Source organism: Cheilinus undulatus, linkage group 22 (genome assembly GCF_018320785.1).
Source record: "Cheilinus undulatus linkage group 22, ASM1832078v1, whole genome shotgun sequence".
Lineage (NCBI taxonomy): Eukaryota > Metazoa > Chordata > Actinopteri > Labriformes > Labridae > Cheilinus > Cheilinus undulatus.
Genome location: NC_054886.1, coordinates 30,160,536 through 30,232,624, shown reverse-complemented (window position 1 = coordinate 30,232,624; position 72,089 = coordinate 30,160,536). Strand labels below are relative to the sequence as shown.

The following is a 72,089-nucleotide window of genomic DNA, read 5'->3' as shown; positions in this document are numbered from 1 at the left end:
GGATTGGTTTGTACAGAGATCCAAACATTTACTGGTCAGATGGCAGTGCCTACACATTCAAACACTGGTATGGTAAAGCAAACCCACTGGGAAACATGAATGAGGTTTGTGCGGTTGCAGATATGCAGATTTCAGGAAAGTGGAGGGTCCAATCCTGTGAAGCTAGATTTCCATTTGTATGCTACAGTCCAGGTAAGTGGTTGGAAGTTTTCTATGAGAGAAAAGAGACGACCATGTAATTAGAATAACTCAACTTTCTTCTTTGTTTCTGTACAGCAACACGGAAACAAGTAATAAAGCTGAGGATCGAGCTGAAAGACCCCTCTGTGGATCCGAACAACCCTGCGGTCAAAGAGGACATCCTGAAAAAGGCATGTTTCCATACCGAACTTCGGTTTCTGTCCTGTTTCTCTAAAGACATACGGTCAACTACCGCTAGCTTTCAGGATACAGTGCAGGTGTGAGTAGCTTTTAACTGGTTTGCTTGTGTGTGCCACAGCTCCAAGACAGGATGAAGGAGACGGGATCTCATTGAGTCACCCTGAAGTGGAGAGAGCAGTCTGATGGCAAAGTGTTCCACAAGGAGAAAGAAAGTCCTCCAAAGAAAAGAAAAAGAAAGGCCGAGCTCTGATAAATATGATCAGCCTTTTTTTTTTTCATCTGCTATGCATTTTTGTTTTCTCCATACCGATTCCGAGACCAAGGTGTTGGGTATTGGTGATACCGAGTACTGATCCGATACCGGTGTGAACTTTCTGGGCTTGACTGTGCAAACTGGTAAAATATTTTAGATAATGCATACAGTGTGTTCCAGCAGCAAAGAAGAATTGATTCTGGTTTATAGAGCTAACATTTAGCATGGCTAATGACGCAAAATACAAAACTGAAACCAAATGGTATTGGATCAGTGCATAAACTCACGCACACGCCAGAACCAATACCTGCATTTTAAGCAGTGACAGACAAATTTCTGATACTGATATCGGAATCTGAACAACTCTAACTCACACGTCTTATCAAGTGACCAAGAAGGAGCAAAAACATTAGCCAGTGTTGGAAGTATACCAACCACTTTATCTAATGCAGTGGTTCTCAACTGGTCCAGGTTCAGGGCCCATCACCAACTCCATCATGAAAACTCTAGACCCAAACATCTGATAATTTATCAACTAATTAGAACTATTTACAGAAAGTTTTTGGACCTCATATAGTATAAAAACAAGACAGAAGAATCGAAATGAAAAATACTTTCTGGAAAACGTAAAGCAGAAGGGGTCCAGAAACTGTCTAGAGCAGTGATACTCTTCAGTGGCTCTTGAGCCACATGTGGCTGTTTTGTGATGATGTGTTGCTCTTAATTTGAAGTATTATTCCCCAGAAAACCTTAAAAAGAGAAACTTTGACCTCAGAAATTAGAAATTACCCATTAATCATCACATTTATCAGTTTGTTTCCCACACTTACATAGTAAGTTTTATTGGTCAAACTCAACTGTCAACCTTTATTGTTTTCTCTGTCTATTTCCATTGCCCTTATTTGTCAACCTTTTGTCCCTTTTTTTTTTTTTTTTTACATTTTTTTGCCACTTTTAACCCATTTCTGCTGCGTTTAGCCCAGTTTTACCTCTTCTTGTAGCAACTCTTCAACCAGTTTTGCCACTTTTATCCAATTTTTTGCCATTTTTTATCAGTTTTAGCCACTTTTATCCTGCCTATCCTACCATGCCATTAAATGCCAATTTTTTTCCCATTTTCCCACCTTTTTCTTCAGCTTAGTCACTTTACATTCCTTTTTTGCAGCGTTATGACCACCTGTAACTCATCTTTTTTGACTTTGCACCCATTTTTGCCATTTTTCTCCCAGTTTTCTACATTGTATGCCTATTCTGCCTCTTTTCCCCTAATTTCATGCTATCTTAGATGCTCTTTGCCTCTTCTTGTAGCCACTTTTAAACCATTTTTTGCCGCTTTCATCCCATTGTTGCCTTTTTTCATCAGTTTTAGCCACTTTTATCCTGTTTCTTTGCATTTTTATGCCAATTTAAGCTGCCTTATGCCATTAAATGCCAATTTTTCCTAATTTTTCCCATCTTTTTCTTCATTTTAGTCACTTTTCATTCATTTCTTTGCATTTTTTGACAACCTGTAACTTATTTTTTGTGTATTTGCACCCATTTTTGCCACTTTTCTCCCATTTTTGCCATTTTTCACCAGTTTTAGCCACTTTTATCCTGCTTCTTTGCAATTTTATGCCCATTTAACCTGCCTTTTGCCATCAAATGCTAATTTTTCCCCTTTTTCCCACCTTTATGCCCATGTTGGTCACTTTTCATTCATTTTTTTGCAGCTTTTTGACAACCTGTAATTCAATTTTTTTGCGACTTTGCACCCATTCTTGCCACTTTTCGACCAGTTCTCTACATTGTATGCCTATTTTGCTCCTTTTCCCCTATTTTTTGCTACCATTTTTGCCACCTTACACTTATTTTCATTGCCATTTTAACCCATTTTCGCCTCTTTTCACCATTTAGATTGTGGCTCTTGCAAAGGCATTTTTGTTCAACAGTTTGACTCTTTGGTTGAGCAGGGTTGAGTAAAGCTGGTTTAGAGAATAATGAAATTAGCGCAAAAGGAAGGAAATTTGTGTTTGGTAAATTGTTTCTTTGTTGTAACCTGTCTACTTCTCTTTTTGATGGTGCCACATTTATAAGGAACATGCATTTTTGGGAGCAGAGCTGAGTATGTGGTGTGGATATATTATGTTTTGCATATAAGTATATTACACTTGTAGGTATATTATGTTTTCCTTTTAAGTATATTAACTATATAACAGGAAAAGGGGAGCTTGGAACAATGTCTGGACTCAGACATTGTTCAGTTTCAGTAGGTGTTTTGTTAGATACCAAAGATCTGTTTTGATAGTTATGAAGGAGTGTGTGTATGGAGAACATTCAGAAGTGTGTATTTAGGTGCACGTAGACACATACTACATGCACACTTAGGCTGAGGTATAAAAGCCTATGATGATGAGAGGGTCGGGGTCTCACTCGTGTACCATTGTCCTGCTTGCAATAAATGTAACGTCAAGGCTGCATTCAACTCATTCTGACTCCTGTCTCGTCTTTTAATGTAGTATTTCTGTCTACAACAGTGGGACGCACCCATGAAAAGTTGCCAAATCTTCTCTGCCAATGCCAAAATTCTGCTTTGCTTCTGAGCTTCTGTTACCCCCAGTTCCTGACAAACAGGTGCCTGACTGGTGTCAGCAACACTTGCACTGGAACCTGAACATGTAGAGGAATGATAGGAATTTGGGACTGGAGAGGATGGAATGGCCTGCCACTCAGTCCTGTCCTAAACCCTATTTAATACTTGTGGGATCAGCTTAGGCGTACTGTTGGTGCCAGAATACAACTACACTGGCTGACTTGCAACAAATGCTTGTTGAGGAATGGGATGCCATCCCACAGCAGTGTGGGACCAGGCTGGTGACCAGCATGAGGAGGAGGTGCCAGGCTGTTGTGGCTATGTATGGTTCTTCCACAGGCTCCCTTTTGTTAAATGAATAAATTGTTAAATTTTCAGTATGTCTTGTTTCTTCAGACTGTATTCAATCCACCAAACAATACATGAACATATTGCAAATAATGAAGGTTCTCCAAGTTACTCCTGGGAACAACTGAGTGTGTGGAGAGAGAGTGGGATGTGCAGGGTGCAGTGGGATAGAACCACGGGAGTTTTTAACTGGTGCTTCAATTAAAATAGCATACCCTTGGTAAACTGCTTGGTAATCTTTAAACCATAAATCGTAGGCCCTTTTTTTTCCCCTAAAAGTGTCCATTGTGCCTCTCTAATGACACTCTTCACATGTTTGTAGCTCTTGCAGACCATTCTCTAGTGAGACTGGAACTTGGCTGACTTTCCAGGGTCTTTAAAGATTAAATCCACGGCAATAACTCAGATATGGGATGACTTTTTAGTCATTTTTAATCCATTTTTCAATCATTCCTTCAATTAGCTGGCTATATCTGGTAGCCTGACACCATATTTTTGTTCGCATCCCAGAATGCATTGCAACTAGGCTGTGACAACCAATGGTAAGCTGATCCATCATCACATCATGCTTTGCTGAACAGCATGTGTGCACAGACTTAAAGAAAATAATGAGACTGAATGACTCATAATAGAGAGACATAGAAACAGGGAGGCTGTGATTTATCCCTCAGAGTCACTGCACCTTAAATAATGACCCAAAATACTGGAAGCGCAAAGACTTTTTTTAATGTCAAGTGTGAATATTTTCAAGACTTTTTTAGTCCAAAAGAGATGGACGAACAAGTTTGTGCAAGAAAACCCGCTTTTTCATTAATGTTTTTAATTTTTTTATTTCAGAATAGTTTTTCTTTTGTCTTTATGGTCTCATAACTTTTTTAAAATTTAGGTGACATTCCTGCTACTCAAATATTCTTAAAAACCCAGGATGTCCTGAAGAAAATGATGTTTAAAGCTTGACTGTGCACCTCTGGGTTGATGTTTTACAAACTTTTTAAGACAATAAGTCCAGGTGAGACACAACAGTTAAAAAATAGCTAAGAGCTTTAAGGGTTGAGAGCCCGCTAGGAAATTTAGTAAACTCGTGGTTCTTTTCTTCCTCTTTGTCAGGTTTGGCAGTGAAGCCTAGTTCACTGTTGCTGATGCAGCATTGATGTAGTACCACAGTTGTGGTTAAAAATTATATCCAACTAGTGCAATGCTTGTCAGAAATGGTGCCAGAGCTTTGAGAGCTGAGGTTGACCACATGATACATTTTTATGCAGAAAGAACATTTGGAAAAAGAGAAGAATGGGACAGTGTGGTTACTGGTTTACCTGCCTATCTCTCTAACTCGACTGATGAGATGGGAGGGGCCGAAAGGCAGAGAGTTACAGTGGTAATGTATGTGGAAAAACTTCTAGAAGAGCGCAGGTTTGCAGCGGAGCAGAACTGAAAGGTGCTACGCTTTCTGACATTAGAGTCTTATTTTAGGACAGTCAACGGCACTGAAATGAGGACCAGGATCCTACTGGGCCTCTTGTGCCTGTCAGGTCAGTAAATATCTGTCCTTGTTTACTAACTGCTTGCTATGTTATAGCTATCCTTTCTGTAGTGCTCAACTGGTTAATGGGGATTGCATACAGCTTTTATTTCTATGTCGATTTTCTCAGGGGCATATCACCAGGTAAAGCTTTATGCTGATGATATTGATATTTATATGGATGATAATGACAATGAAGGTAATGATGAAACTTCTTAACAAAAAGAAATCTCCCTCAGTGCACAAACATCAGCTGAACCAAAGCTCTTAGATAGCATAGCCTTATTTTCCTATATGAAGAGCAGGATACCGTGACTCCTTTCATACAATAGCTTAGTCACTTATTTGCATCTGACTTGATTATTTAAAACCTTGTTTATCCATGCGTGCCTGTACGTAGATGTATGGTGTGCCCAGTGTTTTTGTCTGTTTATTTCAGATAGTCATGTGATTGAATCTGTTAAATATATTTGACAAGTCGGTGTGGGGATGCAAGTGTGTTTGTATTGTTTTGCATTGTTTTTCTTGTGCATTGGAATCTGACTGCAGCATTTGAAAAGTGCTGGAATTAATGTAAAGATGCCAGCTTGATAAAATATAGAGAGTCTGAACCAGTGATACTCACCCTGTGGGTCTGGAGCCACAAGTGGCTCTTTTGGGATGATTTGTGGCTCTTTTCGTCTCAATTTAAAAAATTATTCCTGTTTTTGCCCCTTCTTTTTGACACTTTTAACTTACTTTATGCAACTTTTTGCCCCTTTTTTTGCCACTTTTCGCCCATTAAAGCTGCCTTTTGCAATTAAATGCCACCTATTTCCCATTTTGCCACTCTTTGATGTGTTTTGCCCATTTTCCCACCTTTTTGCTGATTTTTGCACATTTTAGTCACTTTTCACTCATTTTACGCCACATTTTTACCACTTTGGACCATTTTTGCCACTTCTAACCCATTTTTGCCACTTCTTTTCAATCACTTTTCACCCATTTTTAACACTTTTATCCTGTTCTTGCAATTCTTTGCCCCTTTTTGCCTATTTTTACCACCTCACACCATATAAGCTGCTCATTGGAGTTAAATTCCACTTAATTCCCATCTTTCAGCAATTTTTTCTTACTTTTGCCCATTTGAGTCACTTTTCACTATTTTTTGCTACACTTTTGCCACTATTTGACCATTTTTGCCTCCTGTAACTCATTTTTTTTTGCCATTTCTAACTCACTTTCTCCACTTTTTGTCCTTTTTTGCCACTTTTCTCCCCATTTTTCGTACTTTTCCCCCAGGAATTGCCCCTTTTTGCCTATTTTTGCCACTTCTCACCCATTTAAGCTGCCTTTTGTAATTAAATGCCACTTTTTGCCAACTTTTCCAACCTTTTTTCAGATTTTTGCCACTTTTTTGACAACTCTTTGCCCCCTTTAACTTATTTTTCGGTCACTTCCCGCCCATTTTTGCCACATTGTGCCCTTTTCCACCCTTTTCTCCCAGTGTTTGCCACTTTTTGCACCTTTAACTTATTTTAATTGCCACTTTTCACCACTCAGAGTGTGGCTCTTGCAAATGTTTTTTTTTTTTTTTTTTTTTTTTTTTTTTAAACGATTTGGCTCTTTGGTTGAGCATGTTGAGTAACACTGGTCTGGACGATAAGATAGCATGGATAGCTGGATAAATCAAGTGACTGAGCAGCAATACACTTAGCTATTGATTCCAGGGCAGAATATATAAGGATGAATTCTGTTCAAACAAATAATTAAACAAAACCACAGTCTGCACAGTGATGAATAAGGTTAGAGATTCCCAAAGCCAGGCCAGTGGCCTCTAAAGAGCACCCAAAGACATGATAGGTTGGCACAGGAAGGATAAACAAAATCAACTTACCACATTTGCAGCTGCACAACTGTTGACAAAACATGGCAAAACGCTCTGTACTGTTGTTGCTACTGATGGGAATTTGTATAATACATCTTTGTTTTCCCTTAACTAAAAAGGGAAAAATTGATATAAACTGGCAAAAAGAGTTAGCTGATGCAGAAAAAGTCAGAAACTGGCAAAAATTTGCATATCTAATTATGAAATGTGGCATAAAAGTGGTAAAAGGGGTTAATATTTGCAATAATGTGTTAACAGAGCCACCAGTAGGCAGAGAGTGGCAAGGTTTGGTTTAGAAAGGGCAAAAACAGGCAGAAAAAGTGGTGGAAAGGGTTTAAAATGACCCCAAAAAAAAAGGGGGGGGGGGGGGGGTTAAGTGGCAAAAATGTGTTAAAGTTGGCAAAATTGGTGGACAAAAGTGATGACAATGGCTTGAAATCTGGTAAAATTGATGTAAAGCGGAAAAAGTGTAAATTTAAAAATATTCCTAGTCTTTTTAAGGCATCTGGAGACCCCCTCTCAGTGTCTCCCACACATTATTTGCACAAATGTCTGGATGCCAAAGATTAAGTAGAAGAAAATGAGATAACTTATTTTGGAAAAGAGTATAATAACTGTGAAAAGAGAGGAACATGGATGAAAGGTGGCAAGAGTTGATTAAAGTAGAGAAAAAATATGGCATAAAGTGGCAAAAATGGGTAAAAGGTGGCAATAATTGGTGAAAAAAAGCAAAAACATGCAAAAATAGGAAAAAAAGGTAAAAGATAGCAACAGGAGTTGCAAAAAGATATTGCAGAAAATGGATAGATGCTGCAGAAAATGTTAAAAAAGAAGTGGTAAGGAAAAATAAAAGTGGCAGAAAGAGGTGAGAAAGGCATTAATGGTAGGATTTTGGAAAAACAAGTTCCAGAAAAGTGGCACAAAAAATGGGCAATGAGTGCAAGAATTGGTGAAAAAATAGACACAAAAAGAAATAGACACAAAAAATGCAAAAGATGGCTAAAGTATGCAAAAGATGCAGAAAGATGTTGCAGAAATGGGCAAAAAGTGGCAGAAAATGGCAAAAATGGGCAACGACATTTCAGTTTTTGTTGGACATTCATAATCTATGATATTTCTCCATTGTGGGTTTATCTGTTCAAACACATCATATCTTTAGCTCTGATGCGTCTCAGCTGCACTCAACAAAATAATTTGCTCAGTGAACGTAATAATATTATGGAAAGTGGTTCCAAGTAAGCAAAAGTTTCAAGTAAAATATGTTAGCCAGAAACAATTTTGTTGAGTGACCTAAATGTAAATACGTTGGGTCAACATGATGTATTTGCGGTACCGTCACTTAATTACCATGGATCAGGCCAACTACATTTGTAAGGGTAAATGTGACACACTGATGTAAATTTCTTGGGCCATTTAAACTTGTATGATACCATGGCAAAGAAAAATAAAAATTAAAAAAAAAAAAAAAGGTATGACATTGTGGCAAGCTGTGATAAGGAATGGCTCTAGACAAGTTGTATGAACTTATCAAGCCCTCCTGCAATGAACATGAGCAACCATCATTAATTTTAAACACAAATACAGAAACATACAGGCAGGGTAGTCTGCAGCATTAACCCCCTCACTCATGGTGTCATACTTGGAAAAACATTTTCCCCTAAAAACATGAACCAATAAACAAAACATGCATAATCATAACTTTGCAATGAAACATGGACATTATAGAGCAGTAGAAGAGCCAATTCTTTTGCACAAAACAATCCCAGAAGTCCCTGCTCCATGTGACTGCTTCCTGGATTGCCACAATATGATTATGAGTTACTTAATAGGGTAGTTACAACTACTTTTTAAAATAGTACAGTTACATGAATAAATTGTGCTGATCCAACAAAGCAAAGTTGCACATTACTGCCACCTACTGGTCTGGAGTTGTAAGCAGAGGTGATTTGCAATTTTAACTCATTGGAATTAGGTTGTTTTAACATAAATTAGTCTAGTAAATTTTAAGTTGTTGCATGTTATGCTAAAACTACATAATTTGAAAGTGTTCAACCATAAAACTTGATTTTATATAATAGAGGCTACATGTTAGACTTAGGTTCGTGTAGCAGACACCCATGTTGGTTTTTGTGAGTGTGTAAAGAGCAGGGATCCCAGTTTTCAGCTGGGTTTATCAAATGGACTTACATGTTTTTCAGCAGATTCAGGCAAGAGAATTAATATTTGGACTAAAAGTAAAGGATCACTTTGTATGAACTAAAGTAGACTAAAGTGTTTTTGAGTTTTCATCGACTAAAACTATAAAGACTAGAAGGCATTGAAACTAAAGACGAACATAAAAACTAGATTTCGACAGATTCTAACCCTAGAAGGGAATAACTGAAACAAATAAAACTGGAAGGAACAAAATTGCTGGAATTTCACAGCTGTTCATCAGAAGAGTGTGTTCTCCTCACAGGCTGGCAAAGCTCCTCGTGCTTTCCCCATCAGTACCACTATGTTGCCGATCCTAAGACCTGGGCTGAAGCTCAGACCTACTGCAGACAGATGTACACAGACCTGGCCACTGTTGAAAACACTGAAGAACTAGACCGCTTCAAATCTGCAGTTCCACCCCTGAAGTATGGCTCTTTGGTCTGGATCGGCATGTACAGCAAAATCGAGTGGAAATGGTCGGACGGCTACAGAGGAAGCGGGGCCGATTATAGGAGCTGGGAAACTGTTATTGACCAGGAACCGGATTTCTATCTAGGTATTCAGTTATGTGCTGAGGCTGGAACGTCTGGAAACTGGTGGGATGAGCACTGCTCTGCTAGACATCACTTTATCTGCTACAACGGTAAGACAAGACAAATATCAGGAGAAACAGATGATGTTATAAAAATGGTTCTGTTGATTCTGGATGAAACATTTTACTGTCTTTTCTAACTTTTCCTACAGGACCACAACAAGATCCAGAGTTTGTCTATGTCAATGAAACTCTGGACTGGTCCAGCGCCCAAAGGTACTGCCGGGAGAACTTCAGAGACCTGGCTACCATTAAGAATGAAGCTGAGAACCAGGAGATCCATAACTTAAGGTCAACATCTGACTGGGTATGGATCGGTTTGTACAGAGAGCCTAACATTCAGTGGTCAGATGGGAGTGTCTCCACATTCACATACTGGGAACGCTTCAATCGACTGGGCACCATGAGTGTTGTTTGTGGTGCTGCAGATATGGAGAGATCAGGAAAGTGGAGGCTACAGCGTTGTGACAGGAAATACCCATTTGTGTGCCACAGCCCATGTAAGTGGTTAGCTGTTCTTTACTAGAGCATGCAGTTTAAAGAACTTATGATTGATTGTACTTAACCCTTTAAACATCCTCGGGACATTTTGGGCCTTTCCGTTTTGTATATGTGAAACATTTTGGTTGTGTTGAATGAATGTAGCTCAAATTTGTCAGAGGATATTCATTTTCTAAAATTTTAGAATTGTTGTCTCAGTTCCTTAAATTAGCCTACAGTGGCTAACCTACACAAAGACTGACACATTTGTTCCTAAGGACCAAAAATGTCCCATTGAAAACCATTGAAAAAGTCACTTTTGGTCCCACATTTATCTTAACAAACAAATACATTCCTTTGTGTTAACATTTCGTTTTGGTCTACTAGTTTCAGCTTTAGTTTTTTTGTCAGTCTACCAGATGGCGCCATTTTTCCCATTCAAAGCATGCAGCAAAATTTCACCTTTCTCCCTTGTTTTCTGCCTTGCTACTGAAATGATAAGTGCGTGTCCCTACTGATGTTGGAAAATGGTGTGTGTGTGTGTGTGTGGGGTGTGTGTAAAAAAGAGTGTGTGCATCCCAGTGTGTGTGTATTTTATTTGAATTTTTGTCATTTTGTTCTATTCAGTATACTAAAGTTTTGTCAACACACTGGCCTTTAACGGATTAAAATCCCAAACATATAATTAAAATTTGATATGCATGTTTCAGGCTTAAGTAATTTTTAGGACTGGCTTGTTAAAAAAAAAAAAAAAAAAAAAAAAAAAAAATATATATATATATATATATATATATATTTATTTATATGTATGTTGCTGCCCATCTTAGAGCCTGATAATAGTAATGATAATAATAATAATAATAATAAGTAATAAAACAATAACAACAACAATAATAGTAACAATAATAAAAATACAATTAATAATAATAATAATAATAATAAAAATAATAATAAAATTTGAAATATATTTTATGATTTTTTTTTAATGGTGGAGTTGTGTAAACACACTGACCTTTAAAGGGTTAAAAACAGAAAAAAAGATTTGCACATTGCAGGCTGAAGTAGTTTTAAGGACTAGCTTTTTAAAAGAGGGAAAAATATAAAAATATAATAGTTTGACAGATGTTTTGCAGATTTTAGGAAGCTGACAAGTGTTGTCTTTAGGACCATCAGCGTGAGTTTTTTTTCTTTTCTTATAAATCTGACACTGCAGAAAAAAAAAGAGAGAGAGAGATTTTATATCAGTGTTGCTGCCCATCTCAGAACCTGAAAAAAATAGTAATAGTAATAACAACAATAATAAACATTTCCTGATATGCATACTTCAGGCTGAAGTAGTTTCAAAGATCAAATCACTTAAAGTAGAAAAAATATTACTATATAATATTTTTACAGCAGATTTGAGGAAGTGGACATTTTTGTCACTAGGACGATGAGTGTATGTTTTTTTATTTTTTTATTTTTAAATCTGACAGCTCAAAAATAACAATAAATCAATATCTATGTTGCTGCCAATTATAAACCCATCTCAGGGCATAATAATAATAATAATAATAATAATAATACAAAAATAATAATAACAACAACAATAATAATAACAATAATAATTATAATAACAATAATTATAATAATAATAAAAATAAAAATAAAAATAATAATATACTCCTTAAAATGTATTTTATGGAAATCATTCAGTTTTTTGTTAATTAATATTTGATATGTATATTTTAGGCTGAAGTAGTTTTAAAAGACTTACTTATTAAAAGTTGAAAAAATATGAAAACACATTATTTTTACAGCAGTTTTTGGGAAGCAGATATTTCTTTGTCCTCCAGGAAAAAAATGTTACAATATACTGTAAAAGAACTATTAAGGGTTAAACTTGAATGAAGTCAATGCTTATTTCCATTTATGATTTTGCAGTCAGACAGTAGCACCACAGAAAGGTTTCTTTTTGTTTCACAGCAACAAGGAAGCAAGTTTTCAAGGTGACGATAAAGGCAGAGGACTCTTCAGTGGATTTGAACGACCCTGCTGTGAAAGCAGAGCTCCTGAAAAAGGCAAGCATCCAAATCCATTTAAATTTGAAACACATTTCTTTGATAGTTTAAATACAGCTGATACTTTTCAGGCATTTGATTACTTTCTCTGTTTGGCTGTTTCTATCCTTTTTTCCCCTTTGAGCCTAGTGGACACTGTGTGAGTTTGGGCAGTCCCAAACCAAAGATGACCAATCGTGGTGAGATCTTTGGTCATGGCTCTACAACAGTGGCCTAATATTGTACTGTACGACAGGCTGACAGATGGCCATTGTCCTGGTCTTACCACCAAAGATAGTCTGGGATAAATGTCTCACTGTGTCATAAATTTAGGATAACATCTTACAATGTGACTGCTGCTACCCCCTACATCAACTCAATAGAAATGACAACGATGAACGCGACACTGGCGCTAACAAACAAGTTACCATTAGAATGGAGACAGCCAAAAAGCAGAAGTTTGTGGGATTCCAACGAGAAGGGAAATCTAGATCTCAGATTTTTTTCAAACACTTAAAACGGCTTTGTGGTTGCTTTGCAACAGAGGTGTCAAACTTAAGGCCCGGGGGCCAAATCCAGCCTGTGGAACAGTTACACCGGGTCCTAAAGATCAAACCATATTTTCATTCCACCTGTATGAGGTCCACATGTTTCCTATAGAAAAATAAATTCAACCTTGATGATTTGAAATGTCCTTGTTAAGTAATAAAAATGCGAAGCGTATAAAAAAAAATGCAATAAAAAGTCAGGAATGTGGGAGAAGAAATAAATCTATGTTTATATTTCATATTTTCAATTTTGCATTCCACAATTATGACTTAAACTCTTAATTTTAACCTTTTAGTTCTTATTTTGACCTTTTAGATTCACAACTTTAGATTTTGAGTCAGATTTTGACCTTTTAAAAACTAATTATTTGGAATTTTTACATATGGACCTTTTCAATACCATTTTTGACCTTTTGACCTTTTTGTGAACGGTTTTCAAGTGAAGCATCTCCGGATCAGGCAGATATGGCGGACTTGTACAAAGACATAGATCTACTGACAGAGGAAAGAGCTACCACATTGGCCTTCTCGGATACGGACTGTGAAAGTATTTTAAATCTGTTTTCTCTAGAACTGCCGGCAGCTTCTGCCCTTTTGTCTGACTCGTCGTCTTTTACCAACCGCCTGGAACACCTGGTGAAAAAAGAGGTTGCACAGTTCAACTTTATCACAGTACTGGTGTAACAAACGGATCCCAAGAGGCCTGCGCATCAACAAAGAACCGGCTCTGGGTAAAAACAACAGTGAGTTTTGTAAAAAAATGGTGTGAAATACTAAACAAGTGCTCCTTCGATCTCATGCTACTTGTTACACAGCATGCTAACGATGAACTTAAGAAAGTGAGGACTGAGATTGTAGAACTAAAAGAGGAGATGAAGAATAAATTAAAACCGAAGCAGATTCAAGAGGCGGAAGAACAATGTGCTGATGTGAAGACTGTACATGAGAAAAAGACACTGGAAACAAAGATGCAAAAGTACAGAAGGGACACTTTGGACTACAAACATGGCCGCGTCTACCCATGGCTAACAGCTAACGGCGGCAGACCCCACCGTGGACGAGAGAGGGAGGATTTCGCAGCCACAAGTGACTTCTCTACGGACGAATCGGGTAACGACGGATCCTCATCGACTGCTGGACACTGTTTTTTAGGTCGGTATCACACAAGAACAAGAAGCGGCCAACGAGGAGGGACGGCAGGCGACGACGGAGGGGGCAGGAGTCGGAGGAGATAAACGTGATCAACCTTTCCAGCAGACCTCTGACTTCAGCTGAGACCTCCGTCCTCTCAAAAGGTTTATCTCTTGTGCCTTCTAAAAAAGCTGACTCTTTTAAGACTAGGGTTGAAATTTTTAAATTCTTAAGATCTGTCAAATTGAAAGCTTTTTTTTTGAGAAAAACATTCCCGCATTACCTTTTCCTTCACGGACTGTAAGCACCGGGGCAGACGCGTCCATGGCTCCTGAAAAGACTGTAACTTTGAAAGTAAAGAGCACCTTCATCCCACCTGCTCAGTTTCCACCTTCTGCAGGCTGGTAGAACAAGAATCGCAAAATGAGGTACTGACACATGACAAGAAGAGACTGTATTCGAACATAAGCCAAGAAGAAAGTGATGCTTTGCTTGAACTTTCTATTGTGATTCGAAAATCAGATAAAGGAAGGGCGGTTGTCATACAGGATAGGGACTCTTATAGATGTGAGATTATGAGACAACTAAGTGACTGTGAGTTTTATACTCCTCTACCTTCAGATCCGACTTTAAGGCTTTCTAATGAAATATCCTCATTTCTTAGTAAGGCTTTTGCTGATTCCCTGATCTCAAAAAATTAACTTGATTTTTTTTTTGCAAAAGCACCCTGTTCGCCCTGTATTCTATACATTACCGAAAATCCATAAGAGTATAGTCAATCCGGTACCAGGGCGCCCTATTGTTTCTGCAACCCAATCTTTAACGGAACCAATCTCTCAGTACATAGACATTCATATTAAATCCTAAGTTTCAAATCTCCCTTCATATTTAAACAACACTACAGATTTTTTGAATAAAATAAAAGCCATTAAGGACATTAACACAGATGATTGGCTCTGCACTATGGATGTAACCAGTTTGTATACTAATGTGCCTCATAATGAGGGTCTTGAGGCTCTAACCTTCTACCTTGAGAGAAGACAAGATCCGAATCCTCTGACAAAATTTCTTGAGGACATGGTTGATTTGGTACTCCGTAGTAATTACTTTAAATTTGAGAATGCCTTTTATCTACAATGTCAGGGAGTAAGTATGGGAAGCCCCTGCTCCCCTCATTATGCAAACCTATTTATGGGAAAGTTTGAGGAAGACTTTGTTTATAACAATAACCCCTTCCTTTCATTACTGAAGTGTTGGTTTTGTTTTATAGATGATGTATTTTTCATTTTCAGTGGAACTCTGGAGCAATTAAGAGACTTTTTGAGTTATATTAACTCAAGAATGCCTACCTTAAAATTCACCTTGGAGTTCAATCAAATGTCGGCATCCTTTTTAGATGTTTTGGTTGATAAATCTGACCAGCTATCCACTAGCGTGCACAGGAAGAAAACTGATACCAATAGCTCTTTAGATTTCGACAGTTATCATCCCCCCAGTCAGTTTTTAAGGATTAGAAGAATATGGAGCACTTTGGATGCCTTTGAAAAACAATCAGCTGACCTTTATACACGTCTACGCTTGATGGGTTATGATAAAAAAGATTCTTGATAATTGTTTAAAAAGAGCTAGAGAGACTGATAGACTCACTACGTTGTTCTCAAAACCCTCTAGAGAGAAGAAAGATAACTTAGTCTGTGCCATAACTTTTTCCCCTGCTTCTGACGCTATAAGGAAATGTATTAGTAAGAACTGGTACATTTTGTCTAGTGACCCTCAGATAGGCCACCTATTCAAAAACCCTCCAATTTTTGCCTACAAAAAAGCGAGCAACATTAGAGATAGAGTTGTCAGAGCAGATTGTTATAAAGCACCTGAAAATTTCTTGTCTAATCTTCCCGGAGGTAATTTCCCTTGTTATGATTGTGTGCAGTGTAACGCTATGGTAAAAGGAGGCTTCTTCTGTCACCCACATTCAGGAAAGAAGTTTCCAATAAAGACAATTACAACATGCAAGACTAGATCTGTAGTTTACTTGTTGAAATGCCTGTGTGGCCTGTGCTATGTTGGTAAAACCACCAGAGAGCTTAAAACCCGCATTTCGGAACATAAGAGCTCTATCAGGAATAAAGACGATAAGTCGGCGGTGGCTAGACATTTCACTGAAGTGGGACATGAAGTTTGTACTCTCAGGTTTCAAGGTATCGAAGAGGTCAGAATCCCTCGGAGAGGAGGGGATAGAGATAAACTATTACTCCAAAGGGAGGCGTTCTGGATTCATACTTTACAAACAGAACAACCCAGGGGTCTGAATGAGGAGCTCCTTCTTGGATGTTTCTTGTAAAATAATTTTTTAGTATTGTAGAGTGTTATGTTTTATTTGTGGTGTATTGTATTGGGCACACCCACACATCCTGTTCATCTCTATGTTGAGCAGTAGGCCGAATTTTCTTTTGGTGTCCTCGTTTTTGATTTAGTACATTTTATTAGTGTTCTTAGGGAGGGGGGACTTTTTCATTCCACAGTGGTATTGTTGCAGTCACCACTACTATTAGATTCATTATTTGTCCTGTGTGAGTACTTTTTGTTACTAATTAAAATATTTTTGTCCTTTCCCCATTTTTTATTTCCCCAGGTTATTTTCTTTAAGAATTATAATCTTTTTAGATTCTTACTTCCTTACCTTTTTTATGGTTTGTATTGTTCTACTTATGTTACAGGATTGAAATTTTTAGTTATGGTATGGTGGTTTTGCCTTAAGAAATCCACAAAAAGTCTACCTCTCCCTGGATATGTTTATTGTATTATAGAAAAACTGTGAATAATCCTTGTGAGGTGTTCAGTCCATTCAGTTTATTGTGTGACACCACTTTATACATTGCATTAGGTGTTTTTGAACAGACACTTGGTTCTATTGCTCTCCGATAAGAGTTATGTTGTTAACTTATTTTTAGGATGTTAGAATTAAAAAATGAATTAAAAAAATGTTGCAATTGGAAAAAGGTCCTAACTATTATTTAGCCACCTGGGGGGAACCTGATATATTTAAGACATATGAGAAATGTAGCTTCTTTTATTGCTCTGTTTGGAGGGTGCTCCTTTTTTTGCCTTTTTTTTTTTTTTGTGACCTTTAAGAATCACAATTTAAAATTTAAGCTCTAAAACTTAAATTCTTACCTCATTATTTTGACTTTTAAAACTCATGATTTCAAATTGTCTCTTATATTTTGATCTTTTAAAATAATGATTCATATTTTATATCATTATTTTGACATTTAAAACTCATAATTTCATATCTTGCCTCATTATGTTGACTCATGATTTTGTATTTTTCTTATTATTTTGAACTGTATAACTAACAAATTTTAATTTCATCACATTATTTTGACATTTAATACTTACAATTTAGAAATTTTAACTCACAATTTCACCTTTCGAAATAATGATTCATATTTTATCTAATTATTTTGACATGTAAAACCAACGACTTTGAATTTTCTCTCATATTCTGACCTTTAAAACTAATTATTTGTATTTTATTTCATTGTCTTTTAAAACTCATGATTTCCATTTTATCTCAGATTTTCACCTTTTAAAATAATGATTCATATTTTATCTCATTATTTTTACCTTCAAAACTGATGACTTGTTTTTTATCTCACTATTTAAAACTTTAAAGCCCATGATATCTAATTTTATCTCATTATTTTGACCTTTCGTAATCATTTCAAATATTCCTCAAAATTTGACTTTTTAAAATCATAGTTTAAATATTTTATCTTTTTATTTTTACCTTTAAAACTCATGATTCTGAACCTAATCTCATTATGTTGACTTTTAAAACTCATGATTTGTAATTTTTGACCTTTAAATCTGATTGTTTGTTTTTTATCTCACTATTTAGAACTTTAAAACCCATGATTTTCAGTTGGATCTCTTTATTTTGATCTTTTGAAATCTTGATTTAGAATATTCCTCAAAATTTGACTTTCTAAAATCATGATTTATATTTTATCTAATTATTTTGACATTTGAAACCCATGATTTCCATTTCCTCTCATATTTTGACCTTTAAAAAAAACATGTCAAATTTTTATTTCATGTTTTTCCCTTTTGAACTTATTAGTTTGACTTGGAGCCTTTAAACTTATCACATTTATCTATTTATTTTTCTCTCTCAAAAGTTGTTTTTTTTGTTTTGCATAATTTTTTACTGGTGAAAATAAGACAGTTTATGGTAAAATGTTGACCCTGTTCAGCTTTCAGGTTAAACCTTAATTCAGGATCTGACCTTTGCTGTGATTGACTTTAACACCTGCTTTGCATCATTATTACCACAGTCCTGGCGGCATAGATGGATGACACACACTGATAATGTTTAAATCTTGCACAGTGCTGTACATGTGTGCATGTAGTGGGAGTTATCAAACAGTCCACACATTTCAAACTTGATGAGATTCATCATGCACAGTGTAGCATGCCAGAAACCTATAAGACTGCTAAAAACACACTTTTAATCATCTTTTAACTGGTTTCCGTTTGTGTGCCGTAGCTCCAGGACAGGATGAAGGAGACAGGATCTCATGGAGTCACCCTGAAGTGGAGAGAGCAGCCTGATGGCAAAGTGTTCCACAAGAAGAGAGAAAGATCTAGAAAGAAAAACTGTGCAAAGACTGAACTCTGACAAATATGAGTAATCTATCACCTTCACTGAAATCTGCCTTGTAGGCAGATCCTGTTCTTTTACACAAGACTGTGGGAAAAAGTTTTTAACCCTTCTTGTTCTTTTTTTTTTTTTTGGATATGCATGTTTCAGGCTGAAGTAGTTTTAAAGATTGAATCATTTAAAATGGAAAACATATTATTCTGTACAATATTTTCACATCTGATTTTAGGAAGCTGAAATTTGTTGTTGTTAGGACCATCAGTGTGTGTTTTTTTTTTAATCTGACGCTGCAAAAAAAAAAAAAAAAAAAAAAAAAAGCATTAATATCAATGTTGTGGCCCATCTCAGAGTCTGATAGTAATAATGATAATAATAATAGTAAAAAAACAAAAATAAGAGATTGTATGGAAATTATTTTAGTGATTTTTTAATAAAAAAAAAAAACTGGTGGAGTTGTGTAAACATACTGGCCTTGTGATAGTGATAAGTGATATATATGAACATCTGTAGCATTTCCAGAGAAAGGAACAACTCTAATATAGATAACAACCATGGTAATAATTATCTAACCTTTCAGCAAGGCTTTCACCTCCACCTGACCAAACATTGACCCAGTTTTAAACAAGTGTGCATGGAAAAGAAAACCCTCACTTCTTTGGAGGCCTAAAAAAGGTCAGTCTACTTTAAAATGTACCAGTGTACAGAAGAAGAAGAATAGTGCCTCTTAAAGGGATATTTCAGGATTTTTGAAGTTGGGTCGTATGAGGTGCTTGGCTATAGTAGGGGCATTAGCTTCCAGTGATTTCAGTGTAATTTGATCCTGTTGTTATTCCGAGCTTGGAGAGAGCTGGCGCATCGTGGCTGTGGATGGGAACGTTTTGTCCGTGTAAATTAACAAGTTTTACGAATAAATGGACTAAGAAAATATGTTGGCTCACCTGTGTGCTGTGTCGAAAACGTACACAGCACTTCATTTCTCCCACAAAAAATCCCTCTGTGTCAGGCACTAATTTACTATGCAGCTTTTGCCATTTTGTATCCTTCTGCCTCCGCACACTGTTTACGACTCACACATCTGCCAGTCAGCTGTGTGGGTCGCAGTGTAGCGGGGTGACAAATTGGTTACTACAACGCATTTTGGATTTTTTAATCTGTTTTCTTAAGACTCAGAAGATTATCCAGGCTGTTTAAACAAACACACCTCCTATCAGCCATGAGAGGAAAAAGGTGACAGTCATAAACTTACCTGGATGACAAATTTCCATTCGGCCTTCAAGTCAGGGTCTGTTTTTCCAATTTATCTTCGGAAAGTTGAAGAAGGTCCGCAAAACATCAGCGTTTAGGCAGGGAATTCTGGATAGAGTGTGATGCAGACTGCAGGCGTCTGTGAGCCGCTATCTTCTGATTTAATAATGTTCTGAAGAAGTGTCGCAACTAAGTCCCACTCATGACAACAGCAGCTCTCCCAGTGGGTTGGCATGGATTTGCATTTTCCACACCTACACCACCAGGTAACTTGGGATCTCTCCTGCTCTAAACTTTCAAATTAAGGTTCTCTGGTCCCTCTTTCAGCCCGCTGTACAAGTCTGGTCTGTATCCATCTGTAGAAGTTCTTCTTCAGTGTACTCCAGTTCATACAAATATCCTCTCATATCCATAGTAAACGGCACATCATCATCATCGTCGAATTTATTAACATAAATCATTAAAACAACAACAAAACAATGAGAATGAAGGGCAAATCACTTTCTCTCAACTGCAATGGCAAAATAAAATGGCACATCTTCTTTTATTTTTACTCCACAGGGGGATTACTCAGGAGGGCACTCTATTCAACTTTCTTCTTCCAACTCAAGGACACCTTTGTGGGATAAACTTCAAGGATTCAGTCAGAAAAGCACTCAAATGGCATTAATGGCTGAGCACATCAGGAGCAGCCGGAACGGCTGCTCATTATTAAGGCCCCATTCACATGGAGATGAAAACGATATCTTGCCGGGGTTTTTTTTTTTTTTTTAAGTTTTCCGTTGTTGTCGGGATCGTTTCAGGAAAAATCCCCGTAGGCACAGAACCACTGAGAGCGACTGAAAACGCTGTAGTATATATGCTAAGCCTGTACATGGCACTGTATTGCTGCCATGGAAATGCATCAAAAGAGAGAATAAGATCACAAAAAACTGACACAAACTTTCCTCTAGTTGCCCCTCTGGTTTTTCTCCGCGCTGGATTCAAAAACATATGGTGTATACATTTCGCGGTTGTAGTATAGTAGCATCAGATTTTGCTATAAAAGCCACGACAAGCTCAGTAGCTTCTGCATCACGAACACAACCCTGTAATCAACCAGGCGTCTTAAGATAGCTAAATGCATGACGTAATAGTTTCAAGAAAGACACGGCTGGCACACTCCACACAGAGACGAAAACAATATGTTGCTGTTTCGTTTCGAAAAAAGTTTTCTGTAAAGACGGGATCGTTTCAGGAAATATCCCCGTAAGCACGGAGCTACTGAAAACGACTGAAAACACTGTAGTGCATATGCCAAGCATCTACTTGGTGCTGTATTGCTCCCACTGAAATGCATCAAAAGAGAGAAGAAGATCAAAGAAAACTGACACAAACTTTCTCCTAGTTGCCCCTCTGGTTTTTCTCCGCATTGGATTTCATAGGTGTTCAATGGGATTTAGATCCGAACCCATTGCGAGCCACTTCAGAACTCTCCAGCGCTTTGTCCCCAACCATTTCTTGGTGCTTTTTGAGGTTTGTTTAGGGTCATTGTCCTGCTGGAACACCCATGACCTCTGACGCAGACCCAACTTTCTGACACTAGGCCCTACGTTGCGGCCCAAAATTTTTTTATATTCTCCAGATTTCATGATTCCTTACAGACAGTCAAGGCACCCAGTGCCAGAGGCAGCAAAACAACCCCAAAACATCCTTGAACCTCCACCATGTTCTTTTCTTTGTAGGCCTCATTTTCTGTAAACAGTGGAATGACCTGCTTTTCCAAAAAGCTCTACCTTAGTCTCATCTGTCCACAAAATGTTCTCCCAGAAGGATTGAGGCTTACTCAGGTACATTTTTGCAAACTCCAGTCTGGCTTTTTTATGTCTCTTTGTCAGCAGTGGGGTTCTCCTCTGTCTCCTGCCATAGTGCTTCATCTCATTCAGATGACCATGTATGGTCCCAGCTGACACTTTTGCACCCTGAGTCTGCAGGACAGCCTGAATTTGTGTGGAAGTTGACTGAGGATGTTTATCCACCATTCCAACTATCCTGCGTTGCATTCTTTTGTCAATTTTTCTCTTTTGTCCACGTCCAGGGAGATTAGCCACAGTTCCATGGGTTATAAACTTCTTGATTATATTACGCACAGTGGACAAAGGACTTTCTAGATCTCTGAAGATGGTATTTAACCTTGAGATTGTTCATATTTTTCCACAATTTTGCTCCTCAAGTCCTCAGACAGTTCTTGGCTCCTCTTTCTCTTCTCCATACTTGGTGTGGCACACAGGCATACAACACAAAGGCTGAGTCAACTTTTATTCATTCTAACTGGCTTCAGGTGTGATCTCTAGATTTCCAGCACCTGTTACTGCCACAGGTGAGTTTAAATGAGCATCACGTGCTTGAAATAAAATGATTTACCCACAGTTTTAAAAGGGTGCCAACAATTTTGTCAGGCCCATTTTTTGAGTATTGTTTAAACTTATGTCAATTTTGGCTTTTTTCTTTGATTTTTTTCTATTGCTCTAATGCACATAAAGGCAATAAACATGTATATGCCAAAAAACATTTGTAACTGCAACAATTTCTGGGAGAAATGGTGTATTTTCTGGAAAAATTCCAGGGTTGCCAACATTTTCGTCCATGACTGTATAACCTTGGTCTGCAGCCAGGTGCCTCTCGATATTTGTTACCATTCATTGAAATATAAAATAAATGAATTAGAATGTTGGCCCAATGTAAAACTAATATGTTGAGCCTTTTTAAAATAAGTAGGTTGGCCCAAACTAACTGTATTACATTGGCTTAGAAAAGTTATGTCTTGCTAAAAAAACTAAGGAGCCACAAAGACATTAAAAAATAAAAAATAAAATGAAATATCCACATTTGAGGTAAAACTACATTTTAATAACAAAAGATAATTGATAAAATGATAGAAAGAAGCTATGGAGCTGAGATAGTCTGAGGAAGTTTGAATTAAAAATCTACGGATAATTTCAGATTCAGTAAAAAACCTGTAGAATTATCTAAAAAATGAACTTCCTATAGTAAAATAGAAGCCCTAACCTTTGAACCCTGGTTGCTGCAGAGATAAACGGACTTTGGTATTTCCTGGTCTCAGCTGTTTTTCCTCTGACGGCCGTCTCACAGCGTGGTTTGCTGTTTTAAAGGTAAGGTGAGTGACTTTTTTTTTTTTTTTTTTTCCCATATTTGAAAAGTCAGATGTACTGAAACCTACTTAATATGGGAGGGAGACGCATGCTTGAGTTCAACTTTGACGGCTGTTCAGGACACTTTCAGTTAGGCGAGGAGGGGAAAATCCATATGAGACATCAGATTTAGTTTCTGAAATTAGTAGACATTATAACAAAAGTTCACCATTTATAGTTTTATTTTTTATAGCAGATGGTATCTCCTCTATTTCATCATAAGTGCAGATCCTGGTATAAATACTGAACATTATAGATGATTGAACTTGGTTCTTAATCTTCAGTTTGCTACAGCTCTAAAATATGAGTTAAAATGCAGCTCTCTACACAAATGTCACTCATGTGTCAAACAGATCACTGAAAATAGTTTCGTTTTTATATTTTGTTTCACAAGAAAAATACCCAAGTACCATTAAAAGTCACAGTTCTGCTTTGGAAACAGCAAACCAGGTAAAACTGTCAGCTTCAAGACCAAAAGTTAAAGGAAATATTGACATTTAGATTAAGGCAGTGATTTACTGTGAATTTAGTCTATAGAAGATGTAATTTAAGGCCTTTTTCTTGTTGTTCAGTGCTCAACTGTCATCTAATTCTCAACAGTTCCAGATTAAGCTGTCATATTGTGTTTGTTTATCTTGTTGTAAAGATAAAGCCTCTTATCACCTCATAAAATCATTAAGTACACAGGCTGACTCTCACACCCTCCTTTATTAGTTTAATCCTTCATGCATTTGCCCTCAAGGACGAAAAATGTCTGCTTCCCAAAAACTGCTGTAAAAATAATATATTTATTTTTTTTCTCCACTCTGAATGAGTCAGTCTTTTAAAACCACATCATCCTGAAATACAAATATCATATCATAAATCATATATATTTTTTAACCTTAAAGGCCAGTATGTTTACATAACTCCACTGTTTTTAATCGAAAAAAACAAACAATAAAATTTAAAAAATTAAAACAAAAAAAAAAAAAAAACAACATAAAATACAATTTAAGCAGCATTTGCTTTTACTTTTTTATCAAGGCCTGAGATGGGTCAGTAATTGGCAGCATCATTGATTTTGATGCATCATCATTATTTATTTATTTATTTTAAACATCATGTTCCTAACAACAGAAAAGTATACTTCTCAAAATCTATAATATATATTAATACTTTTTTCTACTTTAAATGAGTCAGCCTTTAAAAAACACCTAATTCTGAAATACACATATCAAATATATATTATTTTTTTGTTTCTTTAACCCTTAAAGGCCAGCATGTTAACTCCACTGTTTTTAATATATAAAAAAAACTATAAACTAAAATAGTTATCTATAAAATACGTTTTAAGGACTATTTGTTTATTATTTTTATCAAGGCCTGAGATGGGTCATTAATTGGCAGCAACATTGATTTTGATGCATCATTTTTATTATTTTTTTTTAATCTCACATTCAAAGTCCTAATGACAAAAATGTACACTTCTCAAAATCTGCTGTAAAAATAATATATATTCATGTTTTTTCCACTTTAAATGAGTCCATCTTTAAAAACCACTTCATTCTGAAATACACATATTAAATATGAATCAATAAAACTAGGAAAATTTCCATAAAATACATTTTAAGAATTTGCTTATTACTTTTTATCATGGCCTGAGATGGGTCAGTAATTGGTGGCAGCATTCATTTTGATGCATCATTATTTTAATTATTTTTTTTAATCTTACACTCGACGTCCTAAAGACAAAAAAAAAAAGTCCAATTCCCAAAAACTGCTGTAAAAATAATATAAATTAAAAATTTCTTCTACTTAAAATGAGTCGGTCTTTTCAAACTACTTCATCCTGCGATACACATATCAAACATTGATTATAAGTTGGGGGTTTAACCCTTTAAAATCAAACTATTCTTTTACATCACTGTTTTTAAAGAACAAAATCACAAAAACTTTAATAAAATATGCACACACACTTTTTTACACACACACCATTATTCAACATCAGAAGCAACACACACTTAACATTTCAGTAGCACTCTTGCAGAAAACAGTAAAAAATGTTACATAATGTGCAATCCTTTGAATGGGAAAAAGTAGCGCCATCTAGTGGACGGATAAAAAAATAGAAAACTTAAAGCTAGCTGTCCAAAATAAAACCTTAATATAAAGGAATGCATCGGTTTATGTGAAGATAAATGTGGGATCAAAAATTATGTTTTCAATGGTTTTAAGTGGGACATTTTTTGTCCTTGGGAACAAATGTGTCGGTTTCTGTGTAGCTTAGCCAGTTTAGGCTAATTTAAGAAAGAAGTAAAAAATCCTCTGGCAAATTTGGGCTGTATTCATTCAACACAGCCAAAATGGCTTGAAAAATAAAAATGAATGGCACAAAATGTCCCTAGGATCTCTTAAGGGTTAAGCTCTGTTGATCCCTGGAAAACAAGGAGTGTATAAAAGGCATTAGACTTAATTAAAATCAAAAGGGAAATGAAGTAGTGAAAACTATGTTTGAAATACATAAAGGTTCCAAGTCTCCAAGGAAACAAATTGTGCTATTAAAGATCTTCCTACTGATTCTTTCATGACAGCTGACATACGGCAGGAGGCGCACTGCGATGGATGAGTGTGAGGAACCAGAGAAGGGAATCCCTCCCAGTAAAACCTCTCTGAGTGAAGAAGAAGAAGCACTTCGGTGAGATGATCTCTATAACTGATCCCTCTAACTTTGGGGTGTGCAAGTGGCTCGCTCTAAGTATTTTTGACTTCTTCTATTGCTCTGCATATCAGGCTGGTGTTTTTATGATAAATATGGTGAAGGAAATAAATGTACAAACACAAACTTTACCTAAGGGGGCCTGATAGCAGAGTCTGCCAAGGCCAAAGGTCAGCATTGGACACTCTAAATCAGGGGTGTCAAACTCAAGGCCCGGGGGCCAAATCCGGCCAGTGGAATGATTATATCCGGCCTGCAGGATCATATCACATTTGTATTATAACTGGCCCACCAGTATGAGGTCTGCAGATTTCCTGCAGTATAAGTAAAGCAGTATAAAAATCAGAAAAACGTAAAGTGTTAGAAAGTCTGCTTAATAGGTCAAGATTGTGGAGAAAGAAATTAATTTGTGTTTTTATTTCATATTTTTAATTTTGCATCTTAAGATTACAACTCAAATTTATGATTTTGACTTTTCATTTCATACTTTGACCTTTTCAACTTGGACTTTATTTTGAACTTTTGAACTTGTTAGTTTGGCTTTTAAATCCCATATTTTAACTTTTAGAACTCATGATTTTGATTTTTTTTCCTCAAATTTTGATATTTTTGTTAAAAAAAAAAAACTTTTTATATCATATTTTGACCTTTTAAACTCCTAATTTTAAATTTAAGTCATATTTTTAACTTCTTAAGTCATCATTTTGACTTCTAGCTCATATTTTGACAATTTTTAATCCCATATTTTAATCTATAAGACTCACAATTCAAAATTTTAAGTCACATTTTGACTTTTAAACCCATGATTTCAAATTTGATCTTATATTTTGACCTTTCAAACTTATTATTTTAACTTTCTCCTCATATATTTTCCTTTAAAAACATTATTTTTCCATTTTTAATACCATGTTCTGATCTTTTGAACTAATAAGTTGGAATTTTTTTCTCAGATTTGAGCCTTTAAACTTATCATTTTTACTTTTTTGAATTTCCAAATGATTTATCATCAGTGCTGGGTTTTTCATATTTTATTACTAGTGAAAATGAGGTTGACAGTTATGGTTAAATGTTGACCCTGTTAGGCCCTCAGGTTAGACCTAAATCCAGAATCCGGCCCCTGCTGTGACTGAGTTTGACACCCCTGCTCTAAATCTTCAAACCCTCAGGCAGTACGTCTTTAAAAGGCATGATTCTGAATCACTGCATGGGCTCAGGAACGCTTCCAGAAATCACAGTCTGTCAACACAGCTAATGGTGCCATCCAAAAATGCAGGTAAGAGCTGTATCATGGGAAGAAGAAGCCGTGAACAGGATCCAGAAACACCGATGTTGTCTCTGGGCCAAAACTCATTTAAAATGGACTGAAGCAACATGGGAAACTTTACTGTGGTCACATGAATTAAGATTTGAAATTTATTTTTAGAAACCAATTTGATGAAATTACATTTTGATGAAACCTATGTATTTGCTTTCTTTGTAAAATTACTGGTTATTTTAAGCATCCTACTATGACTCTCAAACGATTAGTAACAATCTGGCCCCCAGGCTGTGGGGAAAGTTTTCACGTGACACCTTACCTTAACCTAACAGCAGTCTTGTTTGTTTGTGTCAGGCTGCAAAGACCAGACTCTCCTGATCCCAGCTGTGTGTCCATGAAGAGTGACAGGTCTATGGGTCAACCTATGCAGTTTAAAGACGGACAGCCTGCTGATGAAAGGTGAGAATTTCTCAGAGAAAATATCTCACACTTTATAAACTTTATCAATAATAAAGTACCTTTTTAAACAAATATCCATCTAGTGCAAACATGGTATTGCACCAAAATGCTGTTTCCTCTTAAAATAGAGGGTTTTTTTTCTACTTTAACCTCCTAAGACCCTTCATGCACATATGAGGACAATACATTCTAGCTTTCCTACTAAAGAGTGAAATTTCTACTTTTGGAATTTTTTAGAAAAATGTTTGTTCTGTCCCTTCAAGTTACTTCACTAGAAGTACTGGGAGAATTTGCTATCAGATTCTTTAAGTATTTTCATGGAAAAATTAAAGTTGTTTTTTGTATTTTTGAGAGTTTCTTTTTTTTGTTTTTGCAATGAGCATTTGCATGGAAATATTTAGGTTTTTTTATTTGTTTGTTTTTCATTTTTAGTCATTTTTTGTGTTCATTTTGGAAAATGTTTTGTAATTTTGGGGATTTTTTTATTTCAGTTCCTCAAGGAACATTCTCTTCAAAATTTTAAGGTGTGCTACAGAATCTTGGGAAATTATTATTTTTTAGTTTTGGGATTGGGATATTTCTAGAACTTATTGGGATTTTCAAGGAATTTGTTGGCATGTTTGGAGGAATTGTTCTAAATTTTTCATGGAATCATGGGGAATGTATTTGTACATTGTGGGGATTTTTTTTTTTTAATTTTCAGAAACTTAAGTAGAATTTATTTAGTCTTTTATAAAATTAAATTTTGGCTTCAATGATAAAGTTTAATTGAAACATTTTGGGATTATTTGAAGTGTCTTATTATTAGAAACTTTAAAAATATGTTAAAGAATTTTTCACAAAAATTTTAGGCAATTTCTTTGAAATTTTAGGGGATTTCGACTGATATTGAACTTCATTTTTGATTATTATTATTAATTCCTGTTCAAAGACGAGGCTGAGCTTTTCGCCTTAGGTCCAAATTATCCCAAATAAGTGGGAGAAACTAAAAATGCATTTCAAACAAAAGCCCAGGTCTCAGGAGGTTAACAAAAGGGGGAAACTTTCCCCACTCTTAACTTTTCAGAACATCCATGCCTAAGAACATGTCTATGACAGAGTTTCACCTACCCATTGTTAACATGCAGTAAGAATATATATGGCATGAACAATAACTTAAATTTGTTTTACATTAGGATGCAGAGACCGGAGTCTCCTGAACCTAGCTGTGTGTCCATGAAGAGTGACAGGTCTATGGGTGAACCCGTGAAGTTTACAGATGGACAACCTGCTGGTGAAAGGTAAGAATTTATCTGAAAAAACTATCAGTGCCTGCCTCTCTGGAGAAAGACTCGTAACAATCCAGAGCATCATAATGTGCTTTGTCCTACAGATACAGCATTTTGAATGCACTGCCAAATGGAAATGATCTGCAGCCAAGAAGCTTTATTGATGAAAAAAAAAAAATCCCTACATTGTGCAGTTACGACATTGCACCCAAATGCTATGTTTTCCTCATGAAAATGACTTTTTTTTGTTAATCTAACACCCAGGGTCCAAACCTCCATTAATCTTCACTTGTCAGAGAATTCTGGGCCTAACAGGTGCAGGGCACAGTTTCACATTGTAATAGAGCACTTTATGGTGATATTTGTGTGACATTTCCAGGAGTTAAACAGTAACCAAAATATGTTTGTGCTATGATTAAAAAGATCAGACTCTCCGGAACCCGGCTGTGCGTCCATGAGGAGTGACAGGTCTATGGGTCAACCTATGACGTTTCAAGATGGTCAATCTGCTGGTGAAAGGTAAGAGTTTCTCAGACAAAACTATCAACATCTGACTCATTTGAGAAAGACTCATGTGACGATCCAGAGAATCATACTTTGTTTTGTGGGTCTAAGGAACTCCGTGGCCAAATATTTGGCCAGTCTGGTTAATCCTTAGAGCTCCAGTGGCATCGATCCGTGCCACAGGCACACCCCTTTGTAAACTGCTTGGTAACTTTTGAACCGAAAGTCATGGACACTAACTTGTTTTTTTCCTGTGAAAGCTCTCTGTTTTGCCTTTCTAAATATGTTCAGTCAATGAGTTTCTATGGCCGAGCAGCTGCATGCACAGGTGAATGCTGGGAGAACTTTACCTGCCTGACTGCATGTTGTCAGCTGAAGTTTAGTGGAGGAGGTATACTGGTATTTAGCTTTTTAAAGATTTTGAGCAAGGCCCCTTATCTCCAGTGATGGGCAACCTTAATGTGGCAACAGTTTGGGAAAGTCCTTTTCTTCTCCAAGGTGACTGAGCCCCAGTGCATGAAGAGGGACTATAAAGACATGGTTTGATGAGTTCAGAGCCTTGGCCTCAACCCCATCTAGCACTTTTGGGATGACCTGGGACTGAGATTGTGAGCCAGGCCTTCTCATCCAACATCAGTGACTGACCTCATAAAAGCTCTACAGAATGAATGGGCACAAATTCCAAAAAAGCACCCCAAAATCTTATAGAAAGCCTTCCAAGAAGACTTGAGGCTGTTATAGCTGCAATGGGGGCCAACTCCATATTAAAGTACATGGACTTTAATACAACCTCATTACAGTCCCTGTTGGTGAAATGGGCTATCTATATAGTGTACTTTGAAGTACTTCCAAATAACAGCGTATCTATGGCTATTTCCACAGTTCACAGTTTGATGAATTCCACTTAGCCCTTCTTGATTTTTGATGGGTGCAGAAGATACTTGATAAAAAAAAAGGCGATATTTGTTACCTCAACCCACAGGGTTCAAACTTGCTTCTTTTCTGCAGAGTTCAGATTGAAATGTCAAAACTCTCTGGTGAAAAGTCAAATGTGCAGCATCAAAGAGAACTGAAGTCCATCTTTATGGTATGTACATCAAATGAAACAGAGGCTATGCTCTCCCCATTTAGATTTTATGTCAATTTTCTTGTTTTTTTTTCAGCTGCTAGAGGAGAATATTATCACCTTTGTGAAGAACGAGCTTAAGAGAGTCCAAGGAGTTTTAGTTCAAAGTTACCCAGAATGTTCAGAGAGTCAGAGTGAGGATGGAGAGGTGTTGGTTGGTGAAGATGAAGAGCAGAGGAGCAGCAAAGAGGCGTTTTTGAAAATCACAGTGGACTTCCTGAGGAAAATGGAGCAGAAGGAGCTGGCTGAGTGTATATGGAACAGTAAGATCATGGTTCAGATGGTTCCCAACAATCCCAAACATTTGTGGTTGAAAAAGAGCTGCACAAGTACACTTTAATGGTTCACCTTTCATTAATATCTCCTCTTGTTTGGTTCCTCAGGAACTGCTGCTTCAGCGTGCCGACGCAAACTCAAATCCAACCTAGAGAAGAAGTTCCAGTCTGTGTTTGAAGGGATTGCAAAAGCAGGAAACCCAACCCTTCTGAATGACATCTACACTGAGCTCTACATCACTGAGGGGGGAACTGGAGAGGTCAACGATGAACACGAGGTCATAGAGATTGAAACAACATCCAGGAAACCCCACAGACCAGAGACAACCATCAGACAAGAAGACATCTTTAAAGGCCCACCTGGAAGAGATGGACCAATCAGAACAGTGATGACGAAGGGCGTGGCCGGCATTGGGAAAACAGTCTTAACTCAGAAGTTCACTCTGGACTGGGCTGAAAGCAAAACCAACCAGGACATCCAGTTCACTTTTCCGTTCACTTTCAGAGAGCTGAATGTGCTGAGAGAGAAGAAGTTAAGCTTGGTGGAACTTGTTCATCACTTCTTTACTGAAACCAGAGAAACAGGAATCAGCCGGTTTGAAGAGTTCCAGGTCGTCTTCATCTTTGACGGTCTGGACGAGTGTCGACTTCCTCTGGATTTCCACAACAAGATCCTGACTGATGCCACAGAGTCCACCTCAGTGGATGTGCTGCTGACGAACCTCATCAAAGGGAACCTGCTTCCGTCTGCTCGTCTCTGGATAACCACACGACCTGCAGCAGCCAATCAAATCCCTTCTGAGTGTGTTGACATGGTGACAGAGGTCAGAGGGTTCACCGACCCTCAGAAGGAGGAGTACTTCAGGAAGAGGTTCAAAGATGAGGAGCAGGTCGGCAGAATCATCTTCCACATCAAGACATCCAGAAGCCTCCACATCATGTGCCACATGCCGGTCTTCTGCTGGATCACTGCTACAGTTCTGGATGAGGTGCTGAAGACCAGAGAGACAGAAGAGCTGCCCAAGACCCTGACTGAGATGTACATCCACTTCCTGGTGGTTCAGTCCAAGCTGAAGAACGTCAAGTATGATGGAGGAGCTGAGATGAATCAGCATTGGAGTCCGGGGAGCAGGAAGATGATTGAGTCTCTGGGGAAACTGGCTTTTGAACAACTGGAGACTGGAAACCTGATCTTCTATGAATCAGACCTGATGGAGTGTGGCATCGATGTGCGAGAAGCCTCAGTGTACTCAGGAGTGTTCACCCAAGTCTTTAGAGAGGAGAGAGGACTGTACCAGGAAAAAGTGTTCTGCTTCGTCCATCTGAGTGTCCAGGAGTTCCTGGCTGCCTTTCACGTCCACCTGATCTTCATCAACTCTACAGTCAATCTAAAGTCAGAGGGACCAACAGCACCCTGGATCTCTGATATCTTTGATGTCAAACATAGACTCAAACATCTGTATAAGAGCACTGTGGACCAGGCCTTAAAGAGTCCAAATGGACACTTGGATTTGTTCCTCCGCTTCCTCCTGGGTATTTCCCTGCAGAACAATCAACGTCTTCTACAGGGTCTAATGGAAGAGACAGGAAGTGACTCACAGACCAATCAGGAAACAGCCCAGTACATCAAGGAAAAGATCAGTGAGAATACATCAGCAGAGAAAAGCATCAATCTGTTCCACTGTCTCAATGAACTGAATGATCGTTCTCTAGTTGAGGAGATCCAACAGTCCATGAGATCAGGACGCCTCTCCACAGATGAACTGTCTCCTGCTCAGTGGTCAGCTCTGGTCTTCATCTTGCTTTCATCAGAGAAATATCTGGCTGTGTTTGACCTGAAGAAGTTCTCTGCTTCAGAGGAGGCTCTCCTGAGGCTGCTGCCAGTGGTCAAAGTCTCCAACAAAGTGCTGTAAGTGCACCCTCAGAATCTTTATGGATAAATCTAGTTTTTCCATAATCAGAAATAACAATTTTCTTTTCTTTTGCACTTGCTTCTGATGTCTTTTCAGGCTGAGTGGCTGTAATCTGTCAGAGAGAGGCTGTGAAGCTCTGTCTACAGTCCTCAGCTCAAAGTCCTCCACTCTGAGAGAGCTGGACCTGGGTAACAACGACCTGCAGGATTCAGGAGTGAAGCTGTTGTCTGCTGGACTAAAGAGTCCACACTGCAGATTGGAAACTCTCAGGTTAGCGCTAGGACAAATGGGTCACTGTAGTCAGACTTGAAAGCCGGAGGCTGGAGTGTTGGTTGAAATGCTTTGCCAGCAGCAGTAAAGGTAGAATTGTAGCAGAGATCATTTCACTGTTAAATGAACCGCCTTGTTGTGAGAATCTGCCATGATTAGTGTCATTCAAACACTTGGTGGGTTGGGACCCAAGAGCGGGTTGTAAGAGAAAGATAAAGTCCCAACTTACTACGTGTTCTTAGTGCATGTTGGCCTTCACTGGGGCTACCCCTTACCTCCAATTCTGTTTGTGATTTTCATGGACAGGATCTCAAGGTGCAGTTTAGGTGAGGAAGGTTTTTGGTTTGGTGACCTCAGATTCCATCTCTCCTTTTTGCAGATGATGTAGTTATGTTAGCTTCAGGAGTCAGCACCTCCAAGGCCATGGTTCTCTGCAGGAAAATGGCAGATTGCTTCCATCTTTGCCCCAAGTGAAGGAGTTCAAGAATACTGGTGTGTTGTTCACCAGTGAGGGTAGACCAAAAGATTGAGAGGAAGATTGGTGCAGCACTGGCAGTATTGCAGTCATTGTACTGGACTGTTGTGATGAAGAGGGATTTAACCTGGAACTCCCAATTAACTGGTTAATCTTCATTCCAACCCTTACCTATGGTCATGAACTGTGGGTAATGACTGAAAGAGTGAGCTCGCTGATTCCTTGGGAGGGTGTCTGAGCTCAACCTCAGAGATAGGAACCAGTTGAAGCGGTTCGGGTATTTATTCTGATGCCTCCTGATCGCCTCTCTTTGGGGGTCTTCCAGGTGCGTCCAACAGGGAGTATACCCCAGGGTAGACCTAGGACTTACTGGAGGCATTACATATCTCATCTGGCCTAGAAATGCCCCAGAATCCCCCAGGAAAAGCTCTGAAATGTCACTGGATGGATGGATGGATGGATGGACATTTTATTAATCATGAGTGAAATTCAAGTTTCATTCAAGTTTGTGGGTTCGAGTAGGCTGCTGAGTCAATTGCTTCCTGGTTGCCTCCCTTTGGAGGTCTTCCAGGTGCATACAACTGTAAGAAGACCCCAGTGTAGACCAAGGACTCAGTTGAGGCATTACATATCTCATTTGGCCTGGAAATGCCTCAGAATTACTGCTGCCAATGATACCTCACTCTGGATAAGTGGAAGAAAATTCATGGCTGACAGTAGAAAGAGGGAACTTTTTTCATGACAGGATGCACAAGCTGGGTATTCTTACCTGCTCACCAATGAGCTAGGCCTCTGGCCTTGTTCTCTCTGCATGGCTTCGCTGTGTGGTGAGCCCACGCTTAGTTTGAGTCCAGTATTGGTTTGGTTTAACAAAAAAATAATGATCAGTTTCATTCAAGTTTATCGATTTGGATGGGTAACATGCAAGTTGGCATCTTCTCATTCTCTTAGCCATCCTGACCCGAGTCTTCTGACATTATTCAAAGGGTGACACCACAACTGCTTTGTGCACACTTCTGGCATGGTGTGTTTTAGACCTTCAGACAATCCAGTGGCATTTCAACACAGGTTAAACCTATTGTTTATTTCCCACATGATAACCAGTCAAAAACCATTGATATAGCAGAGAAGAAAAGTGACAAAAAGTAGAACCTTACATTGCCACTCAAAACAGTGTAGTGATGCAGAACTAAGACTAAAACTGTAATTCTATGTGTGTTTGTGTGTGATTAGTCTGTCAGGCTGCATGGTCACTGAGGAAGGCTGTGAGTCCCTGGCCTCAGCTCTGGGCTCGTCCTGCCTGACAGAGCTGGACTTGAGCTACAATCATCCTGGAGAACAAGGAGAGGAACTGTTGACTGCTCGACTGAAGGATCCACTCTGCAAACTGAAAACACTGAGGTACAGACACATACAGACCAGCTGCTGCCACCCTCTCCCAGTACAACTAAACCCCACCCATAGCTACAGCCTCCTTCTCCTTTAATGGCACTGATTGGTCAGGTCCAATTAACACACATTCATCTCAGATTGGAGCTTTCCTAGATGGTTTGCCTGACGATAATGGCCAACCCATCTGCTTTGCAAGGTTAAAGACATAGGCCAATAAATGTCAACGGAAGTCAGTTTATTTATACGTTTATTTCAAAAACAAGAATAATCTTAGACTTAGAGTCTCAGACTTTCTCTCTTTCGTAGCCTACTCTGTATACTGTGTATTGTTTTTCAGTCTTTTTTACACTATTTCTAATTAAATGCCATTTTAATACCAACAGAAGAATAAGACTACAACAAGGCAACATCAGAATGAGCACATGTGACATTAACTTTTTTTTTTTCTGTCCCTAGGATTGATCATGGTGGACTTCACAGACTGAAACCTGGTCTAAGGAAGTGTGAGTACAGTTTAATGTTTGATTTGAGAAAACACAATGATGATTTTCATTCAGGAGTCTGGTAGACAATTATGAGTCCATGCAGTGATTTTCAGTACAGAATCATGCCTGTTTTTATTGCAGTGCCACCTGGGGGCCAGAAGCTTATGAGCCTCCAGCACTGACCTTTAAACTTGTCTGTTGTGCAGAGATTTCTCCAGATTCACTGAATATTTAGATGGTTTCATGTACTGTGGATGGTGGGATATTTAAAGTCCTCACATTTTATGTTGATATGTTGATTTCTCTGAAATTGTTCCACACTTCTAGAAGCAGTTTTTTGCAGATTGGTGAAACTCTGCCCATCTTTACTTCTGAGAGACTCTGCCTCTCTAAAATGCTCCATTTACTATACGCAGTCATGTTACTGACCTGTTGTCAATTAAACCTATTTAGTTAATAAAAATTGCTCTTCCAGCTGTTTTTCATTGGTACCACTTACTTTTCAAGGGCTTTGTCGCCCCATCCAAACTTTTTTTAGACATTCTACCACCATCAAATTCAAAATGAGATAATATCTTTAACGTCTCAGTTTCAACATGTGGTATTTTCTACTGAGAGATGTGCAAATCATTGCATTTTTTAAATTTACATTCTACACAGCACCCCAACTTTTTTGGAAATGGGGTTGTATTTAGCAGTGATGACTCAGGTCTGCAGCAACCATGGTTTCCCAGCATTATTGACACATTAACATGAGATAAAAGTTTGCTTTGACTGTCTGTAACTATGGTAATACATGAACCGGTGGTAACCTGAAGCTGTGATGCTTCCTTCTCTCTCAGACGCCTGTGAGCTGGAAGTGGACCTGAACACTGTGAACAAGAGACTCAAACTGTCTAACAACAACAGAACAGTGCACCATCTTCCGGAGAATCAGCCATATCCAGAACATCCAGACAGATTTTACACGGCTACCCAGCTTCTGTGTAGGACTGGTCTGACTGGCTGCTGTTACTGGGAGGTGGAGCTGAATGGGGAGGTTGAGGTAGCGGTGAGCTACAAAGGTGTCAGAAGGAGAGGAGACAGTGAAGAGTGCGAGTTTGGACGGTACCCTCCGTCCTGGACTCTGTTCTGTGATGATGGCGAGTATAGTGTCCGTCACAATAACATGTTAACTAAAGTGGCGCACGCTGCCTCTGTCTCTGTTAGAGTAGCTGTCTATGTGGACCATCCTGGTGGGACCCTGTCTTTCTACAGAGTCTCATCTGATAAACTGGTCCATCTTCATACTTTTGAATACAGATTCACCAAACCTCTCTATCCTGGGTTTAGGCTGAGGTTTGGTTCCTGGGTGTCTCTGTGCTCTCTGTAGTTCAAACACTCCTGAATGGATTTAAAGCTGACATTTGACTTCTTTAAAAATGTTTGTCTCTGACATTTTATCAGTTTAAGAACATGGCCATAGTGTGACTGTTCCTCTTTCAAGTCAATGCTGAGACATGATTCATGCTTTACGTATCTGAAGAACTGATTCCTATAATACTAATGTTAAGAGGTTTATAAATTTATTAGACCACCCTAACCCTAACCAAAGTAAGGTTTATGCCATAGCTGTCCTTAATTAACAGCATTGGTAATTACCAAAATCATTTTTTTATGTTTCTGCAATGGTTAATACACCAATATGTAGAAGCTCTTTAACCCAAATGATATTTTTAATGCTAAAATATAATTATTATTGTTATCCATAAATTTTCAGATTTACTGATTTCCAAAAAAACTGAAAAAATAGTAAAGCACATTATTATTTCTTGATTAATATGTCAAAGTGTTGTTATTTACTTGCATTCCTGAACAGAAAAATGGGTTTTAGTGGTTGAATGTTATGCTTGATTCATTTCTGACTTCTCAGAGAAGCCCAGTGAGCCGGCTCAAATTTGGGCATAAAAAGGTGAATTCAGTGTGAAATTCCTCCTTCCTGTTCAAAATGGTAAAATGTTGAGGGCTCACTGAAAGTGAAAGAGTCCACATTAAAGCACTTCATGATGCTGGATGGTCTCTGAGAAAAATAGGAAAGACATAAAGCCTTCTTCCAGTGTGGTGAAGTATGCTTTGGAGTCAATTGCCGAGACTGGTACTTACAAAATGTGCCAAGGAAGAGGCAGGAAAGGAAAGTTAACTGAGGCAGATGTCAGACACCTCAAGATTTGAAGTACTAGAGACAGAAGGAAGACCACTGCTGATCTTCAGGCAGAGATGAACGCTTCTAGATCAGAGTCTGAGAAAGTCTCCAGAATGACCATAAGAAGGCTCAAAGGGAAGAATAGCTGCTAAGGAGCCATTATTGAGGCCTACAAACATCCAGAAACGCCTCAGATTTCCCAGGGAGCACAAACACTGGACTGTTGATGACTGGAAGAAGGTACTCTGGACAGACAAGTCCAAGTTTGAACTCTTTGGTCAGCATTGTCATGATTATTACTGCAGAAAAGCTGGAGAAGGTTTTGATGCCAGATGCATTGCACCCACAGTGAAACACGTTGGAGATTCCATTATGGTATGGTTTTCCATTTGTGGATACGGCGTGGGCAAATTGGTGAAAAGGACAGTATCATGAACAAGAACAACTACCAAAACATCTTAGTGCATCATGGAATTCCTTCTGGACTGAATCTGATTGGTCGTGGGTTTATATACCAACAAGACAATGACCCCAAGCATACTTCAAAGCTGTGCAGACTATTTGACCAAGAAAAAGGAATCTGGAGAACTGGAACTGATGGACTGGCCAAGTCAAAGTCCAGATTTGAATCCTATTGAACAAATTTGGGATTTAGTAGATTCAAAGATTGATGGCACAATAGTTTCAGCCAGAAACTATTTGGAACTCAATAACAAAAGAAACTATGGAAAAGTACATAAAAACAATGGCAGCAAGAATGCAAGCTGTTATCAAGGCCAAAGGAGGCCATACAAAATATGAAGTTTATTGGTTATTATGTGTGAAAAAGGACTATTAGTTGTTTCAGTTTATTTGCCAAATAAATAGCAATAACATTTTTAGTTTTAAACAAGATTTTGAAAGATTTCTAAACTATTTATGTTTTCTATGACAGGTGGTCTAATAAATTTGTTTAGCAATGTATATATATATATATTTTTTGTAATTATGCTACTGTCTTCGGGGGGGCTGTGTTGGTTTAAAGTATTGTATGTCTATCTGTCTCATTTTCTTTACTGGAGTGTGGTGGTGGTGATGGTTTGGGGGTTGTATACTCTTCTACTGATACTGCACTGTGCTGTGAGGTGCTGGCTTGATTCTTGAATATTTACCATTTTGTCAGAAAATGTGTCTGAATAATTCCATGTGGGATGGGTCATGTAAATGACCAGACAAGTAAAATATTCATTCATACATTCAATCACTTGTCTTTACAGAACAGGATAATGGCCCGAGGTAAAGGAAAAAATAATGCTGGGCACTTTAAGATTAAAGTCAAAATGACAAGATTAAAGTCGAAATGTAATGATAATCTTGAAATTTTGAGAGTAAAGTCAAAACTTACTCTAACAAACAGCAGCAAGCTGTACATGATCAGTAAATGAGTGATAGATCTCCCCGGGCTCTCCCATTACACATCAAAGTGGGGTCTTTCACCTGTGCATATTCGACAGAGAGGAAGAGGAAACAAGAAGAGTGCGGTTATGTCCCTCATGTTAATGTATGTGTATAAAGACAATAACAAACAACTTATCTTTACTTTCTCTACAAATTGCCCTTCATTGATGAATATGAGAAACTATACTTCAGAATTGTATTTCTCTTTAGCTCACAGACACAGTGTCTTAGATCAGCTGGTTGTTAAAGTGTTGACTTTTTGACCTTTTCTGGAAATTTTATTTCAACTTTTTTCCAAAATTTTGCCTTTGTCCTTGTCAGTTTGTCTTTAATCTCAAAAGCCTATTTTGACTTTAGTCTTCAAACTGTATTTTCACTTTGATCTCAACATTTTGACTTTATTTTCAAAATTTTGACGTTACTCTCGTCATTTGAAATTTATTCTGTTTGTTTGAATTTAGATATACACTTAATTCTCAGAATTTCAACTCTCTTTCCGAAATTTTGACTTTAATTTCCCCATTTCAGAGAGGTCCACACCCCCTATGTATTTAGGGTGCTTTCACATTGGGCCCAGTTGTTTCAAACCTTGCCGCAGCGCGATTCCTCCCCCTCCCCTTGGCTTGCTTTCACACTAGCAACATCGAACTATACCCAGGCCCAATTGCGTATTTACTCGGTCTGAAACAGCAGGTGGCGGTATGCACGTAGCTGGTTTACAACCCCGCAAAGGAGGAGAAAGAAGGTACCATGGCAACCACTGGGGTCATGACCTGAGCGGAGATTACTTTTGTTTTGACCCGGCAAAAAGTCCATCCTGCAGCCTTGGACGATTAAAATCCTTTTTAAGATGCCAGCAATTTCGCTCTTCATATCTGCACATCTACTACAGTTCAGAGGATTAAATGGGCTCGCCCTGCGCAAACGCATCGGTCGTTGAGGTGACAGGAGACTTTTATTGCCTTTGCACCTCCTCTCATTGACTCCAACTTGTGTTCATCTGTAAGGTGAGTCACAGGCTGGATTCTGATGATTTCCACCCTTTATTGGAGAGGCATCTGGCTGCAGCCCTCGAGCAAACCTCTACGCTGCGGCGTTCGGCTGGAGACCTCTACGGTGGGGCGAAACCTCTTCGCTGGGGCGTGACGTATATTGCCCGAGCCGGCGGACCTCTACGCTGGTGTATGACTTATATTACCCACAACGAAATTTAAGCTCTATCCACTTGCCGACAGGCTGATCCTAAATCTAACCAGTCAGGTTTTAACACCTAAACCTAACCAGTCGGATTTGAATGCCTAAATCTTACCAGTCGGATTTAAACGCCTAAACCGAAGCATTCGGGTTTTAATAGCGTAGACCCAGTGTATGGGTCAGTGTCTGCTACTGCACGGTCCAGCATAGGGGTTGGAGTGTGCTGCTGCATGCCCAAATATAGCCCCATACACTGGGGCGAGCAGTGTAGTCATGCTAACAACAGCTAGGTCATGCTAACAACAGCTAACACGCTGCACTCCCCAGCGTAGTCTTGGGCAATGTACGTCACGCCCCAGCAACGAGGTTTCGCCCCACTGTAGAGGTCTCCAGCCAAACGCCCCAGTGTAGAGGTTTGCTTGAGGGCTGCAGCCAGACCCTCTTGCTTTATTGAGGAAAAATATGAACAAACTGCTGCGCTGTGTAAAGAAGTTTAGTTTTACGATGATGTCATAAAACTGATACAACATTCTCTCCCGTATCTGAGCACGGTTGCATTCACATCTCATCCAAACCGACCCAGAGTCCACTTGAATCACGCCTGAGACCACCTCTCCAAGTGGGCCCGGGCCTGGTGTCCAGGCATGGTTAGTTTGCATAAATATCCCTTTTTCCAATTTTTTGCGACGTCTTTTTGCCACTTTTCCCCAAGTTTTGCCACCTTTATCCCATTTTTTGCCACTTTTTGTCCATTTAAGTAACCTTTTGTCATTAAATACCACTTGTTTCCTTTTTTGCCCATTTTTTGCCACTCTTGACTGGTTTTTTTTTTGCCCATTTAAGTTACTTTCCACTCATTTTTTTGTCAATTCTCACAAATTTTTGCTACTTTCTGACCATTTTTCCACTTTTTCTCCCCATTTTCACCTAATTTTTGCTGCTTTTTGACTATTTTTGCCACCTTTAACCTATTTTTATTGCTACTTCAAGCTGTTTTTGCTTCTTCTTACCTCTTAGATTGAGGCTCTTGCAAAGGTATTTTCAATCATTTGGCTCTTTGGTTGAGTAACACTGCTCTATAAGTAATTATAAGTTTATCAATGTAGCTCCATGCACAGCAGAGGTTAGCAAAACAAATTCCCTTTTTTCTGGTTTATGGTTCCGCGCCTCCCCTGAAGCTCTGTGGCACCCCCCAGGGGAGGCCCGCCTCAGACTTAGAAAACCCCTGGTTTAAGGCACATTCCTGCGTGAGTCACAAAATGTACCGAATGCAATGAACATTTTGCAAACAAATTCCTGAAAAGCTTGGGACTGGTGTAAAAGTTATTTACATACAGATGATAGCCTCTCCCCAAGAATGATGACTCCATTAGGCCAGTGACAACGTCATGTGAAAGACAAACCGTCTCTTTCCGGTGTAAATGGAAAAGTCATATGTGTAGCCATTGCTTGACTCGCCCACTTTGCTGGCTTCTCCTTCATGTATTGCCTGATCCTAATTTTGGCTTTTGAGGCCACCATTCTCTCTTTCATTGAGATTTTGCTTCCTCTGCTGCCACAATGCCTTGCATGCACACTTTAATGATATTTTATCATTCCATGGACTATGCAATTGATCCTGAATGTTCTTGCGTATGGAGTTTATTTATTCTTTTTAATTTTGATGAGCTGTCAGTGCTTACGTTCATCGATGGATACCGGCTTCTGCAACACCTGACTGGCTTACCTGGACGTACTGCTGCCTGTCCTGCTTACAGTGCTGGGTATTAACTCCTGCCTTTGGTCCGGGATCCTCTGGTTTCTCCTGACTTTCATCCAACAACCCATGACAGGAATCTTGCAGTACTCTGCGGCTGAGCTGCTTCATCTCCGCTTCCACACGACAGGGCACTCACCGGCTGTGCCGCACCTCCCGCTGGACATCGCTGTCCCTCTTCGCCGGAGGCATATCCACAGAGGGTCCCATCGGTCGTTCCACTCGGACAGCCCGGGACAGATCAAGTCCATCTGGTCCACATCTCGGCGTCCTCCTCATAACACCGGCCGGGTTGTTGACTCCAGCGTGCTAGCCAGGCTTGCTAAAAAGTGAACACACTTTTTTGTACTTTTTGTAAGGTAACCTTGAGTGTCATGAAAGGCGCCCTTAAATAAAACTTACTATTATTATTCTTCTCAGGAGTGTCCTTTTTCCTGTCAGAAAGGATCCTTCTCTGAGTCTCTCATGTGAATGGTTCTGCTTATGGCCATAAACCTGTCCAGGGTCATGACAGTGGCAGGGAAGTACATGTTCTCAGAGGTATGATCTTTTCCTCCAATAATCTCTCAGCTTTTGCAGTTTTAGAAGCACCATATACAGTGGTGGCCAAAATTATTAGAACACTTGGCATATTAAAGTGTTTTCAGTTGTATTTTTTTAATGGGCCATCAAAATACCCATAAAACAAATGAAATATCTACAAAGTCACCATTATGCTCTATAAACCAAAGAATAGAGCCACCATAAGGAGATTTTGATAATTTTTCTTCCAAAAAACACGCTAGGCCTATTTCACTGTCAATGTCACACAATCATGTTCCTTCATGTTTTGTCACTGAGGCCACACCACCAATTGGTATGCATTCAAAGCCTCTAAAAGTAGTCTTAAAACAAATGTTGCTCTTTGAACATGGCTAAGGTGAAGAAGGAGCTAACGAGTGAGCAACGGGTTCGAATAAAGGCCCTTTTTGATGCTGGCTGGAGTTACCGTCTCATAGCCAAGGACTTGAGATGCAGCCCAAGCACTGTAAAGTACACTTTGGACCACCATGATGCCACCAATTCACACCAGAACCGAAAGGGGAGAGGTAGAAAAAAGAAACTTTCAGACAGACAAGTGAAGCATCCCAAAATTCTCTCTGCGTGATGACATCAACACTACAATGACTAATGGTGCAACAGTGTCTTCAAGAACTGTGCATCGGAAACTGGCATAAGAAGGACTTGTTGGCAGATTAGCAGCAAAGAAACCATTACTGAAAGAAAAATAGAGTGAAACACCTGAAATTTGCAAAACAGCACAAGAAATGGACAAAGGAAGATTGGTATAAAGTGTTGTGGACTGATGAGTCCAAGTTTGAACAGTTAGGCAACAAGCGAAGAGTGTATGTTTGACAGAGAGAGGGGGAGAGATATAAAAGTGAGTGTCTCTTGCCAACAGTTAAACACGGAGGGGGTAGTATTATGGTGTGGGGTGCCATTTCAGCCTCAGGAACAGGTGACTAGTGAAAATTGATGGCATCATGGATAAGAAAATATACCACAACATTCTGGTGAAGCATGGAGTACCATCTGGGATTCATCTTATTGGGCCTGGATTTATTTTCCAAGAGGGAAATGATGACCCTAAACATTTTTCTAACTATTCCCGGAACTACCTGCGACAGAAGGAATATGATGGAACATTGAAAATGATGGACTGGCCCCCTCAAAGTCAGGACCTCAACCCCATCGAGCATATTTGGGGTGAGTTGGAAAATAACCTGGGCAGATCTATTGTACATTCAAAGGAAAGCCTTTGGTTTGAGTTGCAGAAGACATGGGATAACATTAGTGTTGAAGTTCTCAGGAACTATATTGACACCATGCAAGAGAGATGTGCTGCTGTAATTGCTGCAAAAGGTGGACATACCAAATATTAAAATTAAAAGTGGATAAAAACAATATGACTCACTTCATCTGATTTGTTGTGCTCAGAGCGACCGTCTGCATGTTTCATGAACATTATAAAAGTAAATCATGTTTTGGAGGCAAAAAAAAAAAAAAAACATCAGTATTTTCAGATCTGTCAGGTGTTCTAATAATTTTGGCCACTACTGTAAATTAGGAGGCCAACATAGCAACAAAGGTGACAGGCTTCAGTTCTCTTCAGTCAAACTTTTTCCCCTCAGCTCATTCTCTGCATTATGGTCGGTGTTTACACAGCTTTGTCACTGAAAAATAATCTGAAAATCTGTGCAGGAGAGTACTTTCCATTCACAAAGCCTTGTACTCTAGGGACTCTCTTGGGGGGAAAAATGTGGAAGCAGGTGGACAGTGTTTCTCCTCAGGTCCATTCCACCCAACACCTGGCTCCTGAGCCTGAGGTGTTGTGTTTACATGCACCCGGTCTGCTCCACAGACTCTTCTTCTTCCTCGTCCTCTTCTGGTCTGGGAGCCCTGGTTGTGGAGGGATATGGTGAAGCACTTTTTTCTCCTCAGCTGGTAGCCCTCCTGGACATCTCCTTTAGCCTCAGTGTCTGCAGGAGGCCTGCTGATGGGGACAGTGGCCTCTTGAAGTCCTCTTCCATCCTCTGGACTGAAATATGTAAAGAAGAAATAACAAAGATGTGTAAAATCTACAAGTAAATATGTGTGAAAGAAATGCATGTGGATGTGTACATTATGTGACATGTAAATATCCAATTAAATCAAATATGTGTGTTGATGTGAACAAAAATCTGTGTAAAATGTAAGCATAAAGACATGCAAATAGACATATAGATGTGTAAAATATAAAGGTAGGCTATATGTAAAATATGTGGATGTGGATGTGTATAATAGACAGATACAGATGGAGAATGACAGCAAAAAAAAGTTGAAAATGTATGCTTATACCTCTGCAAAACAAAGGCTTGAATAGATGTGTAAGGATATAGATGTGTAAAATATAGCCTACATGAACACACAAGTAAATTACACAGATAAAGACCTGTAAAATAAAATTGGAAATATACAAGCTACAGACAGATGTTAATATATACTATATATTTTGATGTTTATTTTCAATCTTTTATTTCTTACTTTCCAGTAAATTTATCCTCACACAGACATACACAGGCTTCTACTGGAAATCTCTAAAGACATTTTATTTTGTGTTATGCTTTACAAGAATATACTTAAATCAGTTTAACTAAATACAAAAAAATATGAGCAGTGTTACTCACCCGTCTTTAAAAGATCAATCACTTGATTGCACTCCTCCTCACAGCACCAAGTATCTGTGTCAGAATCCGACGGTTCTGCTGTGTTGTTGTCAAAAGACTCATTTGAAAACAGAAACTCCTTTGTCGTAAACCGCTGTTTCCCTGTCTTCCACTTCCTTGTTTGGATTGTTGTTCTTGTTCTGTGAGATGTGTTGCGCTGAGCGGTGTTGTGTTGTGTTGTGTTGCATCGTAATGTGCTGTGTTTGTGCTCTGTCATGCAAATCTGTTGTTTTATTTGTTTTTGCTCGCTGAGTCACTGCTATGCGTTTTTTTCCCCCGCCGCTTTACATTTCCCCCAAAAAATCTTTTAATTGGCGGAGAAACTTGTCAAATCGTTAATCTGGACATTTAATTTTTCAACCAATCTAGATGCAGAGGGTGCTGCAGAGTCTTCACAGGCACTTCCTGTTGGCTAAGAACACTTCGTTTGAAGGCGTATGAGTAAGATTATCCTCCAGGACTTTTCCTATATTTCACTGCATTCACTTACCCTCTACCTTTAAAAGCCTTCCAGGGCCGGCTGCTGAGAAGCATCCCCACAGCATGATGCTGCCATCAGTGTGCTTCACAGTGGGGATGGTGTGTTTGGCGTCTTGTCTGATGGCTTAAAAGCTCAATTTTGGTCTCATCAGACCAACAAACTTTCTCCCACTTGACCATGGAGTCTCCCACACACCTTTAAGGGTACTCTAATGTAGATTTAATAACAAGCTTGTATTTCCCCACAAAGAGGTTTTCTTTGTCAGGTTTATGTACCTAACTGGTTTTGAAAGTCATGACTATGTAAATGTTTGAGCAGTGTCTTCAGGAAAATGTCTGTGTCAATAAAAATTTGAAATCAAGACTTAATAAAACACAAACAAAAGAAAGAGTCGTGTGTCACAAGAGAAGTAGAGCAAACAAGTGGCTGGGATCCTAAAAGCCCAGAGAAGAGACCCAGCTCAGTCCTGTTATTAAAAGTATCAATGCATGTGTGCTGGATCAGTAGCATCGATGCTAGCCTCCTGGCTAACAGTTACTTCATTTTGGAGATGTAAAGTGTGTCAAGCTAAGACTGAGTTCTGATCAAATTGTTTATTTGTGCCACTTTTTATTCCCCTTTCATCATTGTTTCTGTCTATTTTGGCACATTTGTTGCCTCGTTTAAGTCATTGGAATTTTTAGCTAAGTCGTTGCCACTTTTAACCCTCTTTTGCCACGTTCCAAACACTTTAACCCTTGTTTTCCATATTTCAAACACATGAAAAGAAGAACAACTCACTGCTGTTCTTTGTTCTTCTTTTCATGAAGACATGTCATCAAGTTCTGATAAAACTGGCGCTTAAGCAGCATCCACGCTAATCTCTTCCTCCAGAATTGCACCAGCTCTTGCTGCTGTTTGTTTACGTAACGACACTGGCGTGCCTGAAAGTACTGCCCCTCATCGCTGATTGGTCCTGTCACTGTCTAACCGGGCCCAAACGGTTCAGACAGGAGCTTTGCAAGATGGATTCGCCAGTGAAAAACAAGAAAACCTACTTTGCAAGGTTAGAGATTCAGCGGTTAATCGTCTAAGAAAGACCTGATCAGCACAAAGCTGAAATATGCAAAAGGAAATATCTGAGCCAAATAATTGAACAGCTTTTACTGAAGCGCTAATGCTGCACATTGGAGTTAACCTCTCTCTTTAGAATTTTATACCAGACTAACATTGACTTGTGATAGGCAAATATTGCTTTATCTGTTTGAATTAAGGATACAGGTCACAGTCAATGGCTTCCGCTCAGACGGGTTGCTCTTGTAAGAATGACAAAGCATTTGTCATCAATGTATCCAATTGAGTTTGATTTCCTTCAGCTTACAAATCTTACAAAAGTAAATGTAAAAAATATGAACATATATTTTTCAGATTGTTTGCACTTTCTAATCATTTGCACTAAGAATGTTTTATCTGGTGTCTTGTTTGCACTCTGCTTATTTTCATTTGGAATATTTTTTCCATTTTGTGTTGTTTATCAAAATGGTAAGCGCTTTATTTGCATCACAATATTTCTGATCTTTTGTTTGTGAGGATCATTTGAACTTTTTAAAAATGAAAACAATACATTTTTCTTTCTAGTAAATAAGGTTCATTTGCTTGTGAGGGTAAATTTTTTAGTTATTTGTTGCATTTTTTTCATTTGCTGTCAATGCTCATATAATATAGGCCTGTCAATATAAATGTGTAAAATGTGTTATGAATAATCTAGAAAGCTTAACGCGTTAAAAAAATAACGCAATTTAATCATATGACTAAGTTTGACCACAACTTCCTCCCTTCCTGTGCAGATTTTTTACTTTCCTGGGGTGAAAAGGTTAAAAGCGGGTCAAATGCAGCCAGCAGAGATGAGTGAGGAGACAGACCCAGGTCTGCTTCATGGCAAATTTAGATTTAAAAAGCTGCCTAATGGATGTCTGGATGAAACAGAAGTTGTCTGAAGATACTGCAGTGATGAACTGTCTTTCCATCAAAGCACAACGAGTCTGAAGTACCACCTCTGGGTACAACGCATCTTTGCTAATGTTAGCAAAGATGCTAACAACAACACGGGATCAGCTATGATAGCTAATGTTGCGAATGTTAGCAAAGATGCTAACAACAACACGGGATCAAGCTATGACAGCTAATGTTGCTAATGTTAGCAAAGATGCTAACAACAACACAAGTTCAAGCCATGATAGCTAATGTCACAAATGTTAGAAAAGACGCTAACAATAACACAGAAGCAAGCCATGATAGCTAATGTTGCTAATGTTAGCAAAGATGCTGACAACAACTCAAGATCAAGCCATAACGCCAAGCTACACGGCGCAGTCCAGCAGACCTGGATTTGTCCCCAAAACGACATCATCTAAGCTAACTTATATGGTCGCTAATGGGTCGCCAGAAACTGCAGACCATCGACATCATTGAGGACAAAGGGCTTGAAGACATCATTCGGGTCGCCTCAGATGACCCGTACCACAGAACACCTACTAGAACTACTGTCACAAGAATCCATGAACTGTATGACAGCTAAAAAGGCAACTAAAGTGGAGCAGCTGGCCTGAGCTACATTTATTACACTGGCGAGAGACCACTGGACATCAGTCAGCAACTTCAGCTACCTTGGGGTAACAGCACACCTGATCATTCACTTTACAGCACAAGTTATTTTCTACCTGATATGTTTGTCTTCTGGGCTTGTTTGCAGTTTATAAATATTATTGCTCAGTTAATTAAGACACCCTGATTTATAAACTACAGATACGTTTAAAAACTCTAGTTTGTTTAATATTTCTTCATTTAAACACCATACTTGTACTAATTTATCTCAAACAAAAATGCACATAAATGGTAATATTTTAAATGTTAATTTTATAGACAATAGACAAATTTATAGATAATAGTAATAATAATAATCATAATAATTATACATTTTTTTAGTAAAAGGGGCTTTCAAAGTGTTGCACATAAAGTTAAAATAATTAAAATACACACTTGATAATAAGAATGTTAAAAAATCTTAAAATTATTAAAACTAAAGAAAAGCTGTGATAATCATGAATAATCACTGCAGTCTAAATTAGCTAGACTTAAACTTTAGGTTGTCTTCTTTAAAATGATATATGACTTGATGGTAACTGCTTAAGAACAAAACAAAATGAATGTAGAAGAGTAAGTCGCCCCCAAAATGCCCTAAGTCTTTTAGGGTTAATTCCAGGACTCTAATCTGATGGTTTAGTTGGGTAGTCTAGAGAAACCATAACGTGCTTTTTTTTTTAAAGCTAGTCCTCTACATATTTGCATTTAGATGCCACCCTGATTCTCAGAACCTTCCTCGAGGTTAAATATTTGACTTTCTTATTGGTTAAACTTTTCACAGCCATCAAAAGTAAATACCATATGTAAAATAATCCAACATGATGCCTTCAATCTGATAAGAGTCAATATTAGTCTTTGTCTAGACAAAGATGTAAAGATAAGATAACTGTATATAAGAGATGCTCTGTCCAGCAGGAGAAAGAAGACAAAATCCATTCATCACTTCTACTACCTGCATCAACTCAGCCATGAAGATGCTGGCCATGTTTCTACTCATCTGTGCCGTGATGGCCCTGACTAATGCTGCTGGTGAGTTTAACAGAGAAATTTGACATTTTAGCATACAATCGTTGTTTTTTTATGGAGAGAAAACTATGTGTAAAGTCAGTCACTGACTGTTCTGTTAAACCTTTCAGCTGTCCCACAAATAGAGCCTGATGTGAAGATGGGAGAACCATCATTTCAATGGGGTGAGTTATTTTTTTTTTCTCTCAAGAATTCAACAGAAAAGTCTCCTTTTTAATTTTCTTTTTTTGTTTTTTACAGTGAAAACGATCTGATGATCACACCCAAAATCAAGTTATTTAGCATTCTGTAGCCAAGAATCAACAAAGATGTCCCTTTGTCCCTGCTTTTTTTAGTCCTTTTCTTTGGAAGTTTTCAAGGATAGTGGACAACATAGAAACACTGAAAACTGAGATATTATTGTGCATGCAAAGTACAGATGAAAAAAGTCAATTGTCATCCGGCTGTTGCAGAAGCAGTGTCTGGTGAAAAGGCAGTGGAACAATCCATTCAGGAAGGTGAGCTGGCATTCTCTCTAGTTTTAGAAAACTAAAGCCTGGAAATCTGAAAGACCTTTAACCAATATGAGACGGAGTAGAGTTGAAAAGTTTCATTTTCATTTTCTAAATCTATATTTAAGTCTTAAGGTATTACTTAAATCTCATTTTCTAAGTTAGTTATGTGAAGTTATGTGTCTTCTCCCATTTTTGACACTTCTTTGTTGTGAATTGCTGCTGAAAACAGTCTGTCGGAGAGCATCAGGCCCAAAATGGGCACAATTTTCTAGTGGCATGTGCCTCACTTTAGATCTGATAGGATCCTCCTCCAATCATCATGTCTTTTGCAAATCTGTATACAGATGAGAATCACATCCACAAGAGATCAATATTTTGTTCCCAAGGATGGACTGGTTACAGGGGCTGCTGTTTCCTCTACATGCCAACACCAATGACTTGGGCTGATGCGGAGGTAATCAGAGTTTTTGGATACAATGTGACAATACAGTGACATTTGAATAGTTTTCTTTAACTTCTTGTCCAACAAAGGTTGTTAATTTACTTAGTTTTTAAATTATTTAAGTGTTAATATATTGTGGAAAAAATTCTGGTAAAATGATCTAGAGTCCATGTTTGGTTAAAAAAAATCTATCTACCTAAAACCAAGATACTGTATGTGGGAACTTAGTCTGTAATACACCACTTCATGCCTCTCTTTGTGGATTTTTCATCCCTTTAGAAAGACTGTCTGAGCCGAGGGGGACACCTTGCATCGTTGCAAAGCCTTAGTGAGCAGAACTTTATTCAGAGATTGATACTGGATATCACTCATTTACATCCAGTGGCTTGGAGGATCAGATGCAGAGCAGGTACGTTACTGAAGACTAAAACCAAAATGTTACTGAAAGCTTCCTTCAGCCCATGATCTCCATTTTTGTTATTGGTGCTCTGATCTTTTAGGAGGTGTCTGGTTCTGGAGTGATGGTACTCATTTTGACTTCGCCTACTGGAATGAGGGTCATCCCGATAACAATGGACACTGTCTGCTCATGAACGTTGGAGGTAAATTTATGTACAGCTTTTCTTTTTTCAGAGGTCTGAGATCAATACAGAATTTTTATATGCATTAACATATGCAGTCATGTACTTAAGTACTGTACCTGAAGTTAAGATACTTCACCTCATTACCTGAGTTAAGACGAGCCACTGGTAGTCAGTTCATCCCTAATAACCTCTCTCTGTCTGTTCACAGATCACAAGAAATTTGATGATCAGCCCTGCTCTCTCAAAAAGCCATTTGTCTGTGCAGTGAACCATGATGTCTCTTTGGATGACAGAGGCACCTACAGTACAAAGGGCATTTTCTTAGCAATGTCCTTTCAAATACTTTTCAGAGTCTATAATTTATTTTATAATGTCTAATCCAAAGAATCAGGTAGATAAGTATCATTATAACCTCTCGCTCTGGAAAATTTCTGTAATTTGACAGTAAAGGGATGTTTTCATTTTTCTGAATGTAACTGTTTTCTTGTCAGCAACACAATAAAGACCTCAGCATGTAAAAAAAACAAAAACAAAACAAAACCAGCCGTTCTGACTCTGAATAGATCATGGTTCTTTGATTAATCGCCTAAAGCATAGGGTTGGTGTTGGGAGTTGTTGCCCTGCAGTGGTTCATCTCCTATCTACTCCATAGCTACTGTGTGAGCAGCAGCACCACCTACTGGTAGACTGAACACAGAGCATCACAGTCCTCTATTTTACAGTCATGATGACAAGTATAAAAACACAACAGAAGATCAATATTCAACACCAACTGCAGGTTTATTAGAATGTTCAGCTACATTTCATCATCAGTGTAACAGTTATTCTTTAACACTAGAAAGTCCAGAATTCAAAACCTACAAGAAGAACTCTGAGAGGTGATTTAGATGACTAGACTACAAACTCTGTAACCTCTGATGATAGACACCCAGCACAAACAGACATACATTTAGTGAAATGTTCATTTAAAATGAACTAACAAAAAAGTACATTTAACTTACACATGTAGGCTTTTTGATAGTATTATTTGTCGTTGGATACAGCAAACTGTAATCACTCCATACAAAAACAGCTTTATTTACAAAAGATAATTAATTTAACCCTCTCAGAATGAGGAAATAATAACTGGTTGTGTCTGATTTAATAATCAAACATCTTATTTTAATTCTCTTTTATAGTTAAATAATAATATCCAAGTAACATCAACAAACTATTTACAGAAAATATATTTCCCAGACTGAATTGCTGAAACTGTTGTCCTGATCACTGCACAGTTTGGGTGTCCCATTTCTGATAAATTCTGCAATGCTGTTACCACCTCCTGTCATCAGTTTTACCAGTATTTTCACTTTAAACAAAGATGTTTCTGTTTTAAGTCATTCAAGAAATATTAAGTTGAACTACACTAAAGCTTCATCCATTTGTGCTCTCCCGAACCGCTCCTCATCAGCAATCACTACAAAACGCTTCAGGACAAGGATCTGGACTGTCCTGGAGAAGATGGTGGGACCTGCACAGACCCTAGCAAGGCACGCATCGACCCCGGAAGCCGCCCACCCGACCCTGCACACTGTGTCTCAGACACTTCTAGCAGTGCCGCTGCATCCTGTTTCCACTATTGTCACCTCCTGCCTCCTCTCCACCGGCTGCTCCAGTCTCCTCTCCATCCCTCGTGGGCTCCTCTCCACTTGCTGCTCCTGCTGCTGCTTCCTTCCTGACAGAAGCCCAGCCCGCCGCAGGACAGCAGAGCGAACTTCGTTAACAAGTGCTCTGGTGGTCTCCCTTCGCCCACAGCCTCCTCTGGAACAGTGCTCACCTGCCTGGGCCGCCCCTCCTCAGCTAGTGCGCCCACCACAGGCTCTGACGTCACCGAGCACACACGCCGTCCGCTGTCAACATGCAGCTTTCAATCCCTCATCCTGATGACAGAGGTTAAAAAGAGTAGGGCCTAAAATTGAACCTTGGGGAACACCACACTTCAATAAAGTAAGATAATTTGAAGAGTGCATTTGCAAAAACAGATAACTCTGTTTTTATACATTTTCATGAAATGCATTTTTTCATTGTTTACTCCAGGTAATATCAATCAGACTGAAGTTGGGTGGCTTTGACTAAGCAGAAAAAATATAACAAAAGAGAGGTATCTTGAAAATATTTAACTTTATCAATAATAGATTTTTTTCATCCAAAGTTTGTTTTGTTGGCAAAAGCAGATAAATCTGCTTTTTTTTCACAAAAACAGATAACTCTACAGTTCATGTTTTACTATTCAATAAGGCCATATGTGTGTCTGTGTGTCTTCTAAAAGCAATAGTAATTTCATTTTATTATAAAACAAGCAGGTAAAGTGTTTGAAACAGTAGGTAAAGTTTGTACTGACTGCAGATAAACTGCTATGAGAATCACAAGAAAGACAACAGCAAACTGCACAAAGCTGTAAAACCATAGCTATTCGGATGTACTCAGTATTAGCAGTATAAGTGTTGAACAGTATTTGGTACTTATCATGAAAACAAACAAACAAACGGATGAGTTTAAAATTGGCTCTGTTCTGTTAACTTTAAAAGTGCAAGACAGTGAACTGCAAACAGAAAACAGAGAAACAAACCCAAAAGTCAGGTAACAATAACTGCTATAAAAACATTGCTTTTTTGCAGTGTCCCACGTTCAATAGTCAGTGTTACTTAGTATTCACAGTATCCAGTGTTACTCATCATAAAACAAGCCAAAAGGTTTAAACTGCAAAGTTATTTTGCAGTGTATTTCACATTCAGCAGTCAGTGCTGCACATTTTTAGTACTACTCTTTGCTTAGTATTAAGCATTGTAGTGCAGCTTTGTAATCATAATCATGACTAATACTCTCATAATTATGACTTTGTATCTCATAATATTACAAGCTTTCACATACCTCAAAAATTATAATCACTGCTTTTCATCTTATGGCTGGCTTACTTTATTTCCTAATTATGACTTTACAAGGGATTTCTTTTTTTGAAATCAGGAGTTAGTTTTTTTCTTTTATTTTTTCTCTCTAACTGGCAAGAAAGGACTTCCATAAGCGACAGGAAAGGCAGCTTGGTTAACATAAAACAAAGATGCTACACCCCCACTACAAATGCCTAAACAAAAAAAGGGTTCAAGTGAAATATTACTACATTATTATTACATTAGGTGGCATCTTATTAGCTGTATGTATGCATAAAGATTTCATAAACCAAGAAAGCTGACATCCAGGAAAAGCCAGACAGCGCTGCAGACCATCAGAAAACTATCATAAACATAGTCATAATCATTAAGTGAAATTAATACTCAAAAAACACGCTCATAAATGAGGTGTTGCAGATCGGGATTCTCCCGTGTTTTTCCGTCAAGACACAGTACTTGACACTCAGTTCCCTCGCCTTTTGCCATGCTGGATTATTCACTTTAGATCTCCTATGTTTCACTGGTGTGATGTCCATGTAAGACAGCAGCATGGCGTCTTGTTTTACTTTATCCGTCCTAGTATATAGGACTCAGTTTATGAATGATAGTTCATCTTCAGACAATGTGGCCTGACATACATTAGCTATATTGTGTGTACAGGCTATAGACGGCACTCCTCCACTATGTTGCACTTTTTTCACCACATTCTGAGCATATTCATCTTAATTTCTCTTCTCTTTTGTGACCAGGTGTCGATAAAAACAACAGCCTCCTCTGTTTCATCAAAGTTATCCATGTTTATGTCATTTGCAAATGAACTCTTCATTTCTTATCCATGTTGGACCTGAGGCTGTTACAATTTTAACTAAAGCAGTCTCTGTGCTGTGATTTTTTTTCTAAAACCAGACTGATAAATATTTCTATCATTAATAAAATCATTTAACTGGTTTAAAACAATATTTTCTTAAATTTTACTTAAAAATGGCAAATTTGACACAGGTCTGTAATTATCAGGCACTGCTGCATCCAAGTTGCTTCTCTTCAGGAGAGGTTTGATAATAGAAGTCTTGAAAGCAGAGGGGAATACGCCTGCCTGAAGAGAATAGTTTATAATTGTAAGAATATCATGTTTAACAATGTCAGAAAAGTTTTTAAGAAGTCATGCTGGGAAGGGGTCTAAAATGACGTAGTTAGATTAAGTTGTTTAAAAACCTTTTTAGGCATTCAGCATCCTCCAGGACAAAACTCTCCAGTGTTTCCTCATTTAAAAGCAAAGATTCTGAAGGATAAAAATAAAAAAGGCTGAGAAAGTGAAAGGTTTGATCTGATAAAATCTATTTTACTGCTGAAGTGGACAGCAAGGTCATCATATGACAAGTCTAAAACAGGATTGATTAAATGGTCTGTGGTTGTAAAAAGGACTTTTGAATTGTTTTGTTTATTGTAAATTAATTTTCAAAAACGCTCTCTTCTTGCTTCTTTGACCGCTGTGCTGTGGATATTTAGATAATCATGAAAAATATTACAGTTAACTCGGATTTTGTTTTCTTTTCCACCTTCTTTCTACTTTTCTGCAATTTCTTTTCAGGTTGATGATGTAATTGTTTTTCCAGGGAGGTTTTGTTGAGACTTTTTTGATTATTATTGGTGCCACTGTGTCACTTGCTGACCTAAGTTTACTGTTGAAATTTTCGACAATAAAATCACAAGAGGAACATAAAACATCTGGGGGATATCAGTTAAAATGTCAATAAATTCTACAGCCACCTTAGCAGTAAGATAGCGTTTCCTAAAAGCAGGCACTGGTTTTTCCCGTTGCTTAAAATCACTGATATTAAAAAGCACACAGAAATGGTCAGACAAGCCCAGGGCCATAACACACAGGTCACAGGTCACAGATGCTGACAGGCCATAGGTCATAGCTAGATCTAAAATGTGACCTCTGTTATGGGTGGGAGGAGCGGCGAGGGAGAACATGATTGTTTCCTCCTATTTTTTCCTCTTCGAACCACAACCTCTGTCCAGGATTCCCACGGATTAGAAGTTGAGCATGAGGAAGGACTTGGGTGCACAGGATCCCTCAGCATAGTATCCGAGGTTTCGTTGTGGATGGCCAGTAGCCTCTTGGCCTTGGAAGCAGCCATGTCGATGTAGCTTGACAGCATGGTGTCCTTTCTTTGCAGTTCCTCAGAAAGCCTCCGGATGTCCTCTCTAAGGTTGGTGACCTCTCTTTTTGTGAGGGAAAGAGTCGAACAACCCTCCCAGTTCACATTCCTCATGTTTCAGGTATGAAGTAGACGTCAGACTGTTGCTAAGGTAGACCACACTGAGGCTGAAGGTGGTGAGCCTGCTCAGTGATTGAATGTGTGAAAACTTACAATTGAGACAGAAATTAAAGCTACAAGTTTGGAGCAAGGACTTCATAGACATTCAGATTATCACTTCTTATTAGAAATTATCCATTGTTACATGTTGCAGGCTGCTGCATGTCTCCTCTCTCCCTGCTCCCTCTGGCTCCCCTCCTCCCTCTACCTGTAGGCTCTGACACACCTGAGCATGTCAATGTTTAATTATAATCTCAACATTTTCACTTGATTCTCAAAATTTCCACTTCATTCTCAATGTTTTAACTATAATCTCAACATTTCCACTTTATTCTCAATGTTTTAACTATACCCTTAACATTTCCACTTTGCTCCCATCATTTCAACTTTCTTCCTAATATCTTTACTATAATCTCAACATGTTGACTTTATTCTCAACATTTTAACTATTTTCTCAGCATTTCCACTTTATCCTCAACATTTTTGATATAATCTCAACATTTCCACTTTATTTACAACATTTCCATTTATTTGCAACATTTTACCTTGATGTTTAACATTTTAACTATAATCTCAGCATTTATACTTTATCTCAAAATCTTGACTTTATTCTCCATGTTTTAACTATAATATCAACATTTCCATTTTATTCTCAATGTTTTAACTATAATCTCAACATTTCCACTTTACTCTCAACATTTCCACTTTATTCTCAACGTGTTAACTATAATCTTAACATTTTCAATTTAATCTCCTAATTTCCAATTTTTTTCTCATCATTTCGATTTTATTCGTAACATCATAAATATAATTTCAACATTTCCAATGTGTTCTCAACATGTTGACTTTATTCTCAACATTTTCACTATAATCTCAACATTTCCACTTCATTCTCAACATTTTAACTATAGTTTCAGCATTTCTATTCTATTCTTAACATATTGACTTCATTGTCAAAATTTAATTATAACCACGTTTCCACTTTATTCACAACATGTTCACCTTATTCTCAACATTTCCACTTTATTCTCAATTTTTTAACTATAATCTCAGCATTTACACTTTATTCTGAAAATTTTGACTTCATTCTCAACGTGTTAACTATAATCTCAACATTTCCACTTTTTCTCAACATTTTAACTATAATTTCAGCAGTTCTACTCTATTCTCAATACATTGACTTTATTCTCACCATTTTAACTATAATTTCAACACATCCAATTTATTCAAAACATTTCCACTTTATTCGCAACATTTCCACTCAACATTTTAACCTATAATCTCAGCATTTATACGTTATTGTCAACGTTTTCACTTTTTTTCAACATTTTAGTGTAATTGCAACATTTCCATTTTATTCTCAACATTTCCACTTTATTCTCAACAAATTGACTTCATTCTCAACATTTTGACAATATCAACATTTCCACTTCATTCTCAACATTTTATCTATGATTTAGACATTTCCACTTTATACTCAACATTTCCATTTTATTCTTAACATTTTCATGATGATCTCAATATTTCCACTCTATTCCCAACATGTCCATTTTATTTTCAGCATTTAACTATAATCTCAACATTTCCACTTTATTCTCAACATATCCACTTTATTCTCAACATTTGAACTATATTCTCAGCATTTCCACTTTATTCTCATCATTTTAACTATTATCTCATCATTTTGACTGTACTTTCAGCATTTCCACTTTATACTTAACATTTTGACTTTATTCTCAACATTTGAATTATAATCTCAACATTTCCACTTTATTCTCAACATTGTAGGTGTAATCTCAACATGTCCGCTTTATTTACAACATTTCCACTTTATTTGCAACCTTTCTACTTTATTCTCAACATTTTAACTATAATCTCAGCATTTATACTCAATTCTCAAAGTTTTGACTATTCTCAACATTTTAGACATAATCTCAACATTTTCACTTTTTTTGGACATTTTAGTTTGAGTGCAACATTTCCATTTTATTCTCATTATTTCCACTTCATTCTCGACAAATTGACTTCATCCTCAACATTTTAATTCTTATTCAGCATTTCTTTTCTATTCTCAATATATTGACTTTATTCTAATTTTAAATATAATCTCAACACATCCACGTTATTCACAACATTTCCTCTTTAATTGCAACATTTATCTATAATTTCAACATTTGCACTTTATTCTCAATATTTCCACTTTATTCTCAACATTTCCACTTTTTTCCCAACATGTCCATAATTATTTTTAGCGTATAACTATAATCTCAACATTTGCACTTTATTCTCAACATTTTAACTATAATTTCAGCATTTCTACGCTATTCTCAACATATTGATTTTATTCTCAACATTTTAACTATAATCTTAACAAATTAACAGTAATCTCAGCATTTATACTTTATTCTCAAAATTTTGACTTCATTCTCAACATTTTAAGTATAATCTCAACATTGCTGCTTTTTTTTCTCTCCATTTTACTATCTCAACATTTCCTTCATATTCTCAACATGTCCACTTTATTCTCAACATTTTCTGTATTATCTCAACATTTATTATCAACATTTGAACTATAATCTCAACACTTCCACTTAATTCACATTTCCACTTTTTCTCAACATTTTAACTGTATTCTCAACATTTTGACTTTATTCCCTACATTTCCACTTTATTGTCAATATTTTAACTATATTTTCAACAATTCCACTGTATTCTGAACTTTTTGATTTTCATCTTGACATTTGAGGTTTATTTTTGTCATGTTGATAAACAAAAAACCCCAAGATGGCTTAGGAGTGCTGCTCTCACGTATTATCAAATTTTATTTTGGTCGTTATATTCATGATCTTGTTTTCATTTTTTCTACTACAGAATGAGAGCTAAGGTCATTTCATGAATACTTAAATGCTACCAATGACTGTCTGAAATTAAGCTTACAATTTGACCCAGAAGCAATAGCCTTTTTGGACCTCACAATAATGAAAACCTGTGATGGACATCTTCACCCTACAGTCTTCCGCAAACCAACAGACAGAAATAGACTGTTCCAGGCAGACAGCTTCCATCCTCCAAAACTGAAAAAGAATTTCCCGTACTGACAATTCCAGCACTTAAAAAGGATATGTGATGAAGAAACTGACTTTGAAAGTAAAGCAAAAGAAATGCAAACATGCTTTAGAAACAGAGGTTACAAAAATGAAACTATCAATGAAGCTTACAATAAAACTAAACAACTAAAAAGACAAGATCTTCTACAAAAAAAACAAAAACTACCAGAAGAGCAACAAAAGATGTACTTTGTGACACAATACAATACCAGAGCTAATAAAATTAAGCAAGTTATTTACAATTATTGGAAAATCATACAAAGCGACCCAAGTCTAAAGGATATGTTTCCATCTGCACCTACAGTCAGCTTCAGAAGAGCACCGACCATTGGAGATAAGCTGGTACACAGCTATCTTCCAGGAGACAAAAAAGGCACCTGGCTGGATCGCAGGCCGCAAGGATTTTTCAAATGTGGAAGATGTAATCATTGTAACTCCATGTTACAGAGTAACAGCTTCAAGGATGTGCATTTAAATAAAACATTTCCTATAAAATCATTATCAACTGTAATACAACTTATGTTGTCTACCATCTTCAGGGCCCATGTGGATTTTTCTATGTGGGAAGAACAAAAAGACAACTTAAAGAAAGAATTGCTGAACATAAGTACGCTATCCAGATTGGAAATTAAGTCTATCCCATGGCCAAACATTACAAGCAGCATCATGGGTGCAATCCAGGTTCTCTTAAAGCTGTTGGCATAGAGGCCATAGAAATGTCCAGAAGAGGAGGAGATAAACTGAAGAAACTATTACAAAGAGAGACCTATTGGATTTTCAAGCTGAAGGCTACAACAAGTCCAGGACTAAATGAAGAGCTGGACTACACCCCTTATCTGTAGGTCATCTCCCCCCTCACTGGATATGAAGATTAGCAAAAGAATGGGAGAGCTCTGTGGGATCATTATCTTGCATGTTCTTTGTCATGTTTTTGACTTTTTGCTTTTCCTTTATGATCATGTTTATTGTTTTTGATGTCTATTTTTTGTAACTGCTGACTGTGTAACTATTGTTCTTGCTCTGAGTTTGCTTTGTTGGAGTGCACCAATTAAGAGTACACACCCACTTTTTTCACTTCACCTGAGAAGCAGTTGACTGATTGCAAGGCAGCTGCCACAGCCTTGAAAATCTATGGACAGTCACTTGTTTTTAAATGCCCTGATGAAGACTTTGTGAGTTGAAACGCTTAGGCGCTTTAGCCCAGCTATTAAAGGCTTTTTAACTTTTTCAACACAGTGTGTCTTAGTTTTTCCTAGTAATTACTCTTTTTACCATACATAATACAAGTCTGACCTCCCTCCCTGTTTATGGTATCACTATTTTTGTCATTTAGACTTTAATCTTGAAACTCTATTCCAAATACATTCTTGAAATTCAACCCTTTTCTCGACATTTCAACTTTATTCTCAAAAAATTGACTTATCCTTTCTATTTTAATTCAATCTTGATCTTTCTTGGCAGTCTCATCATTTCGATGTTAATCTCAGAACTGTTTTCCAACTTCATTCTGGAAATTTCAACTTTTTTCCAACCATTTCAATGCTGTTCTCAAAATCTGGACTTTATTCCCACCATTTCAATTTTATTCATGACATTTTGACTGTTTTTCTTGATATTTAGACATTTTCTTGTCATTTTGACTTTAATCTTTGTGTGCTCTGCATTTTTTCCTAGACCTGTAATCCTCTTCTGTAATTCTTTCTGGTCAAAAACATCTTCACTATTCAGCAGTTATGAAGAGAGACATCAGAAAACACAGTTTTGGCTGTAACTGAAACATTTCATCCTTTTCATAAACCAAATTTATCTCAAATCAAGTCAAGCTCTTTTTATAGCATGTTTACAGGTAGTCCCAGGGTCTCAAGTAGTATTAAAAATTTATCACTTTAGTATAATATTTATGCGTCTTAAATACAGGAATATGAGGTCTTAGATTTTTGTTTATTGTTTTTATGTTAAAGAGGTAAAAGTCTGCATAGTATTATCGAAATGAAATGTTAACATTAAAACAATTCAATTTAACAAAGCTCTGACTGATTAGCTTCAACAGAAAAGTTAATCACTGACACATTAAAACTTTAAAATCAGTCAATAAATACTAAGGAGTTCTCTAAGTGCCCTGAAGTGGCATTTATAGCTTGTATTTTAAAATTTTTATTGAAAATTGCAAATTTATTTTGCTATGCTGTTTTAGCTTAGCTTGCAGCATTCTTTCTGGATGATGCTTCAGTGTACTTGAAATTAATTTCTCTTGAATATCTTAAAGCAGAAACATCTTAGTTAAAAGTGAAGCTACAGGTAAAATTGACAACAGGAGGTGGTAACAGCACTGCAGCTCTGTGTACAGTCTACCAGTAGGTGGCACTGCTACTCACACAGTAGCTATGGAGTAGATAGGAGATGAACCACTGCAGGGCAACACCTCCAACACCAACCCCATGCTTCAGGCAGATTGATCAAGGATCCATGATCTATTCAGACTCATAATAGCTGCTTTTTCAATGCTCAGGCTTTTATTGTGTTGTTGACAAGAAAACAGTTAAATTAACAAAATGGTAACATTGCTTGAATCCCGTTACAGTCAAAGAACAGAAATATGCTAGAGTTAGAGATTATGATGATACATCTCTACCTGACTCTATGGATTAGACATAAGAAAGGGAAAATTATAGACTCAGAAGTATTTGCAAAGACATTTCTGAGAAAAAGGCTTTTTGTACTGTAGGTGCCTCTGTCATCCAAAGAGACGTCATGTTTTTATTGCTCAGACAAATGGCTATGTGAAATGACAGGGCTGATCATCAAATTTCTTGTAACCTGTGAACAGACAGAGAGAGGTAATTAGGGATGAACTGACTACCAATGGCTCATCTAAACTCAGGTAATGAGGTGATGTATCAAAACTAAAGGTACAGTACTTAAATACATGATTGCAGACGTTAATGCATATAAAAACATCCATATTATGCTCAGACCACAGAAAAAATAAAAGCCATACTTAAATTTACCTCCATAGTTAATGAGCAGTGTGCCTGGTAATAGTTATGAGTGTTACGACCCAGTCTCCGGGGGAAGCAACATAAGGGAGTAGAAAACCGATCAAAGTTTTAACAAAGGACTTTTATTTACAAAACTGATGTTTAACAATGAAATTATAATGGTGGCTGAAACAACATGGCTGGTCTGGCTGCAGGCTGAGAGAGAGTGAGGAGAAGTGCTTCTTGGGCTTTTGTAGACTCCCTACAGGTGCGGGTGATGAGCCTGATTGTGTATGTTGAGCAGAGCCATTCATGAAGTCAGCATACGGAGGCCATGAAGTGCCACAGAGGACCAGGAACAAATCAGCCAGAGTGCCTCAAAGAAAATAAATATTAGCATGGCACATAAAACTAAACATGCATACATAACAATCAGGCTGACCTGCATCCCAGTAGTTGAAGTCAAAAGGAGTACCATCACTCCAGGACAAGGTACCCTCCTAAAAGATCAGAGTAGCAATAAAGAAAATGGACATCATGGGGGCATTCTGTGGGGACAAGATATTGATCCATTGAGGATGTGATCCAAATCTGCACACAAATTTACAAAAAGAAATGATCATTGGATGAGGACCTTATCAGATCTAAAGTGAGGAAGGCCACTAATTAATTGTGCCCATTTTGGGCCCAATACTCTCTGTCAGACTGTTTTCAGAAGGAACTTAATAACACAGACGCTAAATAAAAGGGAGAAGAAACACAACATGAAATAACTTTACTTTTGGGTGGTGTTCACCAGATAATTTTCACTGAAGAATATGGGTATTTTGTTGAATTTTTGATTAAAAAAAAAAAACTAACTCCCTTGAACGGATGGTTCTCCCACCTTCACATCAGGCTCTGCTTCTGGGACAGCAGAAAGATTTAACAAAAGAGTGACTCACTTCACACATTCACACCTTTGTGTGCTTCACAGTGGAAATGGTGTGCTTGGCATCTTGTCTGATGGCTTAAAAGCTCCATTTTGGTCTCATCAGACCAACAAACTTTCTCCCACTTGACCATGGAGTCTCCCACATGCCTTTAAGCGTACTCTAGTCCAGATTTTTTTCTTCAACAGTGGCTTTCTCTTTGCCACTCTCCCATAAAACTCTGACTGGTGAAGCTTGGAACTCCTTCAGAGTAGTCATAGGTGTCTTGGTGGCCTTCTATTGACCATGATTGATGTATAAAATCAATAAAAGGGTAAAATATCCAAGGGTGAGAATGTGTATTACAGGTGCTGTTTCTTTGTCTAAACAAATAACTTCAGAACCTTATCAGATTCTCTGAAGCTTGTTTCTTCCAACAAGGATGTGTTCTTTGTCAGGTTTACGTACCTAACTGGTTTTGAAAGTCATCACTATGTAAATGTTTGAGGAGTGTCTTCATGAAAGTGTCAGCATCAAAAGACATTCAATGGATATGAAGACTTAATCTAACACAAACAAAATGAAACCCAGACAGCAAGACGACATTGAATAAATGTTGATATTTCATCTGAACTGTCAGAATGGTTGATATCGATTTCTCAATGATAAATAAACATTGAATCATCATTGAATTGTTGATGGTACCTGATGTTGATGACTATAACATTGGAACAACATTGATTTATGTTCGGCTATTGTGGTTGATTAAGCATCTATTTCTGGTTGACCGGGCGATGACACCAATGTTGATAAATAGTTGAAAAATGATTGACAGCGAAACTGCATGTTATTGAAAAGCCATCGATTTATAGTTGACCAGGAAACTGCAAGTTGCCCGGGAAATATGATCGAAAATTAGATGATATATGGTTTACCGGGAGATCATCGTGTGGCGGACTCATCCATTTGTCTCTCATCCTGAAGCGAAGCACCCAGGTAAGCACACAATCTGTTATCTATTGTTCAAAAATCTGGTATTCTTGCTTGATGATATGCAAAGGCCAAGGTGGTAACGCATCCGTGAATCCTTTATTCTTTGGACGTTCCGTTTCAAAATAAAATCTGAAACCAACCAAAAAAATCTGTGTAGTTTGTAGAGGGTCTGTGCCAGTTAGCTAACCCTGCTCTAGTAGCCTATTGCAAATGAGCAGCGCTAACTCTCGCATTCACACAAATCAAATAATGATGAACAGATAAAAACAGTTATAACAAGCAGGCGGCGCTGCCTTGAGAAAAAGAAAAATCTCTGTTACTCACCGCTCATCTGTTTTTGGAAAGTAAAAATCTCCTTTTGCCCAGCATTGTACGGTCTTGTCTAGACGTTCCAGGTAACCACTCTACGTTCTGCCTTTTTGAGTGCAGTAGCAAAAACCGCCGGCACAGCGAGCATAATGACAAGTGTTTCTACAGTTAACGTCCACCGGCCCATATTCGGGCCGTTGACGACATAATTTGCATAACACCATCTTTACAGAGAAGCAGTGGCAGCAGTAGCATATCACAAGTGTGATCCTCTGTTTGAAAGCTAAGAATCTCATGTTTTCAGCCATATAACCCAATCTCAGATACAACCATAACAGCAAACACAGTCCGTCAGACCTGCAGCAAAAAAGACGAAGTAAAATAAATAGAATTACTCACCTTTGAAGCCCTGTCCTGTTCCACTGCATCAGAATATTCCCACAAAAATAGTCTCAAAATCTTCCTAAGATATCCATAAATCCAATGACACTCAGCATCTGGTCCAAAACTCATAAGAAAAGGCCATAAATCATGACTAAGTATAGTTGCATTTACAAAAAAACGTCCACCCTGTAAATATCCTCCTCCCTTTTGGTTATATCTGCATATTCCTCCCCCTGATTGTTTACATCTCTCCTCAACATGGCCGCTGGGGTCTGACCGTTTGATTGACACCTCATTTGAGCCGATCAGAATTTGTGTATCCAAACCACAGGCTCTAATGTCCAACCAGCGACCGCAGTTCAGAAAAGACCAGCCCGGACTCCTGCCCTCCAAACTTTCAGCCAATGTGAACCAGCTTCTTTTTGACTGACTAGTCGTTTAGCCAATAGACTGACCTTTCCTATGATGTATCACATGTAGGGGTTTGGATTAGATTACATGACGTAAATGCGCCATATACATCCCACTGTGTTTTGTGGCCTAAAAGGACTGTTACAATGACTGGCACAATTCACACGGACTGTAGATTGCATGCAGATGTAAAATCAGTGGTAAATAGTGTAATGTAATTAGTTTGTTGTGTTTTATATATATATATATATATATATATATATATATATATATATATATATATATATATATAATTTTTACAACCAAAGCACTTGTACTGACCTCTTATTTTCTACAATTTTAGCAGCAAAAAGAGAAAAGTGCAAATAATGTCCCTTTTTTTTCTGCAACAAGTCACATTTTCACTCTAGGTTTCCTGCTCCTGCCCCCTCCTTTTTTAAAAAAAAATTGATTCACGGAAGTATAAACTAAGTGTAACTTTGCACTTGCAAACACCTTGATTTATAGTTGAGTAGAAATGTCCAGGTTGTTTCAATATTCCTGATAATTGAAATACTATTGAAATTCTGTTGTTCTATGTTCAGAATTTCAATGTTGTTTCAATTTTAAAAAATGGTGCAACATGATGTAGAATCAACATCAGATTTCAATGTTGATTCAATGACTTAATGTTGAAAAAATAACGTTGGTTCAATAGAGTTTCAATAACTGCTTGCTGTCTGGGAAGAGTCATGTGTTACAAGAGAAGTAGAGCAAACGCGTGGCTGGGATCCTAAAAGCCCAGAAAACAGCTCAGTCCTGTTATTAAAAGAATCAATGCATTTGTGTTGGATGAGTAGCGGCGATGCTAGCCTCCTGGCTAACAGTTACTTCATTTTGGAGATGTAAAGTGTGTCGAGCTAAGACTGAGTTCTGATCAAATCACTTTTATCCCTTTTTTTTTGGCATGTTCCAAACAGTTTTAACCCTTTTTTTGCCACTATCCAATCACCTTTAACCTTTTTATTGCCATATTCCAAACACTGTTTTATCATTTTTCTGCCCATTTTGACACTTTTAGCTAAATTTTGGCACTTTTAACCCATTTCTACCACTTTTTGTTTTTTATACTCTTATTTACTGGCATGTCCCTATCCCCTGCCTATTTTGACCTTTCTTGCCACTTACAATCAATATTTGCCACTCTTGAACCACATTTTTCCACTTTTTTATACTGTTTTTACTACTGTACTGCCAAATTTTACCTCTGTTATCCATTTTTCCCCCCACTATTAACCAATTTCTGCATGTTTTAGTGAAATTTAACCTCTTTAAACCCATTTCAGTCAATAATCCCACATTGTAGTTTGTTTAAGCATTTACTGTGGCAACATGTTTGGTGTCAGGCTCCGACTTCTTCACTCCTCACAGATTTTTACATACAGAATTTGAGGAGTGGTAAGATAGCAGCTTTGATCCCCAAAAGTTACAAACAGGGAGCCCAGTGCTAGCTATGAGTGTCTACTATAGACCTGGGTGTGCATCACCTTCAGGCCATTCTCCTCTGCAGGGTGTCTGGGCTCTCCCTTAGGGATAGGGTGAGACGCTCGGTCAGGGAGGGACTCGGAGTAGAGCTGCTGCTCCTCCACGTCGAGAGGAGCCAGATGAGGTGGCTTGGGCATCTGGTCCAGATGCCTCCTGGACACCTCCCTGGTGAGGTGTTCTGGGCAGGTCCCACTGGGAGGAGGCCCCGGGAAGACCCAGGACACGCTGGAGACTTTGTCTCCTGGCTGGCCTGGGAATGCCTTGGGATCCCCCCGGGGGAGAGATGGATGAAGTGGCTGGGGAGAGGGAAGTCTGGGGTTCCCTGCTTAGGCTGCTGCCCCCGCGACCCGACCTCGGATAAGTGGAAGAAGATGGATGACTGTTTTAGAAAACTGTTGGATGGCATATGATACATTTAAAGTCGAGTCGATAATCCGGTTCATTTGAAGTGGTGTGAAAGCTCACATGAACTCTGCTGTGGACCAAACAAGCGGACTCTGGTCTACTTGAAACCAGGGGGTCTCGGTCCACTTCCAAACGAATCCTGCTGCTATTCGTTAGAGGTGTGAAAGCAAAGCGGAGCAACTTGTGAACCAAAGACAGGAAGTGGCATAAAGTGTGATGATATAAGGATTTATATGTGATTTAATACACTCAAATACATGTCGGTACCTCGCTTTGCGTCTCTGTAACCATAGCAACACATCGTAGTCTGTGCTTATTTATTTGTCTCATGTTAAGAACGACATGTTGGATAGCTCACCACCTCGCTGGCTGTTCATAATGCCTCAATGCAAGAACAGAAACACCAAGACAGTGTAAATTTTGTGTTTTTTCATTGTTTATGTGGAAAAAAGACCGACGGAGGGAGTTTTGTCTTCTTCTACGCCTTCTTTTCTTCTTGGTCGCCATTTATTTGTGGTGAGAGCGCCCCTCGCGGGCAGAGGTTGTAGGTGTTCAGATGGTTTGGTCCGCTTGACCAAGAGAGCAGTGTGAATGGGAACCAAATCAAAGCAAAGTGAAATAATGTTGCCGTTTCTGTTCCAAAACAGACCCAGTCCCCCCGACTATCAGGTGTGAAAATGACCTAAGAATTCTGAGAGGCTCAGGGCTGAAGAGTCATGGTGTATTTCAAGCTGGATCTGCCAGCATTGCTAGATACCATGCATAGTAAATTTTGGTCTTTGATAGAAAATATGATAAAGTAGTAACTTAAGAAATCTACTGTTAAAAATCAAAAGAGGCTAGCAAAGCAATACAATGCAATCCAAAAATTATTAGCATTAATGTCATCATTTACCAACTTTAAATGGCCCCAGCCAAATAAAGGGACAGTGTGTGTAAGCTGAAGGAAATCAAACTATTGGATACACTGATGACAAACGCTTAGTCATTCTTACAGGAGTGTCACATCTGAGCGGTGGCCATTGACTGTGACGTGTATCTTTAATTCAAATAGATAAAGCAAATATTTGCCTATCACAAGTCAATGTTAGTCTGGTATTAAATTCTAAAGAGAGAGGTTAACTCCAATGTGCACCATTGGCAGTTTAGTAAAAGCTGTTCAATTATTTGGCTCAGATATTTCCTTTTGCATATTTCAGCTTTGTACTGATCAGATCTTTCATAGATGACTAACCGCTGAAGCTCTACAATTGCCTTGCAGATGTATTAACGTTGTGCATGCTCTGCCATTATGCATAAATTATGGAAGATTGACTAACAGCAACCATCAACCAAGATACATATTTAACAGATAACTTTGCAGGCCTAATCATTTCTATTTTTGCAATCAATATTACAATTATCTATCTATCTATCTATCTATCTATCTATCTATCTATCTATCTATCTATCTATCTATCTTGTGCTTAATACATTTATTAGACCACCACCCAAATAAGGTTTATGCCACAGCTGCCCTAAATTAACAGCATTGGTAATTACCAAAATATTTTTTTATGTTTCTGCAATGGTTAATACACCAAAATGTAGAAGCTCTTTAACCGAAATTATATTTTTTAATGCTAAAATATAATTGGTATTGTTTTCCAGGAATTTTCAAATTTACTGATTTACAAAAAAACTGAAAAAACAGTAAATCACATTATTATTATTTCTTGATTAATTTGTCAAATTATAGTTATTTACTTGCATTCCTGAACAGAAAAATGAGTTTTAGTGGTTGAATGTTATGCTTGATTCACTTCTGACTTCTCAGAGAAGCCCAGTGAGCCGGCTCAAATTTGGGTCTAAAAAGGTGAATTCAGTTTGAAATTCCTCATTCCTGTTCAAAATGGTAAAACGTGGAGAGCTCACTGAAAATGAAAGAGTCCGCATTAAAGCACTTCATGATGCTGGATGGTCTCTGAGACAAATAGGTGGTCTAATAAATTTGTTATGCACTGTATATAAAGAGTAAGGAAATTTGTGTTTGGTACATTATTTCTTTGTTCTAACAATGCTTCTTGGCAATAAATCTTATACCGTTGGAAAGCCTGTTTATTATGCTTTTAAATGGTGCAACATTTGTAAGGAACATGCATTTGTGGGATGAGCAGCAGAGCTGAATATGTGGGTCGTGTCCATGAAAATGTACCAAATCTTCTCTGCCAATACCAAACAGCTGATTCCAAGAGTGTAGCTGCAGACCTGCACTGTCAGGACCCTATGTTGCAGACCTGCACTACGAGGTCTGCCCCGCTGCGAGGACCGGAAGTTGATTCGAAGACTCAAAATATGTGCATGCGTGCCTGTGAGGACCGAAAGTTGATTCGAAGACTTTAAAAATAAAAGCGAGCACACTGGACAGTACGTATTTTTCATTTAATACTTATTTGGGGCTTTATTTTATGTATATAATGTAAAGCTATTGTTATGACCCCTTTTAAAACGTTATTGAAAACATGCATTATTGTACTCCAGTATTTTAATTTAATTAGCAAATCCGAAAGCTGTTAGTTGTTTGCACTACAAATTCGTTTAAAACAACTAATCTTACCAAAACCAACTTAATATGTGATGACATAATGCTTCTACACTCAACCTATTGCTGCCTGTTGTATTTGCCAATGGAGGGTGTGAGGGTTGATGATTTTAAATTATCTTTGTGTAATCAAAGTGAATTACTGAGATATTTTGTCACATCAACATTTTCAGTATTGTATCACCTTCATACCCATCCCACATAATTTCCACTTTTTATACACTGTGTGCTGCTCGTGTTTGCCACGAAGAGTGTGGAGACAAGGTAAGTTAAAGTCAAGTGACTACTTTTCGTCACTTTTGAAACAACAGAAACAGTCTTTATTCACGAGAACGTTGCATTTTCCACTATATATTGCCCTGGATGTTTATTGGAAAGAAATGACTCGAAAAAGTTTCCGTTGGGCCAGTTTCTCATGATTAGCCGCCACCTGCATGCTAAGAGTTGCACTCATGTCAGCCTTGTGTGGTAACGTGATGTGAATCAAGAGCTTTAAGTGCTTTAAGTGGGCTGGTATGCGCCGTTACTTCTAAATTTTGACCCTTGGTGTACCGGGGCTTATTCCAGCGTACCGGCACTTACTGGAGCGCATGAGAAGAACATCACTTCCGGTCCTCACAGCGGAGGAGACCTTACAGTGCAGGTGTTACAGAGGGTCCAGACAGTGCAGGTCGAGGGTCCTGACAGTGCAGGTCTGCAGCTAGATGCCTCTCGCTGATTCTACCATTGACTCTTGTTTGGTGTTTTGTAGATTGGATGATTGAAGTTTAAAGAAACAAGACATATTGACAATTTAACAATTTATTTATTGAACAAACAGAAGCCTCAATAGCCTGTGGAAGAACCATACACAGCCACAACAGCCTGGCTCCTCCTCCTCATGCTGGTCACCAGCCTGGTCCCACACTACTGTGGGATGTCATCCCATTCTTCAACCAGCATTTGTTGCAAGTCAGTCAGAGTGGTTGTGTTGGTAACTCTGGAACGAACAGCACGCCCAAGCTGATCCCACAAGTGTTCAATGGGGTTGAGGTCAGGATTGCTGGCAGGTCATTCCATCCTCTCCACTCCCAAATTCTGGAGGTAGTCTCTGATAAACCCCGCTCTGTGGGGGCGAGTGCTGTCATCTTAGAGAACAGAGTTTGGTCCCTGACTGTGGAGAAATGGGATTTCCACTGGTTGCAGAATCTCGTCTCCATATCTCTCTGTATCGAGATTGCCTCCAATGATGACAAGCCTCGTTTTTCCAGTGAGGGAGATGCCACCCCACATCAAAGATGTTACTATCAGTGCGACAATCAGCATAGCGTTCTCCACATCTTCTCCATACTTTGACCCTACGACCCAACTTGCCATAGACAGAATCTGGACTCATCACTGAAAATAACGTTCCTCCACATGTTCAGGTAATCGCACAGGCCCTATCCAGATCAGGCAAACGTGGCATGCTGATTCTTGGAGCAGACATCTGCTGACGACTGTAGCAGGGCCCATGCTCACCATAAGCTCACCATGGGGTTACCATAAGCTCAAAACAAGAGTCAATAGCAACAGCAAAATAAATTGTTTTGCATTGGCAGAGAAGATTTGGTCAATTTTTCATGGGAACAACCCACATACTCAGTTCTGCTGCTCATCCCACAAATGTATGTTCCTTACAAATGTGGCATCATTTAAAAGGGTAATAAACAGGCTTTCTAACGGAATAAAATTTATTGCCAAGTAGCATTGTTACAACAAAGAAATAATCTACCAAATACAAATTTCCTTACTTTTTGTGCTATGTTTATACACACACACACACACACCCACCCCCACACCCACCCACACACACACACCCCCTACTGCTCAAAAATTTAGGATCACTTGGAATTTTTCTTGTTTCCCATGGAAAAACTCTTTTAGTCTGAATAGGAAATACAGCAAACGAACTGGACACGCCTACATTTTGAGAGTTAAAAATACTGATTTTTAATGAAAAATGTTCTTTAAACTTTGCCTTCATAGAAAAAGAAAAAACACCTTTTGCAGCAATTACAGCCATTCAGACCTTAGGCATTCTAGCTGTCAGTTTTTCAAGGTTATCTGGGCTATAAGTGTCAAAATGGGCAGGAAAATTGGTTAAAACTGTTTGGAACATGGCAAAGAAAAGGATTAAAGTGGCAACAACTTCACTAAAAATAAAAAAAAATGAGTTAAACATGGCAACAAATGTGCCAACATAGACAGAAACAATGATGAAAGGGGGTTAAAAAGTGGCACAAATAAACAATTCGATTCAAACTCAGTCTTAGCTCGACGCACTTTACATCTCCAAAATGAAGAAACTGTTAGCCAGGAGGCTAGCATCGATGCTACTCATCCAACACAAATGCATGGACACTTTTGTTAACAGGACTGAGCTGGGTCTGTTCTCTGGGCTCTTAGGATCCCAGCCACTCATTTGATCTACTTCTCTTGTAACACATGACTCTTTCATTTTGTTAGTGTTAGATTAAGTCTTGATTTTCATTGAATGTCTTTTGACACTGACACCTTCCTGAAGAATGCTCTAACATTTACATAGTGATGACTTTCAAAACCAGCTAGGTACATCAACCTGACAAAGAACACATCCTTGTTGG

General features: G+C 38.1%; 1 protein-coding gene across 1 annotated transcript; it reads left to right on the top strand.

Moving 5' to 3' along the window:
- The first annotated feature begins 25,625 nt into the window (after window positions 1-25,625).
- On the top strand, window positions 25,626-36,520 carry LOC121504327 (NLR family CARD domain-containing protein 3-like). Its single transcript, XM_041779039.1, has 11 exons — window positions 25,626-25,702; window positions 27,336-27,440; window positions 28,616-28,720; window positions 29,132-29,227; window positions 30,221-30,299; window positions 30,376-30,601; window positions 30,722-32,522; window positions 32,623-32,796; window positions 34,505-34,672; window positions 35,120-35,166; window positions 35,991-36,520. The coding sequence occupies exons 1-11, from the start codon at window positions 25,626-25,628 to the stop codon at window positions 36,518-36,520; spliced, it is 3,408 nt and encodes a 1,135-aa protein (XP_041634973.1).
- Window positions 36,521-72,089: the final 35,569 nt, after the last annotated feature.

Bases quoted from the DNA above. Each gene is read 5' to 3' on its own strand.
- LOC121504327 (XM_041779039.1), top strand. From the start codon at position 25,626: ATGGATGAGTGTGAGGAACCAGAGAAGGGAATCCCTCCCAGTAAAACC. The intron at 32,797-34,504 runs GTTAGCGCTAGG...GTGTGTGATTAG, and splicing joins TGCAGATTGGAAACTCTCAG to TCTGTCAGGCTGCATGGTCA. The intron at 35,167-35,990 runs GTGAGTACAGTT...CTTCTCTCTCAG, and splicing joins GAAACCTGGTCTAAGGAAGT to ACGCCTGTGAGCTGGAAGTG.